This window comes from Ascidiella aspersa, chromosome 8 (genome assembly GCF_963924565.1).
Source record: "Ascidiella aspersa chromosome 8, kaAscAspe10.2, whole genome shotgun sequence".
NCBI classification, from domain to species: Eukaryota; Metazoa; Chordata; class Ascidiacea; order Phlebobranchia; family Ascidiidae; genus Ascidiella; species Ascidiella aspersa.
The window spans coordinates 16,783,807-16,834,732 of record NC_139454.1 but is presented as its reverse complement, the minus strand read 5'-3'; the positions used below and the strand labels follow the sequence as shown (position 1 = coordinate 16,834,732).

The 50,926-nt window shown below is 36.3% G+C and overlaps 2 protein-coding genes and 1 non-coding gene across 3 annotated transcripts; 2 read left to right on the top strand and 1 right to left on the bottom strand.

Annotated features, from left to right (window-relative positions):
* Nucleotides 1-3,319: 3,319 nt before the first annotated feature.
* On the bottom strand, nucleotides 3,320-28,685 carry LOC146136357 (uncharacterized). The gene is made up of 26 exons (XM_083396214.1): nucleotides 27,240-28,685; nucleotides 26,614-26,810; nucleotides 26,107-26,232; nucleotides 25,612-25,755; nucleotides 24,426-24,653; nucleotides 23,560-23,787; nucleotides 21,288-21,455; nucleotides 20,688-20,869; nucleotides 20,145-20,283; nucleotides 19,132-19,320; nucleotides 18,779-18,845; nucleotides 18,517-18,618; nucleotides 17,947-18,184; nucleotides 16,941-17,056; nucleotides 15,956-16,102; nucleotides 15,530-15,640; nucleotides 13,806-13,889; nucleotides 13,423-13,621; nucleotides 10,179-11,770; nucleotides 8,272-8,448; nucleotides 7,875-8,002; nucleotides 7,501-7,620; nucleotides 5,759-5,903; nucleotides 5,382-5,515; nucleotides 4,791-4,968; nucleotides 3,320-4,288 (listed from the first exon to the last, which is right to left on the bottom strand). Exons 1-26 carry the CDS (start codon nucleotides 27,364-27,366, stop codon nucleotides 4,257-4,259), a joined length of 5,298 nt encoding a protein of 1,765 aa, XP_083252340.1. The 5' UTR covers nucleotides 27,367-28,685; the 3' UTR covers nucleotides 3,320-4,256.
* Nucleotides 27,717-27,791, top strand: Trnar-ccg (transfer RNA arginine (anticodon CCG)). Its single transcript is given in 2 exon segments — nucleotides 27,717-27,752; nucleotides 27,757-27,791. It is a non-coding gene; the product is annotated as a tRNA-Arg (tRNA).
* Nucleotides 28,686-30,729: 2,044 nt separating the features above from the next.
* On the top strand, nucleotides 30,730-49,909 carry LOC146136356 (uncharacterized). The gene is made up of 12 exons (XM_083396213.1): nucleotides 30,730-31,012; nucleotides 32,465-32,552; nucleotides 32,684-32,815; nucleotides 33,170-33,321; nucleotides 36,395-36,527; nucleotides 38,479-38,658; nucleotides 44,294-44,577; nucleotides 45,175-45,283; nucleotides 46,142-46,264; nucleotides 48,145-48,296; nucleotides 49,187-49,316; nucleotides 49,399-49,909. The coding sequence occupies exons 1-12, from the start codon at nucleotides 30,770-30,772 to the stop codon at nucleotides 49,578-49,580; spliced, it is 1,908 nt and encodes a 635-aa protein (XP_083252339.1). The 5' UTR covers nucleotides 30,730-30,769; the 3' UTR covers nucleotides 49,581-49,909.
* The last annotated feature ends 1,017 nt before the right edge of the window (nucleotides 49,910-50,926 follow it).

Here is a 50,926-nt window from a genome sequence, read left to right as displayed (position 1 = left end):
GGGCGAGATAATGGTAAAGATTGGAGATCGCAGACCGAAAACATTTTTATTGTTTTCACCTTATTTGACTCAATTAGTATAAAACGAACGAAAGACAAATAAAAGAGGTTTCCAAAATCTGAGCTTTATGGAATTGTCGATTAGTTTAGGGGTTTATCGAAACTTATCTAAGTTTGTATCCAAGAAACATTTTAAATAATAGTGTATGGGAAGTGGGCCTATACCTGATTTGCCATTTTTTTAGAAACCTAAATCCGGGACGCATATTGAAAACTGCCAATAAACTTTATGTAGACCTAATACGAAACAATTTAATGGAACTGATTAACTTAACGGGGTTGCGGTTGTTTTATATTTTGTCAGTTGATATTTTTCAGGGCCCTATTTTTCAGGGTGGTTTATCTAAGTAAGTTAACTTGTAACCGAAAGTAATTTTCTGTATTGTGAAAAAAATGATTCGGATAAATACTTTGTATAATCAAAGTAAGAAGCGGCCCTCGTAAAAGCTACAACTATATTAGGCCGTACATGTTGGCAAAGGCGCTTATGTCCATAACAAATTCATATTCCCCGGACCAAATCATTATCAAGCATAGGTTAAACAAAAAGTAAGATTTCATCAGGCTGGCCTTCTAAAACTATTATATATTATGTTGTACTTATTTGCTTGAGCCGCGTGTTATTGCCGATGTTGAAACAAAATTGCAAATAATGTGAGCTTATTTGAAGTGAAACGACTAAATACCCATCAGCTAAGCACGTCAAACATGTTTTACGTAACCACTAACGTAAACCTTAAGTTGTATAGCAGCCACGGTTCGCATTGCGTAATATTCAGCTAACGTAAGTAAAATCTCGTTTGAAACTGAAAACTGGTTACGATTAAAACCGCCGCATGACATGCGAAATTTTGTGAACTCCACCTAAATTTTGTGCGGTAACAGACATCAAGAAGTTTTTTTAAATATATAAGTCTTAAGTTGGAAACATTAAAACGTATTTCTATTAAGGCAATCAGCATGTTATGACTTTAATTTGATTTGTAATTGCTGAAAACCCGCGACATTTAGCGATCCAGAGCTACTAACAAACGTTAAACATTTGTAACAGCAATTGTTTAGACTTGCGTAATATTTAACCAAATAATACCGGCACCAAACTGCGTCATACGTGAAAAGAATCCTTGATAATGTAAATTGCTTAACGGTGACCGGGTTGCGACGGCGCTCGCTTACCTTATTCTTCAAAAATATATTTCTCAGCACCCGGCGGATAATATCCATTTAATTTTTTTTACTCACGACACACAAAAAAGAAGCTAGCCCCAGCAACCTCACCCCCAGAAAAATATTTCTTAACACCCGCTGAAAAAATAATTAATTTATGTTCAAAAAATTTGCTTGACAGCCTTACCAAGCAAATATGAAAAGTAAAAAGTATTAGTTAGTTTTGAGAAAGAAAAATGGCCAAGTCTAGAGTTTTTACATTTTTCTTTTTTTTTGTTGTAAATCTTAAATTGAAATATCCGGGACAAATTGGTAAACCGGGCGGGACACCGGGACAAGGCCTTAAAACCGGGACTGTCCCGGCTAAACTGGGACGTATGGCAAGCCTACCCATTACTAGGCTTGCCATTTTTTAGAAGCGTAAATCCGGAACGCATATTGAAAACAGAAAATAAACTTTATGTAGACCTAATACAAAATAATTTAATGCAACTAATTAACTTAACGGGGTTGAGGTTAATTTATATTTTGTCAGGGGGTATTTTTAAGGGTCAAGTAATTTAAATTGTAACCGAAAGTAATGTTCTGTGTTGTGAATAAAAGTAAATACTTTCTACAATTAAAGTAGGATGCGGCCCTCGTAAAAGCAGCAACAATTTTAGGCCTTACATGTTAGCAAAGGCGCTGTCTCCATAACAAATTCGTATTCCCCGGATCAAATTATTCTCAAGCATAGGTTAAACAAAATGTAAGATTCCATCAAGCTGGCCTCTTAAAACTTTTACATATTATGTTCTACTCTGCGCCATTTGCTTGCCGATGATTTAAAAAGGTAATTTACCATGTTACTTAAAACTAATGTTACGGTTGCGTAATATCCTGGCTTAAGTGCTAAAAAGTGTGTAAAGTGGTAAACATTTTAATTTTTTCTAAATAAAACATTTAATTTCTCTAATCGTTAATTGTTATAGAGCATATATGTTGGTCGTCCCTTGACTATTTTTTTGCTTATTGTACCTGAAATTGGTTAACTAAATGCTTCCCCTCAAATTGAGTCACATTCTTTAGCCTGTGTGGAAGCAGCATTCAATCGGATGGCGTGTTATAAATTACCACATTTATCTGCGTGACTGTGAAACATTTAATTGTTCGTCTTCGCAAACTAAAATTTTACATTTAGTTAAAACAAAATTGCAAATAATGAGTGCTTATTTGAATAAAACGACTTCATACCCAATGGTTATAAGCACGTCAAACATCTTTTACGTAACGAAAACCAGTGACATATGTCAATAGGGAACCACTCACTAACGTAAAACCTTAAGTTATATGGCTGAAAACAGTTTTGAAACAGATGGCCCTTTCGTTATCGTTTGAGCATTTTTGCAAGGTCAGTTAGGTTTAATACTGAAAAGGTGTATTGGATGTAAAAGAGCACTTGTACCAAAGTTAAAATGAACAACGACAGATATATTTTATTGCGAATCCGTTTAAAACCAAAAACTTTTATGTTTCGCTATTTTGCTAGTTGGGCCCACAACTTAGCACTATCTGACACATTTTTAATCTCGACGAGCAACTTAACAGGACAACATTTGCATAATTCACAAGTTACACATGTTTAGCGCTCTGAGCACTGTCTATGCGCTTTTCTAATATAAAAGCTCTGGCTCCATAATGCAGAATATTATATTTAAAAATCACAAAGAAAAATAAATTAGTGATTAACACAAAACTTAAGGCAAATACAAATACCACATAATTTTGTTATGTTTATACACACCCTGTTTCTGAATTTTAAATGATAGCGGACGTGAACAGCCACAAGTAATTTTACTGCTCAAACGTCTTTTATACGACATTTTGAAAAAAAGCTACATGTTACTCCAAATCTACTTGCGAATTTGTAGTTGTTTAGAAAGGGCCATAGTTTCCAATTTTTGAAATTTTTTATTTTTTTGAAAATCCAAACTTTTTGTTTGGAAGTTGATTATGGTTTAAAATATATTTCTGACTAAACAAATTTTGCATTTCATTTTCTTTACTTTAACACAATCGGAAAAAGTACACACTACACAGTTATACGTCTTTTTAGTAAGATTTATTAAGACGATGGATAGAAGCGCGCTTTAAATCACAGTAGGCTAAAGGGCGATAACACAATTATTTCAAAATAATAAAATGCCTAGTATTAATGTCTACGAATTATTATCAGCGATTACAATGCTATATGAAAATATTTACAATGTTTTAGCAACCAACCTTCAACACACAGGTCATTATGCATACAGAATTGAATAAATTTAAAAAAATATGGACGACGATAAATAAAGTTCGTCACAGGGCCCAACACATAGGCGTAGCCAGGGGGGATGAGGGGCCATGCCCCCAAAAAAAATTTATAAAAATTTATTCTTAATAATTTTTTTTTTAGCATTTATGAGCAGTACCATAACATTCGATCACAGACATACAACACCTTTAATTGTCATGCATTGTTACGTCACAAACGATATAGTTAATATTACGTTTGCTATACATTAACGTAGTTTTACTACTTTTAGACAGTTTTTGCTCTTTTAATGGTTTTGGGTATCGCGTTTAACACTTATTCAGTTGCTGCTCGAAAAGGTTTGTTAGCATTGTTTTTGTGTTCGTTACAGGAGTTAATACAATGACGAAAGCTAGACAAAAAAGTCTAAATTTTTGGCCCCCCCAAAAAAATTTTCGGCTGGCTAAGCCACTGCGCCGACATCAGAATATTTCGCTAGGCGGGTTTAGTATATCAGGTTATTAGGTTCATTGGATGTGTTGCTAGTCAAGGTCTGAAATCAAATCTCAGTATTTTAAAATTAACATGTGATTTCGTTGAGAATCGTATTCGTTGTTAATTCGTTAGCTTTTTTATGTTGGCAAACGAGATGAATAAATCGATATCTATGTTAGCTACTTGAACTGCTTTGGGTTGGTGTGACGCCTTTCTTTCTTTGCTGATTAAACCAGTAAAGTTGTTACCGGTCTTCAGTCATGTCAGTGGTTTTCATAGTCGGACTCCTTTTGATCTAATAACGTAAACAGTTATAATGTTAATAATATATTAATATGGATTATATTATGTAATTGCACTCGACCGGTTCGAAAGTTAGGTTTTGGTTATCCATCAACTGGTAAATGATTATTATAAATATTATCTTCAGATCACACCCTGACCACCGTATTGATTACTTTTAAGTGTCTAACGAAAAGCTGAATTTTAAAACGAAAATGTGCGATAAAACACATAACCTAATATTAGACAATATAAACGCACCCATTTACAAACTAATTGGTAAAATACATTCAAATAAATCAAAACAAATATTTAACCCAGGAAGGTGACAAGAAACATTAAAAAAATGGGTATGTAAGCACTAGGCAGTGATGAAAAATTGTTTTTTCAAAATATTTCCCAACAAAAAATGTGTAACGGGCATTTAATTATTTAATTGCCTTTTTACAACACAGTCGAAACAGCTCGGTGTACTTAAGTTGGCCTGAAAACATGTTAAGTACAAGTCTTCAAACCTTCAAGTTTTATCTCCCCTAAACCAGCAACGACGGGGTTCATCCAAGTGGACTTTCGAGTGTCCCCCAACCTTGCCCCGATCGGCGTGTAAATGTTAAAGGCCACATCGATGACATCATTCAACGTCATGGCCGTCTTGGATCGTGTTTTCGTCTGTCTGCGGGCCAGCTCTCGACTCTACGACACACGAAAGTCGCTTAAGGCACAGATAGCATGTAAATAGTTTACTGTACAACATACACTGCACACTGCACAGTGCACATGCATTATTTCCCAAATGAACTTCTACGTTTGGTGAATGAATGTCGTATTATATTTTATCTATCCATGCGTGAATAGTGACAATTGACATTTTAATCACTGGAAATATCGGAAACGGCCAGCGTACCTCTTCGATACTTGCTTGTCCCACCAAAAAATAATAGTTTGTTTTGAATTAACGATTAAGTGTTGCATGTCATACATTACGTCGAGTTATCAAAGACTCCTTAAATTTAAACAAGACATTGCAGATTTGTTACCGTACCTTAAATTTTTGCATAACTTTCAAATAATTGGTGTCGACTGAAATCAACAGGAACTCATAGTACCTTACGTGCGGAATCCCAAGCTTCATCGATCTCAATTTGACTCGGGTAAAGCTCGCAGTCGGTAAAGAAGGCGCGTAGTTCGCTGGATTCCATCTCGTTCCAAAATTCGCGCTTCCTAAACATCCTTTCGAATTCTACCGACAAAAGAAAAACACAATTTTAGATACAAATTGAACTCATTCATGTAATGAGCGATAATAATTGAAATAATATTGTTTCTAGTGCGTTTTGACCTAAAGATGAAAAAGTAATTTTAACCGATGTATAAAAACATAACTATTCGCCTGATTCGGTTGACATTTTCCTATTGTGCCGAATTTAAACGTTTTAGTAAAAACCTAGATTTTAAAAGTATAAAACTTTAATTGTATGCATACTACATCTCTGATCCCAGTAACTTGAAAATTCATCAAAAGTGAAGGACAACGAGGGCTTCATCTTTCCGTGTCGTTCTTGTGTTGTCTTCAGAACATTTCTGTATTCGGCAACTGCTGTTTCAAGATCGGTCCCGTGCTTCTCAACCTAAACGCAACGGTAAACCGGTGATAAAAATAGGTAAACAATTGAACATTTAACAAAAATATAATATAAATAAAACAAGTCGGTGTTAATTTAAGATTTTTTATGGCAAAAAAAAAGTTGAATACCCGCCTTGCATAGCAAATATGGATGGTACCAGAATTTGTGTGGAAACATTTTTAAAGATATCGTCGTATGTTATACCGTGACGTCAAGGTTTAATTGACAACTTTTAATAAAAAAAAGACGTGGTGCACGTCTTGGGCACATAAAAAAGATTCGCTAGAATTATTTTGTCTTTTTGGAAAAAAAATTGCACCTTGGAGAAATTCTGGGCTGAAAAACCGCTGAAAAAAAGTAATTCAAATACACCGTTATCACCTTGTTCATGTGTTTATATTCAAAATGTAGAAATATGCCATTCATGCCAGGCGAAAGAAATTTATTATTGTAAATTAGTCATTAGAGAATGGCATGCTACGCAGTACGGGCAAAAATGACCATCCCGCCACATTCTTTAATGTATTTAAAAGTGTTCACTTACACATTTGTGCACTACATCGAATGATAACATCGGATTTCCTATGGTTACTCGTTTTGGACGTCCCGATATGACTGATGACATAACTTGTGACGTCATCTTATGGGTTCCGGTCTTTGGATAAATTCAAGCAGCACAAGTAGTGTAATTATATTGTATAGGTCTTGGTCCATATGCTACCAGCTCGTATCAATACCTTTTTTATACCGGTTACTTTACGGATTCCTTATGAGTAGGGTGATTATAGGTGGGCAAAAGTGCCCTTTTCATGAAAAATGATATATTGCTTTCAAAACGTTAAATATTACGCGACGGAAATCATAAAGCAGTGTTGTACACGTAACTTTTACCAGTCCACTGGGCCAACAGGAGTAGGGCTTGAGCTATGAAAAAATGCAAAAAAATTCGTAAAATGACATGGTTGACATTTGTTAAAACATTTTTAGTATCATTTCAAGCCAATCTAGAGGACGTGTCCGCAAAAATTTTTCGGGGGGAGTACCCCCGGACACCCCCAATATTTCGGCTCGCTACGATCGCCTGCGGTCTATGTTTCCCTTACCAAAAAAGTCGCCCCCCTGCCGTGAAATCGTTCCGGCGTCCCTGGTTATGCGCATTTCTACTAGCCAGTTTTTTTGAAGTTTAAATAAACGTTCATATTTGGGGTAAAAAAGCTTTTATGATTAAAAAGAATTGGTTCGGTTACGAAACTTTGGCACGGGAAGAAGTTATAAGATAAAAATTGGCACGCCGGTATTTTTGAGTTGGACACCCCTGATTTAAACAGATAATCACTTGATTAATCTTTCTAATAGTACGCGAAACGAGAAAAAACCTAATTGCTCCGCGGGCCACAAATTAATCAAACAACAAAGGACCTGGATTTTGACAATCCTGATTTAACGCACCTATCATCCTGCCAATGTTTTACTCACCCATTGTACCCTTTTATCCCTAAGGAGGTAATATCGCCCATTTTGAGAATCACTGTTGCAAAGCACACGGTTGAAAATGCAACTCTATGTAGGTGCCACCAACAATTTGCCCTAGTTTGCAAACCTTCGTTTTAAGGCCGGCCAGCTGTCGACGCACAAACCATCCCCTCGCGTGTCGTTGGATTTCCAAGGCGCTATCCTGAATAAGCTCTCGGTCTGGGAGATCAGGTTCCGGGTGAAAAACCTAAACGAGAATTTCCGTTCTTTTAATGAGTTTTGAGAAACTGGAACATGAATTAATAGACTGTCCCCTTAACGCGTTTGTTTCAAACTCATGCTTTGCTTATATGATTAACTGCAAAACACTTAGGTACACCATGCACGTATCTGTAATGTAGCTTAGTAATGAATGTCACAGTCATATAGAAACAAGTGCAGTTCCAAATCTCGCGAAAAATTCTTAACCATTTGTCTTTAATTTATTCACTTTTACCTCACCTCATAAACAACGCTGTGGGGCCCAACGTGATTAAGACGACGCTGATCGCGTCTTTTTGTCGCTCGCAGATGACTGTTGGATTCTCGCATTCGTTCCTTCCTTCGTTCTTTCTTTTCTTGCAACATAGCTTAGAAAAGCATAAAATTAAAAAAATATTTTATAAAGTTTGTCAAACTAATTTGGTCTGCTGCAGCAGAAAAGTGTCCTCTTGATTGTATTATATTTTTAAATTTATGATAACTTAATTAAATAAGATACAAATTTTGGAAACTATGACGCAAACTAAAAACAAATGACAAAAACACAAATATCAGAAATTAGATAGATAGACCTTTGAAAAAAAATTAACCTCAAGAAAGCAGATTCCGAATCACCTATAGTTTTCACAAAAATTACCTTTATAAGATTTTGCCCATTCCACGGACTCGCGACTTAGCCCGGGGAGTTTTCTGGCGGCCTGGGTGCGCGCCAAATGTCCCCGGTACGCCCGCTGCATTTTCACGGCGGCCTCTTTCTCATTTTCACGCGCTTCCTGCTTTATAGAGTTGCGTTCGCCAACGCTATCACCCTTTTCTATAAAACGCAATGGTTTAAATTTCGCCAAGGCAAACAGTTACCGCTACATGATTCAATAATCTTTAGTACATTTGGTTTGATTTGAACAAGTAAAAAGTAATGGTTTACACATCTTCTTGATCATTACGAAATTTGTTAACAGCGTCCGTTGCCATACAATAATAAACGAACAAACAAACAAATATGTTATACGTTATACTATTCTTTTACACTGGAGCTGAGTAAAGCGTGCTATAGGGCGAGCTGGACTTGAATCGGTTTAACCGCTGCCTTATTGTTTAAAAAAGTCGTGGTCTATCAGCTGTTTATTGTTTACTTCTAGTTGGATTGTAGGCTGGTAAAATTATTGGCATATAAACGATGAACGGTGTACTTAGATGCATTACAAAAAGGCAACAGTGGAACCATTTGGCTACATTTTTAGTGTGCAACCACATTTTATCGCTAAAAAGCGCAAATTTCAGAGAAAGATTGGGTTCATCCATTTTGCAATAAACAAAAAGAAGGTGCGCTTATTTTTCTTGTTAAAACATTTTAATAGGTTACTTAATGATTTGTATTTGTAATTGACTATTATCGCCTCGAAAAATATATGTGAGAAGAAGATTTTATAAAGCTTTTCGCATGACGAATAATGTTTCCGACGGTTGGTCGAAAAATATACAAGCTTTGCCGAAAAATATACAAACAAATCATCAAAATGCGGATACAAGAACAACGGGTGAATTGCTTGCTGTTACAAAAAGGTAGTTTTGTTTATCATTTTATACTACACAAATTGTTTTACTACCGAATATATTTGCAAACAATACGCATTTTCTCTTAAATTTTGTCAACTTCGAACGGCTGTTTTACAATCGCATCATCATTTTATAGAATGTAGCATGAGCCGATCGTGCGTATGCAGGATCACCCATAAGAGGTATAAAGGACGTTGGGAAGCACTTTGACCGCTAGTTTTGCAACTCCCGCCAAAGAGAAGTGAAACGAAATAGCGTCAGATTTAAAATATTTTTTTCAGCGTTGTTAGGCAGGGCCTTAAATATTGATCAGAAGCACGTGGTTATCCAAGCGAATAGTAATCCTGGATTGTTTTTTTTTTTATTTTAAACTATAATTGGTCTGTATAAATTTTAAATTATTAAATGGAAAGTATTATTGGCATTGATTATGCCCGGTATAATTCTACTGTGGTAGACATAGGGAAGTGTGGATACTAACCCTGTCGAACCCTCTACGTTTTTGCAAGCTTTCACTGAACCGCTGATATTCAAGTCTCGCTTTCTTCCTCTATTTTGTAACCTATTAACTTAACATTCAGTAACTGCTATTAGGCCGTTACAGCTATACCGCAACTTACCCTGGTGGGAAACCGATATAAAGCGCAACTTAATCTTATTTAGTTTTGCTCTCGTTGCCTTTAAAACCAGTCATGTTTGGACAACTTGCCTATTGTAACGACAATAAGAAGAATGTTCCCAGTAAACGATAATAAGCTTTATCCGGCTGCATATGAACGGATTATGTGTGCATTTTAGAGGTATCCCACTATTTATTTGTTGTTTTTTGTAGTCACTAATGATTTTTTTAGTAAGTACATTAGTTTTAGCTTTACACTTACACGGCCTATGGGCAATTAAATGCAAATTATACTCAACTCAACTCCAGTAAAATTACGCTTGTTTCTACAGTAGCCAAACCTACAGATTAACACGTGGGCATCAAACCTTGGGAATTAAAAATCGCCTGGACGTCGACGCTTCTTTGGATCTGCTTATGTCTAGTGCTGGCAACCATTTCAACGAACGGATCGCGGACCTCTCCTTCTACGGGAATAGGACGACCCGAAGCAGGCCGAGAGAGCGAGTTGACTGCCGCTATTTCTTCGAAAGTAATGATGCGGGAACTTTCTTTGAGTTCAGTTGCGGCGGATTGTGTTTCCACCGTTGTTTCCTGGTCATCATGAACGATTTGTTTATCGGCAGGAACATCGGCAGATAAATGGCTTGTCGTTTCTTCTATATAACTATTTTCGCGTTTGTGATTTTCTTTCCCTTCACTTTTCCCACTAACAGATCCCTCGTCGAAATCGTGACCTTGTTGATCTGTTAGATTGTCGTCCTGGATTATTTCGTGCCTTTTCTCGGGGGTGGTTTGCTGAAGCTCAAAAGCACTTTCGTTTGACAGTAATTTCGCTTCGCCCAACTTTCCATCATTTTGCGTTTTCACCACTTTCTCCATTGGCTGCACTGACACTTCACTTTCATCTTCCTCTTCCACGATTGCATCTTCTTTCATCGACTCCTTACCCTCCGCCAGCTGCCTTTCGACCCTCCTCGCTGAAGTGATGACGATTTTTAAGCCGCACTTGTCGATCGAGTATTCCCGCTCGCTTTCCGACTGAGAAACGTATGACGACCTCTCGGAGAAACTCCCCTCCTCATCCTTCTCCTCCTCATTTGGTGCCAACTCGCTGCTCGTGTCGTCTTCATCTTCTGTTTCATTTCGAGAAAAGTCGTCTGTTGGAGTTCCTTCTTGGTCGGCGAGGTTTTGTGATTGCAGGTTAAGTTTGAAGTTCTCATTTGACATTTCTTTCTCGGAATCGTCCGAATTTATTTCGTGTTGATGTTCATCTACACTTTGAACGGGTTCACCTGGATCTATAACTTCGTCTTCAGTATCAAGCTGTTCAACTTTTGTTGACATGAACTTGTTCGTGGTTGAGTTATGTTTGATTTCTGAGACTTTGGCAAAATGTTGTTGAGTCTCGATAAGGCCGTCTTCTTCGTTGCCTTCAAATTTTCCTGATTCTTGACCGTCCTGTGCAGAGGAGTTAACCTCTTTATTCAATTTTTCAACAAAATCACTTTTCTCTGAATGATTTTCCTCGTAAACGATAGTTTCATCAGTAGACTCATTTTCTTGAGTATCTTTCACTTCTTTTTCAGTTGATATATCTGTTCGCTCTAATACTTTGTCACTTTCCTTTTGTATTTCGGCACCAACAATTACATCATGTTTCGTTTTAAAATTTACACGATGCTCAGTTTCATCTTCGAGACAATGCTCCTGTAAATTGTGAGCTTCGATCTGCTGCTTGGGTTTGTCGTTTTTTAGGTCTTCGTTGACATTTTCCTCAGTTAATCCCATGTCATCCTCGGATGACAAATCCCGTGTAGAGATTGGCGACATCGTAGACCTCAAGCTGGTGCTCTCCGGCGAAACGGGATCTTTCGTTAAATCGTCGCTGACGTCAGCTGGAACCTCACCAATTATTTCTTCGGTTTCTTCTTGTCGATGACTCAACAGTGGATCGGACCTAACAAAAAATTGTTTCATTTAATCATTTAAAATAGCAACATTTTTTAAGAGTTCTCAATTGTTTTTATGAGAGGTAGACAGAGAGTTTTTCTCGTAAGCTTTTTGAAGAAAAATCACTTTAAAAATGTTAAAAAAGATTTATTTTATTTTAATACTATTACGGGGTTTGCCGGTGATATTATACAAAATACTTTTCTACCTAGATTTTAAATATGTCTGGTGGTCATGATCTCTGACCAAGTTTAATGTAAATAATCATGTAAGAATAAAAGCTTAGTTTGTTCATTCAATATCCTCACAGGAGCTTTAACACAATGCCATGTGGTGAAAATATGCGGTCAAATTGTGCAAGTAAATTAATTTTCGAAATTTTAGATTTTCAAAATAGATTTTGAATCGTCTTTATTTTAAGTTTGATTACTAGCTGTTGCACTGAACATGTGATAATAGAAATCTCCTTGACCCTTGCAAGCTGATAAATGTCGACCTTAATTCGCGATCAGTAATCGGTAGAATAATCGAGCAAAGCTAGCAATTCAGGTCAGACCCTATTAAAAGATCTTATAATTAGGGCCATTTTTATTTTAACCTAAAAAAAAAAATTTTAACTTTATTTTTATCAAATTTTAACTTTATTTTAACCTAACGAAATTGCTTATTTGTAGAGGCCACAGTTCCTCTTTAAATTGATGCCAGTTGCCCAAACATAATATTTTGTCGATTTCAGACCCAAACGTGATATTTTGTCGCAAAGTCAAGTTCTTTTATGAATTTTAAAAGTGCATCGTTTTTATGGCGATAGATTAAGCTTGCTTAGGCATTTTTGTATTACAGCATGTCAGCAGGCTGTTCCTAAAATTCAAACTGTTGATCTTCGAAAAGACCACGTTTATGAAGAGGAGGTACTGCTGATCCAAGTGGGCATTTTGACATATTTCCTGCCTTTATGTGTTAATATGGTTTAATTGTGTCACACTTCCTGATTTACAATGCTTCCACGACGATATTTACATAAACTACTCTCCAGAAACACAAAAACTTTGTCAAAAGCCATAATTTGACAAATTTTGACTTTATTAATAAATTTTAACTTTATTGTAAATTTTAACTTTATTTTAACCTATAAACTTTTTAGTAACAGTCCCCTAGGTGCTGAAAACAACTTTATTCTTTGATTCGTGGACAGACATGGGCCTTAAAAAAATTTAACTTTATTGACTTTTGCGGGCCCTACTTATAATACATACATATCTATATATATAAGGTGGGCAAAAAGTAGGCTTAGAGTTATTAAACTTGCATTGAATGGCCACCACGCTCACCTGGCCTGACACCAATGGATTTCTTTCTTTTTTTGGATGTTGTAAAGAACAAGGTGTATAAAAAGAACCCCAAAATATTAAATTTACTTTTAGACCCAAATACTAATTTTTAGACCTAAATACTAAAAACTTAACTGTAAGTCTATTTTTGGCCAACTCTGTTATATATATTATATATATACGTCAGCAAGGGCATCGTCAGTATATCTTATTCAAATAGAATGGATAACTTTGCCAGATTATTCTGCTGTCATTGCTAGCTGGTAAGAATAATTAAACCGATTCGCGAGTTTGTTGCGCCCACGTGGCCGAAGGAGAGCAATGCTACCTCGCCGAAATGGAAAACTCGATATCGTCTCTCGGCGATCTTTCTGCAAAAGCATTAGCGTTGGTCGAGGAAAGGCGCTCATCCGAATAAGACCGTTCGTCGGAGGAGTCCAAGTTGGCGGCACGACTAACCAGGTCTGCGTAAGTGGTTGCGCCGCCATTGTAGTGATTTTGACCTTCCAGCCCTTCGAGTGGTCCTCCTGAAAAGAACAGCAAACGTGTTGAGAAATGAAGTCAACCTAATTGGCAGCGTTAAACGTAAATATAGGTAAAGTTTTCAACACGTTAAAATATTAGTAAACAACCAATCTCGTGATACAAAACATTGACAAAAACGCATTGCTGGTAAATCCCTGGCGTGTCTCGAAATTAAATTATGCACACCTGAAAGCCAGTGTGAGAGCCAGTTATCTTCACCCGTAGCACTTGCTGCCGCTGAGTCCTTCTCTTTGGCAAGGCTGTGATAATCTGCACAGAATAAATTTAAAATGCTTTTAAAGCCAGTTTTTTTTACATACGTCTATGTATGATCAATTGATCAAGTAATATTACTTAAATTTTGCAAAATACCCTATAATACGTATATTGCTAATAGGCAGGCAACCGTGCTGCGAGACAAGACGCAGAATATAGTTAAATGACATAACTTTATACTATTTACATTTCCCTTACCTTTTAGTAGGGGTGATTGCCAAGTTTTAATGTTATTGTTTTGTAGAATCGTGCCGCAAGCCAAAAGAGTTTGAGAACCACTGTTCTACCGACTGAGTTACTCTATACGGCGTATAATTCATCTACGCAGGATCAGTATCTCAGACATACTAATACTAGTAAAAAACCTTCGGTCTACAGAAAAATTAGATAGCAGAATATGCACAATGTGTAACGCGTATTTATATGATGAATAACGGACTAACGGTACAAGAATGACAAAAAATATTTGTTTAGGGTCGTTACCAAGTGTGCGAAATATATTCCGACTGTTCAAATATCACAAGTTCACCACTCTGATGGTAACAAGTAAAAACGTTTGATAACATTAATGTAATGATTTGAGGTATTTTCTTGCTGCTTTACAGTAGAGAAACTTGTCCAGCTTTAATAGGCTAAAAAATGTTGTTATAATTTAAACCAAACTAATAATTGTAGTACAAATGATTTAATTTGATACATTTAGAATTTTCAAAAAAATTCTATTTGATAAAACCATGAACTAGCGTGATGGACCGGTTTCTGCACAGTTAAAACTTAATAACGCCAATTTTACGAGCCTCTACTTATGTATTTCGATAATGGTTAAAATTTGTTTACCATATTTCAACTACATGCGTTTTTGACCTAAAAATATTTGCTGTAGAGAATTTAGGAGAGCCAATCTATAATAAAGTAACAAACGATTAACTGTCAATAACGTTATGAAAAGAGGCTTCCTGTGTTGCGAAACCGTACTAAAAAGTAGCTCACGATCCTAAACAGAACCTATATTAGTAACTAATTTTATGTTTTAAAAATAGTAAAAATGTTTTAATTTGCTTTGCGGTGATATTTTTATCGCCGAATAAAGTATTCGATGCTATAGCTTGGACTGTTAAAACAGAATACAGTAGGGAGCAAAATAAAAAAAAGTAATTTAGACAAGTATCGCCATTCTGGCCTTATGTATCCTGATAATAACCTAAAATATCTGTGTATTGCAAAGATAAAAATAACTGTATTTCAATGAAGCTTGACTGGCTTGAGGTTTGCCTAAATGTGTTGTAACGTTTGATTTGGGAATCCGGCATTGAACTAAAATTGAACAACTAAACAAGTGTGCAACGAAACAGGCAAAAAAGTCAAATAGACAGAGCTTTTGCGAAAGCAATGCGAACCCAATTTTTTGGGATTTCTAAGCAACCAAAGCAAATAAGATTAAATTTGAAAGATTGAAACACACAACATCGGCCAAACCTCGACTGCAATCTCAGTCTTAGAATGTTTATTGTTTATATAAAAAATACATAATATCTGTCTAATTTTCATTCGTTAGACGGCTTCCTGTTAGCTTTATGTAGCGGATCGTACTCAGGAAATGGCCACAAAGGCAAATAATAAGGGCTAACTTTTACCTATACCTTCTAAGCTAAGCGCGTCTTCGATGTCATATTCCAAGGAGTTAGGGTCGTATCGCTTGTCCGCTGCCAACGCCACAGCAGCTGTTGTTCCACAGTACACTCCACCTGGAAGTATGGAAGCTTGATTAAGCTCAAGGTATGTTGTGGTAGAGGGAATTATTTCATACAGCGGTTATGCGCACAGCAAAAGTTAAGAGGTTGTGAAGTTAGGTCCGACATTTTAAAAAGGTTTGTTTTACAGTCAAGGTTTACTTCAGCTTGGCACGTTTTTAGTTAACGTTGGCAAAAGCTTTATTTCCCAAAAACATCTAAATTTTTGAATGGCTGCATTTATGAGATCATCAAAAATTGATGACTCATGATAGATGGCGCAAAAACACACACTTTTCCGTTTAATACTAGCCAAACTTCTGCACTTACCAGGTGGCGCGTAGGCTGTGGTTTCCAGGTCGCTTGGTACGTGCATTGGCGCCACAATGTTCATAAACGAAATCTGTGGAAGGGGAACAGCGACCTCAGGCGGCGGAGGGGGAGGTTGAGGAACGTGTCGAGTTCTTTTCTTACCGCCTGAAGAAAAAAGGGAAATATCGAATGAAATTCACATTAATTAATTTTTCAATGCTTTTTGGTAACGTTTGCTGAGACAGTATAGCTTGAACCCTTTAAAATTTTATATTGCGTAATCCATTGTTCAGACATTCCTCAGTCTCCCATTCTAAAAAACAGTGGGTCTCTGCTTGTGAGTAAAATACCGGGCTTGTTTTTAAAATTAGTTATGTATGTTCTTCAGTTGACACGATGGATGGCAAAAAAGCGAGAGAAACGAAATGAAATGATTTTTAACATTACACATTAATTGTGAAATGCTTGTCCAAGGATAGAAAATAGTTAAAGCCTTTGGGTCGTTACCCCTGTGGAAACGCAGCTGGGACATGATTCAGAAACTATATCGTGGTTCATTAGCTATTCAACGTTATTACTGGAGTTAACAACAAAACTGTTATTGTGCACTAACTTTTTTGTCCAAAAATAACGAAAAATATTCAAACATTTCAGCGATAAATAGTTTAACTAACTATGGGACACTTTTCCAGCCTAAAACATAAAACACGGCTGTATAATCCTTACCAAGTGAGGATTCTAGTCAATTATATTCAGTTTTGTAAACTTGTGTGATTCTTGTTACATGCGAATCGTATTTCCGAGCATAAATATTCTACAACCATTCACACACAATGGCCTTAATAACTATGGGTGCATCCGAACCACGAATAGAAAGACGTAAGAAGATGAAGTTTCTTGTTATTATTAGCAAGCAATTGAATGAGTGGTTGGTGCAGTGCAAAATTGTTTCTGGAACTTGTACTTCAATTAGAAAAGGCGCAGCTTAAATTAGCTCGATTACCTGGTGGCCTCACAGGCAAGCTGCCACCGGCTCTCTGCTTTGCGCGAAGCTGGGCCACGTACGAGCTAGCCGAGGAACGACCGGAATTTAATCGATCTTTTTTCCTTGCAACAGATCTGAAAGAAAACGCCAGAATTAGACTTGTTAGCATTTCAATGGTTTGAGACGAGAAGAAAAAAAAAGAAAAAATCGGTTAATTACAATGGTCAACAATTTTACTATATTTTTAGAGATACAAAGTTTTACTTTTGATATTTTAAACATTTAAGATGTATCCGACTCCTAAACTGCATTTATTTTGCTCAGCAAATCACATTTTCATTGTTTAATGTCAGTTTTGTTTTAAATGAAAAACAAATTGAAAAAAATACACATCTATGAAGCATCACGCTTGAATGTCTATAGCTCCAGCATTTAGCTTTCTCTTTTTACACCGTACTTCACATTACGACTTAACCCGATTGCGTTCCGGTAATAGCATTTTTTAACTATTTGGAGTAACACAAAGGCCGCTCACTTTCGTTTGTTTGGCGCCTTTTTCCTGCTTCTTTAAAGTTTCTTGTAACGCAAACATTCCGACTAACGGATAAATCTCGAAACATATACAGATATACTGTATCAAAACCTAATTTAAAATGTTAATGTTATAAAAACTAGATGTGCTAGAAAATGCATAAGGACAGTTTCAGAAACAGAGCCAAAAATATTTTACTATTACTTAATCCTGTTAAAAATTATTGCTGTTGACCACTGAAATTAAAGTGGTTATTTAATCTAGTCGACATAACCTTACAAATCTATCAAACACTTTAAAACACAAAAAAATACAGTTGCTTACCAAGTCATTAAAAACAGGCAAAACATAAAATGTTTACATGGAAAAAATTTGTTGAAAAATCACTAACCCAGTATAAAGTAATCTATTTTAAATAAAAGGGAATCGCTTTGACGCCAAGTAGCTATTGGCTTTTCAAACTTTTTTTCAAAGCGAGTGTGTTTGTGTTACCTGACTCTCATGGACTCTGCCACGCTACGGTGAAGCAACGTTCCGGTCGAGTGGTGACTGGCTGCACCCATCGACTTGGCCACCTCCGATTGGGCGGGGTAAGAGCCCCAGGAAGCGGCGGTTCGGGGTCTGCTGGGTCCACGGGAAGTCCCCATGCTGCGTTGGTGCTGGACATACTCTACGTAGGGCTCGCGGTCTGCGTTGTTAGGATAGGCGGATTGCCGGTATACCGCTGTGACTGTTGGCGTGAAAAAAATATTTTTTTATCGTTAAGCAAGTTCGGCATTGTTCCTATAATAGTTTTGGGGTTATTACAGTTTAAAAGTTGTATGTTAAAAACATATCATACTATTTGCTCTTAATTTCTAAAACGGTGATTCACATAAAACACTTCTAGAACAATTAGAATCAAAATACCTAAATTAAGCATCGAGTTTCTTAGCTTAAGCTATAAGGTTATACTTATTTGTTTTAAGTAAATAATGTACTATCTGCGTATGAAAGACGGAATATATAGTTTTAACAGTAAATATAGGTTTTTACATTTTTGTATAACAGATGTCGGTTTACCTCCTGTGATGAAGCGTGGATCAGACTGAGGTCTCGTCGAGGGCCTGGGGCTTACCACGCTGGAAAATATACTTTTAGCGGAGACGGGGCGAACGGGCGACGCTAAAAAAAAAATAGATTAAAAACCAACAAACATTTTAAGGACAAAATCGGCACACAAGCCTTACAAAATATAAACGCCATAAACTAAATTTAACAATAATTTATGTGATGATAAATAAGAGGCCAAAGCACACAATTGCCTAAGTTAATGCAAATTTACCTCGAGCCGACTCGGCATTGGGAGTTTTACTAAGCACAGGTCGCATCAATTCCTCGTAATTTGTTTCCTGAATGGAGTACAAAAAACAAGAGTTATTTCACGGTTAGGAAATTTTCGAACTAAGACCAAAACGCAAAACCGTTCACGTTTTTATAATTTGCCGGCGAACTATTAAATACAGTTGTGTGCTGGGCAGAATTATTTTTTACGTAAAAAACGTGGGAATAAAACCTATAACGTTGGGTAAATAAACGGAAAAGCAAAATCTTATCTAACAAACTTGGTGTTTATTATATACCTTTACCGAAATCGCAAACTACTTTTAATTTCAATAACCGTAAGCAAATACCAACCTCGACATGCGAGTTTTCCGTCTGTGGTCTCGATGCTTGGTTCAATGGAATGAGAACCTTGTGTTGCAGGGTGTCGCCATCGTGAAGGGCCAGCACCATGCCTGAAGCGCACTTTGGCAGCGCTTCGTGCATCGGTGATGTTATGGGTATCATGGGGTAGCGCCAGCCGTGCTGCGGGGCCGAAAGGACCTTGCAACAATTTTAATATATATATAGCGCAGTGCTCCACAACCGTTTTTGGCGATACACTAACAAGGTTCAAATATTTTCGCAGCACATCCATGTAAATATGTGTACATGGATAAACATCCGAAGGGGCGATTTGTACTCACACTTTAAAAAGGTGGGAATTCTGCCTGAAAACGTTAAAGGCCAGAGACTTAAAACGTAGATTTCATTCCTATAAAATGCATTATATCAGTTCTTCTTGGTGTCTTATTACTTTAGTCGAGAGGAATTTAAAATTGTTAAATTTAATATGGTAGATAGATATTGTTGCTTTAGGAGGGGTTATTCGTTTTTGCGTTGTAAGTTTTGTCAATACAACGGAGATAAAAGCCTTTTAAGGTGCTTGAGAAACGTTTTTGTATGAACAATGTTTCACAAAAAATAAAATTATTAAAGGCAAATTTTCTCGCGCAAACTATATTTTCACTTCTTAATTCGTCGTAAACAATCGGAAGACACTTAGTTTTGTCCTATTTTACTTTCACATTCACATGACATTTTGACTTGCAACAACATGCCTCCTAAAGTCACAAGTTTTTGACGTCACGCTATGACGCATTTAGTGACGTCATACACTTGAACAACCACAAAGAAACTTCTGGATCTGGTGATGGATTAAAAGCGCCTCGATTTTAAGCTTTAAAAGTACAACGAAGTAAATTACCGAATCAATCTTTATGCGGTTTAAACTATACGAACTTTGCTCAAAAAGCCGAGTGAATATTTTAAAACGATTCTTCTTAGCAGAAATACTGGTCGTCTGTTGCCTTACTTTTCCCGCTTACCTGATCTTTTATGTTGTTCATTTGCTTTCCTGCAGATTCGACCACGCCGAACATAGATGCCACATTTACGTCTACATTGGCGGGCTGGACGATGGTCATTTTGTCCGATGGTGGATGCGGAAAAACTGTGCTCGGATTCCTGTTGCATTGTAAACAATAAAACTCGAAGTTTGAAAACACAAACAATTAAAATTTGATTATATATTATTATACACCATGTACAATTACATGTATTTTACTTTACTTATAGGAACTAACGATGCCAATATTGGCAAAATATATATTCCTTTAAAAAATGTCTGATATTGCTTTCACTCGGTTTAAAATTTGAGTTTTAATTGAGTCTTGTTTATATACGCGCCAGCATAACAGCGATCGACAAGCAGAAACCTGCTTCAAATGGTTTTGGATTCCATAAAGATACGCCCTTATATTGCATTGTATTGTTGAAAAAAATCGCCTTGTATAAAATTGTTAAGTTTGAATTTAAAAGATTAAATTTGGTCATTTTTTACAGTTCAGGCAGTTTGCCCAACGACTAACCTTTTCGCATTTGAGTTTCTGTGATCAAGCGATTTAACAGAACCAGCCAATCGGGCCGGGGCAGACGACGATCTTGCCGAATCACCCCCGGTTGAGGGGGATTCGTTGTCGATCATGGTGGCCTGGACATCCCTGTCTAGAAATTCCTCCAATGACATCTCGTTAAAGGCGGCCATTTCGTTCTTAAAAATAGTTAACAAGCTGTTAAAGTCCGGCAAATTGTTGCCACAACCTATTTTTTTACTTTTTTTCACGTGACACACAAGGTGGATGTCATTGAGACATTAAAATTGCAATCGTAAGGAAATTTGATTTGGGGGAGAATAAAACAGATCACAGATGAACATTTAAAATGCAACAGTTTAAGCGCAGTGCTCATTGAGTAACGCAAACGTATCTTATATACATAGGATATGTAAATATTTATATAAAAAGCAAATGTGTTGAAATATAGCAATCGAATTGAATTTCAATATATTTATCGAAATTAAAAACCGTTTTTTATCGTATTTAAAACGTTTTTATTTTACAGTTTAGTTAAATTTCCAAACAAGTACAGTTTGCTAATAGTTTTCCAAGTTTACGCGACAAAGGACTCACATGGTCGGCATTTTCGTGGCAACGCGCTGGCTCTTGTTGATGAAGGTCGGAGGCGGTCCGACGCACCACGCTCTCGGTCGCGTTTTCGGGAAACTCCAGAAAGTGCTGGCGCGTGGCGTGTTTGTGACGTACGTACTGACGCATGAACGCCTCCTGTTGGGTGGCGTGCTGTGACCAAAATTTTGCGACATTATTGTAACTATTGTCTCTTATCACTCACTCAGTCTTGCAAGAAAACAAGAGAAACGAAGTTTAAAAAGTGCATTTGTCGAACGACATATTCAGTGAAAAACAACGGTTGAAAAATCAGCCAACTGCATGAAACCCAAAAAGCCGAGATCTTATCGCTTCTGTCGACCAACCCCGAGAGTATCACCGACCTGATGTCCGTACACGTGCGCCCAGCTATTCTGTCAAACGCATTGACGCAATATATCAAACCATAGTTGACTGTAGTGGTGTAAAAATTTAGGCCAAGTGTATACAAAGAGCAACAGGGATAGGGTTTGTAATGTATTTAAATTACAATCCAACGAGTGCAACCAAAATAAAAAATAATTTTTAAAGTGTATGTGGTGTATAATTTTGTATTGTATAGTCTTAAAAAGTCGCAGTCATATAGCTTACGAAATCATAAAACATGACTGGATGTAGCAACGATCAAAAAAATAATATTTCACTAGGTTAACCGTTCCTAGTGATAATTATACCAGAAGTTTGACCAGTGCTGTTGTGAAGCAGTGCCAATGCTGTTGGGTGTAGCAAAAGGCCTTGTAAGATTATTTACCCGGTATTTTTTTTAGTTGTTTTCAACTAATTGAGGCGCAATTTGACGCGACATTAGAAGACATTGCGTCAAAGTTTTAAACTGCAAGTGTTCTCCTGTACCATTTGGTACCACAATCAAAATAACTCTATATCCGATTATCGGAAAAGACCAATTGGCTTACAAAAGGTCAGAAACGTGATTTTCAGAACGAACGTGATGTCAGAAAGCTATGTGCAGTACTTGTCTCGCGAGTGTAGTTGAAATGACAGGGATTTGTAAAATAAAATGCGTTTTTAGTAACGTTTAGTTTGCTAGCTTAAATTTAGAAAGAAAGTTTTGTTACTTCGGTATTTTTAGAGCACATGTTCAAATCTACGAAACGCATTCTGTAAGAAAAAGTTTCACAGACATGTGTGACTCAGTTTCGCCCCTCGATAGCAAAGACAGTTAAATATGATGACAAGAAAACTATTCATTTTAAAAAGTTTAAATGTCAATGACTTTAGGGACTTCTGGTCAAGCTATGTTAAAAAATATTTAAACCCGTCAGAACCTTCTGGTTTGCTTATGTTTATGAGGCTTCATAACGAATACCAAGTTGATAAGGGGAAGAAAGAACGTAAATGCAAACAATCTCAACTACAATTCTATAGTTTAAACTTTTAAAAATACCAATTTAAGGTTTTGCAGAGTTATTATTGTTCAACGCAGATTAAGTATTTCCATAAGAAGCCTAAAATTATTAAAACAATTATTTCACTAGATCTGATTGGGCTTAAAATTGTTTTTCCGGTGTAAAACAATTGCTTAAATTACGTAAGTACTTTATAGATTTAATCACGGTGAGGGTGTTGCAAGTAATTATATATTAACCAAGAATGCCAAAAAAGTACTAAAAACTAATTACCAAAGCACCATTATAAAGGTTTGCCCGGCTCTACAAGAGAATTCAATGGAGAAACATTAGCGAAAACCTCTTAGGACAATTGCCAATACACAATTGAGCGCGGTACTTAAATAACTCGTTGAAAGCGAACGGGTAAAGGCCAATTGTAATCCTTTCCATTTGATATGCGTAGGCACGCCGAAGCAATTATTGTTCAAAGGGCTTTCCACAACAAAAGCTAGCAACGATAACAGTATAGCTTTGTGTTGGTTTGGCTTTCTCATTATTCTGATTTCGCCATTTCACTGTTGGATACCACAATTCAAAAAATCAGTTACCGGAAAAGAACAAAATGTATTTGTAAGACAAATTAAGCAATATTATTAAACGGCAAATGTGAAAAGCCATGTTTATATTATTGGATTTTGTGGGTATTTAATTCGACAATAGGCGGATTTATCCATACTTACATTTATGAAACGGAATAGGAAAAAAATATTAATTGTTTTTATTCAATCAAGTTTGTGTGTGCGCGCGTGCGGTGTGTGTGTGCGTTTGTGTATCTCTGTTTGGGGCATTTCATGATAAACATGAAGGTTTCCGGAGACGCGTTTTACCTGTAAGCAATATTCCTTAAACATGACGAGATTAGCGATTCTTTGCGGATCTGTTATCATTTCTGTCCTCTTGGATGTGGAAGGGTCAGATGTGGACTCTGACGGTAGAACGATGTTGATCTTTTTTACTTTCGAGTCGCTTCTATCGTCTGGTGCTTCCTTCTGTTTGTGTATGAGCTGTGTGAGCGGGATCGGTGACAGCTTGGCCCAGGAAAGCTCGTGTTTCACCTAAAGACAAATCGTTTTTTAAATGTTTTTATGACCTTTGGCCAATCAGCATGATACACATGCCGTAACGGAAAACTGGATGCTGCCTCACAAAGTTACTTTTTTACGTTGCGTTACAAAACTCGTCTTTTTAACAATGGAACACAGTCACACACCGCTGTAAAACAGAAACGTTTAACATGTTCAATATAATAATATACACCATATTTTAGTACACATAGTTTACCATTTGAATCTTCAACTAACAGACATGTTCGTTTATTTTATGACATTTTTAGCCTTCGATGTATGCGCTTATTGATGACAGAATCCAGTATACGTAATTAACCGAATATTTGACAAATTTACCCGTCCAAGCAATGTCGGTTCCCTATTTGAGTGACACTTTAACATCGCAGCATATAGGCAAAAGCATGATGACCATTTTTTAAATGTGTTTGACGATCGCGAACAGGTGCTAAACTACCTTAGACCAGGTGGTCAAAAGTAAAGTCGAATCATACTAACATCTGCATTCAAAATGGCGAATTAACTGACCATCGAAACTGACACGTACCATAAAACATAGTTGGTGTTCAGTTGCCAGTGAGCCTACCATTCTTAGGTACACAATAAACAAGTCAAATAAGTCAACTTACGTCTTGGATGGCACTCTGTGGCCTTGCTTTAGTTTCAGGTTTCAGGCCCAACTGCAAGGTCATGTCCCTTTCTCCGCTGGCTCCGTTTTGTTCCGTCGACGATTTCGCGTAAGGTTTAAGTCGAGGTGGAGCGGTCATTGGCCGATTAAGCCGCTCTATTCGGTTGCCGCCAAAGTGCTCGTTGTCGATCATTTCGCGAGCAAAGTCCATGTCCTCCTGGTAGTTACCCTAGACAAAAACGTTTACTGTCCAAACCTTTTAAAATTTTAACCGGGCTTGTAAGATTTTTCATGCCTAAAAAAATTACAAAAAAATAATTAATGAAATTACACTGAAATCAAAACATCCCAATTTCCTTTCTTCCATACCAATTTAGCTACGGTTAAAATTGTTCAATGGGTGATTCATATCGTATGGGAAAGAAAGTCTTTTCTAGATACAACAACAAAAAAACTTAGGAAGGTAGCTAAAATCTTTTAGCGCAGCGTTGGGATAGTTTGACCAACCTAAATAGATAATTCCAAAATTTTAAATTTACAGCCCGGTTAAACTAGTATTGTAAAATGCCTTGTAACTTTAGAAAATCAATAAAAGTTTGTAAATACAAAATTTGTCTTAAGTCATATTATGGGTAAATGCCAAAAATCATTAAATTATAATTGCCTATATTTACTTTGAGTCTATGCCCCCCTTTCTTGCCTAGTTAAATGCAAAAAAACATTCGCGCTTCGTCCAATTGTTTGGGAGCGCTATGGTATGTTTTGCTTATCTTGGACTAAACATTTTAGCACAAATGAATATTTTGTTCACCAGAATGTTTAATGTGTCACATTTCTTCTAAGAAAAACGTTGTTTCAATAAAAGCCAAATGCACGGAATTTTCTCTTGAGCTTGGTGCAAATGCTTTGCTGCAATCTTCTTGAAATGGGGGTAAGTCGAACTTCAGTTGTAAATTAAAGCAAGAGTTGGATAGAAAACAGGAAGTTTTTGAAAATAATTGTATCTTGGCTCCAATTCATGACACAACTTTGTGACGTCATTTATGATAAGTGTTTATGACACCCCATCCCCATGGAAAACCCTAGATCCATCACTGTCTTTAAGATGTTCCTTAGGACCAGATTTTTAATTTTTTTAAACAAATATGCACAGTTAATGCTAGTTGAGTAAATGGGGAGGTAAATACCTTATCATACAAGGTTGCAGAGTCAATGCTGGTAAGATCCTGTGTTGGACTTGGTGCAAACATGGAAGATCCGCTGCCAAAATGTTTACTTGATGCCGCTTCCTTTTGCAACTCTTGCAACTGCTTTAGATGGCCAGCAATTGTCTAAATAAATTCAACTCCATAAAATATTTTACAACAAGAAGGAAACCATCTTGAAAGTAAGGAGTCAAGTAGCAAAAAGCACAGAACTGATTTTCAACAGAACATTTTATTTATTTTACACAATATTTATCATAGAGCCAATATTTTTAAAAAATTGCTGGTTTTTGTACTACAATTGCTCTTTCGCAAATGGTATTTCAAAATTTTGGCTTTATTGTGGAAAATAAATAAAAAGAAACATAAACAACAAATGCTTTGTATATTTGCTACTTTATTTAATTTGTACAAAACTTGATATACATAAAAATGATTTAATTTGGCATAATATATTTATTTTATCATGCATTTTACTTTTATTATTGCATTAGGTTGTTGCATATTTGATCTAGCAGCTTTCAACTTTGTTTTGTTTTTATTCGCCATCTTAATCTTCTTTTTATGAATCTCTTCGGATATTTTTCGAGCTGATTGGAAGTACTAAAAAAATAGTAAAAATTAACATTGAATTGGAATAAGAGTAACGTTCTTCCTAATTGGCAAACACTAACACGCTTAAACCAAGGGTGTAGGGTGGACTCAGGACTCCAGTAAGTCTGTACATAAAACAAGACAAATTTTAAATTTAAGTTCTTTTTTCAATTAGCTTCTTTTTTTTTATCCAGAGCATTTTTAAACAGATCTGCAGCCCTGATTTAAAAGATATGCATTAAACTATATTCCAACTTCAATGATATTTATCAACAGAACATGATTGAAAAACACTTTTTACAATATCTGTGGGATGACTGTAAAGTATTTTTCATATGGAAGAACATACACTTCTTTTCTTATTGTATTATAAACTTATTAACCACATACACCATCTGACTTAAGCAGCACATGCTTGTTAGATTGAAACCAAAGGTAGACTTTTTGTAAAGCAAAGAGCTGCTGTTGAGCAGCAGATATTGACTCTGCACTTGAAGATGAGTTAATGGAAACCTCCAAAAGCATTTTTTCCAACACAGAGAAAAAAACTTGGTCTTGGGTCTTCTGGTTTCTTATGTTTTTTCTACCTGTAAAACGAAGTCTTTTCAGTTGGAAATTAAAAAATTAAAAACGACTAAGGTCATATCAACAGATAAAATGTCTGCATTTCAATTATTTTTTTAGCCTAATTGTTGTTGGGCATTTTATTTTAACAAGAACCAAACTGTTATTAGGATTTTTCAACTTGTTTCTACAGAATTCTTTTTTACATATATTAATTATTTAATATTACTGTCTTTAATTTTATAATTAAACTGACTATTATTTTATATACTCTAATACTATGAAGTAAAAATTATCTTACAGCAGTAACTGTAACAAGTTTTTTATGACCACATCAGATTTGGCATAAATTAATTGTTTTTTTACCCTAATGATGTAATTTGAATAAATTAAAATACCCAAAACTATGAAGGCAATAAAATAAAAACATTTTCCTCTTAAAACATGTTTACCTGTTAAAGCTTTAACAGCCAATTCCTCCTTAAACCGCTGCAAATTGTTGACCATGACTTGGAACTCAGTAACTTGCATTAGGCGGCTTTTTTTAAGTATTTTTAACTCTTTATCAGGCCCCAACATTTTAGATATGTTGTATCCAAATCACATTGGTCGAACAATACACATTGCACTAAACAGGATGATGAATACCACATTAAAAGGATAATGAATATCAGTTTTATTTTTTTGCTCAAAATTTTTTAAAGCAATTTAATTTAGTGTTTTCCCAACTCTATAGTAATTTTACCATTTGAAAGATTTTATTGCTAAAATTTCAATAATAGCATAAAGTGCGTTATTAACACACATATGTGTGAATTTTTCATTAAATACATGATATGGTACTGTGGATCCCCTTCTATGAGGTTGCTTGTACTAACAGATTGAGCAAGCATTGGCGCATGGTTGTTTTTCGACTCGTTCCCTTCTGAGCCTGCATAGCTCAGTTGGTAGAGCGACGGTCCCGGCTTGACCGAAAGTCGTGAGTTCGAACCTCACTGCAGGCTAGTTGTTTTTCTAGTCTGCTCTGCTTGCATCATAGATCAACAGATTCGGTGAGTCTGCGATGGCTTTCGGTGTACTAATTATATGTAAGCCGTAGTCGTTGGTCAAAAAGCAGCTTCGTAGGGCTAGATCTAGTGTTCTGCAATCACAATAAAAAATCGGTAACATTTTGGCAGGTTTAGGTACCAAAGGTCAACCCAGCACTGCACACAAAAAACCTAAATAAATGGTTTAGTTGTTAAACATATGTATAAGAAGAGCTTTGAAAAGAACTTCTAAACTGATCTAAAAAGTGCAAAATAATAAGAGACAAGCATGGCAATGTTTTCATAATTCAACCAACAGTTTTTTGCGAAGCAGGGTTGCCAGCAGAAATTCATAAACCTTGATTGCCATTGTAAAATCCTATATTTTGCAGGGAAAAACCTAGAATGCATATTAATTTTAGTTTGAAGTATTTCTCGCTTGTAACCTTTCTAATGTGAACTCTAAAGCTCAGAAATATAACAAATAAACTCATGAAAACATCTCTAAATACTGCTAGTTTAAAAGAAGTAACGCTAAACAAAATACAAGTCGTTGAGAAAAAATCTTTATACCCTGCTACCTTCAAAATATGATTTAACCTTCAAAAAATGTTTGCGGGGCTATATTGATGTCTAGTATGAGCTTTTTACGATCGTGGAGCACATTTTTAATTTAAAACAATATTTAGCATGTCATATTTATTTTTTAACATGTCCTTTGATATCTATTCTAATTATTCCAGATACAATGCTATTCTAGTAATTTATTAAATAGTCAAAAATCATAGATTTTCTTATTTTAAAGAAAACAGCCTAGAAATATAGATGAACTCTAAATCCTAGAAGTAGGTGGAAAAACCTAGCGCGCTGGCAAGTGTAAGCACCGGACTGGCAGAATGAAAGTAATAGCGTTGGGTGCCTAACAACTTTATAAGTTTCTGGTATTTTCGGTGTTTTGCACCACCTCGCGGAAAAAAGTTGTCATACTTCAAACCACCACGACATGGCAAAAGTAGCCTAAAAAGTTTGACGGACAAACACTATCTACCACTAAAAACCGCCATAAAATAGAACTAATTGTGTTGACTCCATTTATCTCAACGCGTATATTCTAGTCCAGTAGTTCTAAAACAGTGATTCTCAACCGCGGCTCTCAGAGCCGCATGCGGCTCTCACTAACGGAGTGAAAAATTAGTTAGCAGTAGCAGAATTGCAACAAAGGAAGTAAAAGAAAAGAAAAGTGAATGAATTTGATCAGCAAGGATCCCGAGTACGAAGTACTAATGTTACCGGGTTACTTCCGTCCGGCTCTATAAAATAATTTTGTGGTTTGTTACGTCACAATATATTTAGACCTGATCGACAAGCTATGGAAATAGGTAAAGCTAAGGCAAACACTGTTAATTAGTTAGCCTAGGCTAGCGTAATGTATATTTTTTGTTTTCTTTTTGCTTTCTTAATGTTTTTTAATTATATGCCTACTGTTGTTTTTTATACGGCTCCTCGCGAACTTAAGGTTTAAAATGCGGCTCTTGCTCTAAAAGAGGTTGAGAATCACTGTTCTAAAACCTTTTTCTTGCCACTCCCGAAAAAAACTTGCACGCACCCAGCTAAATAAATTTAGAAAACTTTTGTTTAGTCTATCTGATCGTATCCAACTCAGAGGTGTATTAAAACGAACAAGATGAAACAAAGCAAAACAGCACAAACATTACAGACAAAAAACAAATAAAATATTTTATATGGCGTTGAGCGTGATGAAAATTATGCTAATGATAATACGAAATTGTGTGATGTGTGGTTACACAGGCCCGTTTAATGTAGGGCGGTGCTCCAACTTTTTTACTTGTGGCTCACTAAACTAGATAATGTATTGCAAAGCCTAAAAGTTCTAGTAGATCGACATCATCTTGATTAGGACTATTTCAATTCCTCTGTACCTGGTGCTAATTAATGCCCCGACTATGGAAACTCAGAATGATAACAATTGCGTCCAATACTTTATAAGGGATGCTTTGATTTACTTCTTAGTCACATTAACCGAAAAAGATTCAATTTTGTTAGAAAACGTCTTAATCAAGATAATGTCAGTCTACTGACTAGACCTTTTTGGCTTTACAATTGATTACCATGAAATATAGCCTAATTGTATATATTTCAATTTTTCTAATTATTGCATCGGTTCCTGGGATGCTGTTCGGAAATCTCTTATTTTTCAAAAGCCATTTGAAAGCCCCTGATTAGGGCTACCTATAGTACCTACTCTGAATATCCATCTGAAGGAAGCACAGGACCATAAAACCGCAAACTTAAGAACATTAAAGAATGTACGGTAGCAGCCTTTAATTAGCCTACGGCCTTTAAGGCCTATTGGTGAATTTAAGCGTAAGCCGGTTCTTTTGCCATATGGACTGTCTTGTAAGTTTCCTCATGTGTCTAGGGTTGATTAAAATACTTTTTAATTGTGCTAAAGAAATATTTTTAAAGCTCTGTTATAAAGTACCACAAGTAAAAAAATGTTGCAGAGCACTGGCTTGAGTCCCAGTCCAGTCATTTGTGAAATAACTTACTGTAAGTCTAATTGATTTTTTTGTAAAAAGAAATAGTCAAGTCCATGTCAAAGTCATCAGAAGTCATTTTGCTTAATGACTGAATTCCAAGTCAAGTCGTTGGTCCGAAAGTGATAGGCCTAAGTCAAGTCGTTTGTCCAAAGGGCTCAGGTCATAGTTGAAACTTGAAAATCTATTGGTTTAACATGTAGCGTAAAACTTTAACGTGATACAATTTATAAAAATGTGTAGGTCTACATAAGATACCTACTTTAATAGCGGGATAGTATAATTTAACAACTTTAAAGTTGGTCCAGCGAAGGCTAAGACGATTTGCAATGTAGACATAATAATAAATTCTGGTGTCTATAGCGTCAATTTTTGGTTATCAAAGTACAGCGAAGAATGCTAATGAATAAGTTAATTTACAAAAACATCGTGAAAGTAAGCGTTTCGCTTGTTATCTTATTTGTATGCCAATCATATGGCCAAAATCTCGGCAACCGGAACTGCAAAGGAAGTACGACAATCAATCAGTATTTTGGAAATGACAATAAACCTTTAACTCCTGGTTCTAATTCCGGTCGTGCCGGTGGACCACCTGGGAAAATGGGAGCAATGGGCCCTATTGGACATAAAGGAAACAAGGTACAGAGTACTGTACTTTAGCGTAGTCCAACAAAAGACCCGCGGCCAGACGTGGCTCTTTTATTGGCCCGCAATCTTATTTTTATCGGTCTGTGATAAAACAAAATTGTTGGCCCGCGTTTAAATCTCTTGGCAACACATTGCGGCAATTTCTCCCTTTTCATTTCGCTCCTGTGTGTGCTCTTTAAACCGCGTGAACGTTTTGTTAACTGAAAACAAATTGACGCAATTTTTTGCGCTTTGGACTGTTAATTTGGCTTCAGTTATAACACCAGTTCTTTCGAGGTCAGCACGTTTCGTAAGTTCATTTGCACTTACCCTCCCCCCTGGAATTTATAAGTGTAATATGTATTACTTATGAAGGTTAAAAATATTATACATTATCCATTGCCCCAATGGCGTATCCAGGGGCGGGAGTTCTTACCCCCTCTTTTGTAAGTGATATTGTCGTTTTTTTGTTAGTTTTTGTCATGGTTTAACAAACTGTTCGAAGCGGCGTGCTTTTTAAGTAATTGGGTCAAGCGTCTTAATCTAATGCGAAACCAAAATCGAGTGCAAAACGCCGTTTTTCGTCTTTTCTTTGGTCGACCGTAAACGCTGGAAGTTTTTCTCTTTAGTTATTTGTTTAGGTTAACTGATTAGCAAGTGGGTATTCGACAATTGACAACGCTAAGTCACGTCGAGTTATACGCAGTATGTTCCTCGCTGTTAGGTCTCAGCGCTAATATTCGATGTTGGTGTAACATCGACATTTATTTAACTGAAGCAGATTTTTAAAAGGAGGTAATAATGGTGACTGTCGTGCGCGTTTCAAAGTCTTCATTTTTACGTAATGATGGTTTACGCAAAATTATGCTCTTTAAACATACTCTAAGACCACGTGCTAAGTGTGCAATAGACACAAATTATTTCCCCTCAACCGCAGCTTGTAATTTAACTGACTTGGCACACAGCTCGATGATGCGCTAAATCGTGGCATAATAACTCCCGGAAAAAAACGATCTTCGTTTAGTATTGCAGGTGGTGAAACACGTGCTTGTAATTTAGCGCGCGTTCCGTTCATGGAACTTGAAAAATGCGCTGCTGATAGTCGAATTATGTGCGATTCTACCACAATTAATCACACATATTTCACAGTCGTAGTTTGTTTTTTTGCCTGAAGTTAACGATTGCACACCGTGATTTTTTTTTTAGGGAAATTCCCTAAGTTGAAAATTCAGGACCCCCTTTTTGATTTTCTGGTTACGCCCCTGGTTGCCCCCCATGGAAAATTTTCTGCGGGCTCCCCTGGTCATGGCCGGTCACATGAAACAAATTGCTTTTGATGGCCGGTGTCAAAATATAGTTAGACCACGCTACGTTATACTACTAATGTCGATTTAAATGTAGCGTAGAAAACTAATACTATTGATCAATTCTTGTATACATTTTCATTTTATTCAACACCGTTAGGGGGATGCTGGGCCACAAGGAGAGCCTGCCAACGCCACTGAGATACTAGAGTTGAAAGAGGAACTGGCAAATCTTCAACTGTTAGTTGGTAAATGCGGTAATCTAAAAAAATCAAAATAAATTTTACATTCAGTGGTCATTAGTATTGCCTACAGATTTGTTTTTGAATAACCTAAAATAGTGTTCATCGCCCACTGTACATATCATATTTTTTTTTAGAAAGAAATACTCCTACGCCTATTCCCCCATCGTGTTCCTATGTATCTGGACGTTCCGGGTATTACATGATACAACCAAATCCAGTGCTGAAGCCATTTAGCGTATTTTGCAATATTTCGTCCACCAGTCGCAGTAAGTAAAATGATAGACATATATAAAAAATTATTGTGGTTAGTCTAGCCATACTCTGCTACAATAAAATCATATAAAGATGTCATTTTAAAGTACATTTGCCGATATTAAATACTAGGCCTATACCTTTAAAAGTATGTGTATTATGACATATTTAAATAACTAATATGTATTGTTCAAAATACATGGAAAGTTGTGTTTTAGATACTGACGATGCTCATAAAAGTGATATATAATGTTAATCGTAGCCTATGCAACAAACTGATCTTTAATGTTTTGCACTTAGTTTAATCTATGTGGTATTTATTTTTTTGTATTGTTAATTGCAAATGTTTAATGGTGAAAATGTTGCAGCGACGGTGATAAGCCACGACAGTGTGTCAGAAACTCAAATGGATAAATGTGAGGCAAATTATTGCTACAATAAAAAAGTGACTTACGACGCCAGTCTTGCGCAAATTGAAAGTTTGATAACTATATCAAGGTACTGCAGACAATTCGTGAAGGTATGTTGGCTTGAACCAAAGGCCCTATAACGCAATGTGGTTATTAACCTTTTAATCATTAGTATCTCTATACTTAAGCAAAAAAAGCCAAACTAAAAAAATTAGAAACATGTAAAAGTTTAAAAAATAGGCGTCAGGTTACATGCCATGTCAATTCACCAAGCTATGTAACAAATTGTTTGTTAAATTGTTATTCAAAGTCTCTTTAAAAAAGTCTATTTGAGAAACATGATGCGTTTATTTTATTCAAAAACTCCATTCGGAGATGGCTCTTTTCGTAAGGTCGCTTTTGTGCTCAAGTTGTATGTCATGTCAGTTTTGCATTTTCTCTGTGATATGACTAAAACACAGAGGCTCCGCGTTTTGACGTCACCATGGAATTGGTTGTTTATTTGTTTTCAGCACAATTCACGAAACCGTTAAAGCGGAACAATAATTTAATAAAATTCTAAAGCAGGGCTACGAAAATTTGTTCAAGGACTCACGAGTAACAATCGACCAGTTCGGTAATAAAGTCACAGGAACGAACGTCAAAATACAATGCACCCTTTTCTGTGACTCTTGTACTGTAAATACATATATATTTCTACTTGAAAAAAGCGTGAGCAGTAATTTCTAGTAGAGTTTATTTTGCACTTTGAAAACCAAAAACAAAAAAATGTTCCAGCATTTACTTATTATTTCGTGAGTGGTATGTTTCAATCAACAAATTGTTCACCAGCTTTTCATAATCAGGCGTGTATCCCGTCAAATACAGCCTTAAGCAATCTTCTAAGTGGCAGTCGATTAGCATAGTCCGTATTGTTTTGATTACGTTCGTAAAATAAAACGCAGATTCACACAAATAAGTTGAATCAAAACAGGAGTGCATGTATTACGCACATTTTTTGATATTGCAACATTTTTTACCAACAACCTTCCTGAAATTATCTTCAGATGCATGAGCCTTGAGGAACACGTCAGCTTTCAATGCCAACATTTCCATTTTCATTGCACCACTATCCAATGAAAATACTTCACTTATTTGTTGGGAAATAGTAGACACGTTTAATCAGACTTGAACGGGTATGATACGTATTCAAATATTTTTTCGATCTTTTGAAAAACACTAAACCGAGCGTCAAAATCATCAGCAACCTAGTTTATTTCAACGTATTTCTCAGGGTTCCAAACACTATTCGGATGATTTTGCAAATGGTCTTTGCAGTTTGAAGAAAAATTGAATCGTTTTTTTTTAGATCGGAGATCAACGCGGGTATTTTGCAAGCACCAATAGCACTGATCAGTTCACTGATTGTTTTTCTCTTTCCTTGTAACTACAAATTTAAGACACTTAATCTACCAGTAAAATCGGCGAGAAAAGATAAATCGCTCATACAAACTAAATCATCTAACTTTGCATAGTCGTCACAACTATTTTGAACAAAAAAATTGATTTTTGGCAAAAAATTACACAACCTTTGAAAAAATTTGCTGCTACTGAGCCCTCCTATGTTAAAGTGTAACAGAAGATCTTTTCCCTCAAATTCCTGTTTGAAAAGACGTCGTTGAAGGGCTTTCGCTTTAATTGAATTTGCGATTGGGAAAGTTATGTTTATTACCTTTTCTGTATTTAACCGTTTGCTACACAAAACTTGTTGATGAATTATGCAGTGGTAGTGCAAGAAATCTGGAAAATCATTATCTTTTCGACACAAGGCAACGAATCCATTTGTATTTTCTATCATTAGTTTTGCTCCATCTGTTGTAATTGACACCAATTTCCACAGAGGCAACTTTATATTAAAACAGTAGCTTTTAAATGCATTGTAAAAATCGATACCTATGGTCCTTTCTTTTGAAGTTATTATGCCAAGCAGTTCCTCTTTAATGCTCCAATTATGAAAAACCATTCGAATAAAGACAATAACTTGTTCTCTGATGTCAGTTAAATCCTCATCAAGTTGCAATGAAAAACACACACAGTTAGTAAAATCATTGTAAACTTGGTATATTTTTTTTCACTCATATTCTTCTGATTACAGTGTTCGTGGGTTATTGTAGGTCTTCAATAGCACTTTTAATTTTGCTTTTATTACAAAATCTGGAAAACAGATGTCTGAAATTTCTAAAAAGCCTGCTTTTAGCATTTTCCCTTCTGAAAATGGTTTTCCTTGTTTTGCTAAGAAATAACTTGCTTTAAATGAAGCTACAGTAGCTTTTCTTGACGAAGTACAAAACCTTTGTAGGCTATGTTGTCCACACAAACTGGATTTGAGGTCGTTTACCTTCATCTTTCTAGCTTCACTTCGAAGAGGATAATTGTCGTTATATATGGGATGGAGTGTCATAAAGTGTCTTATAGGATTTCCTTTTTTAGGCAAAGCAAGGAAGCTTTGCAGATCAGACAGGTACAGTTCTCGTTTACCATAACACAGAAGTAATCATGCTCCTATTCTTTTTTGAAAATACGTTTTTTTCCTCTTTAAATCACTCAGTACATAAACTAGGTTATGGTTAGGCTGTGATAAATGTAAAAGTAAACTGTAGGCTATTAAAACTATCCAAGCCTAAAACACCTGAAAAATACAGCAATCATACTAGAAAAGCACGACAACTGCTGTTGCCTATTCTAAGCCAGTGACGAAGTTTTACTGACCAACACCTCGTATAACTACATACTTGTGCTGCTTTAGTTTATGCATGTTTTTTCTTTATATATTTAAATATTGCTTGAAGAACGCTCTTTTTAGAAATTCAACACATAATCGATGCGATCGATCAGCTGAGATTTGGCGATCGACCGGTCGATTGCGATCGATGTGTTGCCTACCCCTGTCAGCCAATTAAAAAAAAAAAAAAAATCTTCAAACATAACGGTATCGTTTTGGCAGCAATAAGCAAAAGAATAGGCCTACTAATGTCGCCAGTTATAATTGTAAGTACGGTTATGGCGAAAGATTGATAGACTCAACAAAAATCATTTCCACAAACGGGTAAAATACAACCTGTGGGAAATATTCATTCCACTCCTTTGGTGCTTACACGTTATTTTGATATTGAATGCAACATCGTTCCTATTCTTGTCCTTTAGTTTAGGTGCAAGGGAGTTGTTTTGCACCTCACAACAGGAGACCTTTCTCCCGCGGCCTGGTTGTCGCGTAATGGTAACAAAAAGACCAACTGGGGAACTGAAACAATCCGTTCTTGCCCCTGCGGAGATGCCGGTAATTATTATTCAGTGTCATATAAACAAAAATGTAAATAGTTTTCTAACCAGGTTAAACAGTTAGTTTTAAACATGATAACGAATGTAACGTTGTTGTTTTGTAACGGCCTTTTTTTTCTATGTAAAAGTGAAAAAATTGCATTTTATTTGGATGTAATAGTTTGTGACATATGTATTTAACCGGATATTCAGCATTTTCTGAAGAACATGAGTCAGGAGCTTCACATGCTTTTCGACTTGAATATATTTAATTATAAAATTGTTCTTCCGGCAATACTCGATTAAAGGAATGCCAGAAGAAAATGATACAATGCCTGGCAGCAACAGTATATTCAATGAATACACCCGTCCTAAAGTAGTTCATATACAACTGTTATATCTCATGTTGTTGATTGGAATGGAAGCACTGGTATTTTTGACTTTGCATTACGTCGGTGGTCGGAAAACTGTGCGCCGCGACCCAAATGTGCGCCGTCGTGCTATTTTCTAGTGGGCCGCGAGCTGTTCTATAATAGTTTAGTTTGTGGGCCACGTGACTGTTTTATTGTACCCAATTTTAAATATTAATATGTGTGGCGTAACGTTGTGGCGTCATTCTAAAAAAATTCCATGCCCCAACCCTATACACATGTGCACCAAAAATAATTACCTTTAAGAAGTTTTAGTTAACGTATAAACTTCAATTCAACAAACGATCACAAAAAATATAATTTGTTTCAACAGTAAATTGCACTCAGTGCGATGATTGCGCCTGTAGAGTATCAAATGGTTTTTACAAACGCGGATCCACTTTGTATAAGCATAACCGCATGTCATGCTTTACTTCCAAGCGATTACGATGTTTCGTTTAAATATTATGCCCATTGCGTTGAATCCAGCCTCTCAAAGCCATGTAGTTGAAAAAGGAATGAGTATTTCATAAAATAATTAGAATTAGATAGAGTGGGGTACGTTGATCGCCTCACATTGACTTAGCAGCGAGCTAAAAACCATTGATTTTATGTAGAAGAAACGAAAGCTGGTCTCACCTACGCATTCACTCACGTTTATTAGTGTGACGTCATCCAACGGAAACGAAATACATTAATCGTAATAAAAGAGTAGGAATATGATGAGTTATGGCGACCCCACAAAAATTTTAGACGACCCCATTCGGGGTCGCGACCCACAGGCTGGAGACCACTGATTCAGACTATTGCAGGTCGCAATAGAGCAGGGGATCTCATGAGCATTTTTCACAAGGGTCATGAAAAGAATTGAAAAATAATAAATTTTACGCCTAATGAAATTGTCATGCCATTGCTGTTGCCTTTCCTATCAACATATCGATGTGGACGTGGCTTTTCAACAATGTTACTTACTCCAAAAGACAAAGCAGCGCAGTGTCTTATATTCAATATGACATGTGGCCAATCAGCAATTAAGACATTTTCAGAGCAAAAAACAAGCTCAGTCACCACATTAACTGAATATGTAATAGCTAATAATGTACTATCATGTTATGGATTGTTGTATTTTTTGTCATTTTATCCTCCTAACTATACAAATTACTGTATAAACCATTTTTTAAATTAAAATCACGTTTCTTAATTTTTTTAAAAGGTTGAATAAATTAGGGGGCCATTGATTTCCTAACATGTTCAAAGGTGCCACGGTGTAAAAGAGGTTGGGAACCCCTTTAATAGAATATAGATATAAGCCAACAGAAGCGGAAATGGAATGCGGTAAACCCAGTTGCAATTATTGTTGCAATAAATATGAGATTTATTTACCGTAACTCATGACCATTTATAGATCTATTTTATAAAACTCCCTTGGACAGTAAACAGAAATTTGTTTTGGACACAGTAGTTCGTGTTATTCCGTGGCTCCAAAATGTGTTTTTGTTTAGTGAATAAGAGCTTTTACAAAGGTGCTGTTCAAAACATCAATAGCAAAGTGTTTTTCAGGCAACTGTGTTGACACCAATTACAAGTGCAATTGCGACCAAAACTCTGGTAACATCCTAACCACGGACGAAGGATATATTACCAACCAGAACGATCTTCCTGTAACAGGTTTACAGTTCGGCGATTCTGGCGACGCGTCTGAAATGGCCTGGCACACTTTGGGAAAGCTGGAGTGCTGGGGTAAAACGGGCTAATAAAGCACGAACGCCCGAAACATATAAATGGATAGTCTGCGTGTTAAAAACATTACAACATTATCGCATTGAAATTGTAATTATAAGCCTTGCTCTGTATAACTGTTTGTGTTGTTTCGCTATGTATGACCAACTGCTGCTAAACAATAAACCTTTCAAAGACATTAGGTCCAATAAAATAATGTACTTGTGTGTTGATAAATAGCACACGTTGTAGGTCATTTTAATGACAACACTCACAGGTCATGCTTTACCATTTATCTAAAGTGGGTCAGATATGTAAAATTGAACGATATTAGTTGAAAAATCTTACAAGGAATCAATAAGTTCGCGCACTAAACTCGTCTCGAAGTGGTATTTTTGTCGAATACTTTTAGGGTAATAGTTCAAAATAACAGTTGTTGGATAAAGCTTCAAATCACTCAAAATATAGAAATATATTATTCTATTAGGGTTTTAGGGAAATGAGGAAATAACACTCTAAACGACAAAACGTTGCCAAACAAAACGTCTTAGTGCGAAACAGTAATTCTGCTAAATTATAGGGCTAAGTTTAGTCAGAGTTTTTTGCTGGCGAGTTTCTTGCTTTTGGGCAGAAACGCTAAAATTGACCAAAACTATACTGACTTGTCAGATAGGATATTATCAATAGAATATTTACCTTTTTTCTTTTTGTTTATCACAATTTAAGGTCCATTGTTTACAGCGAAAACCCTACAACAGATGAAATTCCAAGGCAATATACAACATAAAATCTAATAGTCCTCTGTTAGAGGCTGTTTACTTTAAGTCTCTACATCGAATTGACACTTTTTTACATATGTCCCCGGGCGCCAAGGTAGAGGGGCGCCAAAATGAGGCTTACAAATTTTTCACAACATGGGTAAAAAAACGACCACAAGCAAGATACCACCAGCGGCTGTGGCAAACGTCATCTGGATCTGATACGCAACCCACACCCAGACTGATGCTGTTACCAGCCATCACAGCAGCCAAGATACTGATTCTGTGTGCAGCTGGTTTCGTCTAGCTTAGTGCTTCTTAACCTTTATTAAACCGCGCCCCCTTTGGTAATTGTCCTGCGCTTTGCGCCCCCTATGAAAAGCCATTCGGTATTTTGGAATTACATATTATTTGGACAACATAAAGCTAAAAACAGAAAGAAAATAAACGAGAACTTTTTTGAAGTTTCAAACGTTAAGTTGGGCAAAAAAACAGAGTTTGTACAGGCGTAATAGTGGTGCCCAACCCAATTGAACAACTATATACCGTATAATTGTTCCGACTAAACATAGCCCTAATCGGTCGTAAAAGTAGAAATTATAGTCCAGCAACTGAAAAACTATTAAAAACTAGTAGCAAAGCTCGCAAATCCATGAGCGATGTCTTCAGCCACCTACACGTGTAATTTTAATGTAAAGTATAGGACATCATAAAAAATAGAATGAAGACAAAACTAAACCATTAAAATCATTGTAAAAGCCAAGACTCATTTCGTGATGGTTTGAGCCAAGCTGCTGTAAAACAGGCTAAAACAAAACACTCGATCTAGGGATTGAGGTGGACAAAAGAATCAGGCGACGTAAGAAAATGCCTGGAGAACTGGCAAGAGATGCAGGACTTTCATCAGAAGAAGAAATTGTGCGCGTTATGAAGAATGTATTTGATAGGCTCCAATATGAGATGTCAACACGTTTTTTCACGACTAAAACAACTGAACAATAAATTTGGATATTTGCTGGACGTTAAAGACTTTTCTATCTGCCACAGATGAGGATGCAATGCGTCGAAATTTTGCAGATTTGGAAATTTCTACGACACGGACATCAATGGCAACGATCTTTTCATTGGAATTGGTGATTGCCGAATGCTGCTCAGTAACTGAACTGAAGCGCTACTAGGAGTTTATTGGTTTTATTGTGTTTTATGGAGATGACGTATTTCCGAATCTGCGAATTCCGCTACAAATTCTGTTAACAATAGCAGTTTTAATTGCAAGCTGTGAGCGGTCGTTCAGCAAATTGAAACTTATTTCGTCTTATCTGCGTGCATCAATGGGACAGGATCGTCTCAGTAATCTTGCTATTCTTAGCGTTGAACGAGAAACATTGAAAAACAACAGATTTCAATGACGTTATTAACCAGTTTGCGACAGTGAAATAAAAAAAAACAATCTATAGTTGTAAATCATTCATGTTTGACAGTGACTAAGTGAGTCATACGTGTAGTTTGTGTAACCAAAACGCTTCTTCTTTAAATACATTGTTCTACTAAAATTTGAACTGTTTTCCGTATAAAGTACGGTATATTATGTTAATTCAATCATGGATGAGGGGGCGCCAAATTTATAGTTTGCCCCCGGGCGCAAAATACCCTCGCTACGCCTCTGCCCTTGCAAGATAAATGTCGACCTTAATTCCTTATCACGTTATCAGTAACAACAGACTATACTTATTGCAAAGCTAGCAATTCAGGCGAAAATAAAATGTTTTTTGAGTGCGACCCAAATTTAAGTTTAATGAACATCTCGCAACCCTAGTCATAGACAACTAGTATGTATAATGTGTTAAATTTTAGTGAATTTAACTAATTCTTAGAAAACAGTTTAAAATGTTTATTCGCGGTTAACTCCATCAACCAATTACTCAACCAGGGAAACCTTTTTTTTTCAGCAACCTTTTCGTTGGCGCGGGCCAAACGTAAACTTTGCAATATTTTTCCACTAACAACGTTCTTGTTACAGCGTTTTGGAAGCATTTTATATAATAACTGTTAGTTAAGATTTTATTGAAATATAAAATGGGTCCTATTATATTCAAGGAAAATTAGGCAATTAGTCGCGTGAAACGCTAAAAATTGTGTTGTTCCGAATAAAATATGTACAACTTTTAAAAAGTAAACATGACGCGTTGGGTACACAAAAATATTCGCACATTGCTAAAAAAACGATTTTAGCTAAGCAACAATTTGTGGAAGCTTTGAACACACATCGGCAATTCGGCACTGCTGTACAGAAAACACAAAAATTAGCGCTAAGCGCAAAAACCATGCGTTTTTTTGTAGAAGTTTTAGTTAAAGTAATGTTACTATTATACGGCATTATTATTAAAGACATTAAAATTGCATTAACTATTATTTAAACAAAAAATGTCCTCGCGGCGTAAACCATGATCACAGAGAAACCGCGTAACTAATGTACTTTTAGTAAAGCATAGATTTAATCGTTCATCACAGTGTTTCCCAACGTGGTCGGCACCATCACCACCCCATTAAAGGTGTTAAAGAGTTTAGGGGCGTTGTGAAGCTTTTCTCGATTTGGAAGGCGCTAAACCCACATTTGGGGGCGTTCGTTTAATTTTGTCGTAACACAAATTTTGCTTTGTAAAACACGCTACACCTACAGCTTTTTTGTTTACAAAACTTCATGTTATAGCTGCATGTGGCTCGCGACCCACAGTTGTCTTAGCCTGTTGCCCTGTACAACACCGCTTTATATACGCGTAAACGTGCATCCCATTTATATCCAATAGTTGTTTTTTGCGAGGTAATGTGAGACTTTGTTTTATTAACTTGCCAAAATAACGCGAGCAACTTAAAAAGGAAATAGTGTTTAGGAAAATTGTTTGCGTGATCTCACAGGTCTGTTTCTACACGATAGAGTGGGTGTCAATGCTGTTACAGCTATAGTTTTTCGTTGAAATTTGTTTAATAATTAATTGCTTTTAGGGAATTGATTGAAAAAACTATTAAGTCATATAACTAATAAAAAAACAACTAAACCAAGGCGGGTAAAGATATCTAAATAAACCGTTTAGTATTATTTCTTTTCTATTTCAAATAACCAAAAAAACATAAATGTTTAGTTACGATTAAACGACATAGGTATGTAGGCCTATACTAAAATTGCTGGCAACACACAATAAGACCTAAAAAGCAACAATACCTAAAGCAGAAGAATCTATAAAACGATATAGTATTAAGACCAACGACATAATACAGCCAAATACGCAGTCATATCCAGTGCAGCATAAGATCAAAATCGTCTGAATAAGACCTAAATCTGTCGGAATAAGGCCTTAATCGGCCTGGCATCGGCCGTTTTGGTGAATACGTTTGGACGCCCTAGTCTGACCGGCGCCTTCAGGGCGCCGCTGTTTTAGCTCCGGATTTTTAGTCCTGTTTGGGGTTATTGGTGGGTAATGGGTGGGGTTTGGGATTAGGCAAAGTATTGTTTAGGCCTGAAAAATTCTGACCTTTTAGGTCCTAATTATTCCGGCGGATTTAAAACTTATTCCGATTTAGATGGTACTAATACCATTAGGTATTAGTCCTATTTTGACCTTATTCGGAATTGTGTTTTATTCTGACGTTGGTGTTGTTCTTATCTCGGTCTTATGGCTGGCATCCAAATTGCTATGGTAGCAAATCGACTCGTAAACTCATGCGTGATTTATTAAAGGAAGACTTTAATATCCCGAAAACCGCTTGTGATGCAATAATTAAGTTCAGATACTTAGCTAAATAAATGTGTATGACGCAATAGTCTGTTGGAATTGAACGAAACTAAATAAAAGTAAAACATAGATATATTTCAACCACAACAATTTGTGGAAGACATCATTCGTTCTTAAACAAACCATTTTTTTAACCTTCGTTACTAGCAGGTTTGTTAAGGTGACTTGGTATTGGTAGTTAACATTTGACACTACTTTGTGACGTCATATCTCCTGCCAAGTGCTACGCAACCTTTTTTTCACTTGCGGCAAACAAGAGCAAAACAACTCGGCGCCACACCTGCAAAATTTACGTTATTTGACCATGGGGCAAGAAAAAATATTCGAAGCAGTCCACAGCAAAAGAAGCGTTTCGTGCAGGGGAGTCAATTCAAACCGGAACCGAAACTTTATAAACCGGTTACCTGCTAATTTTACCCGAGCCTTAACCGTTTCAAACGGCGTCACAATATATAATTTGATGGGTTAAACAAGTTTAAATATGGCACAGTTCACAAACTAGTTAAGACAAATTTTCTTTTCATTTTCAATGTTTTTTCAAAATTTTCTTTCGCCACCATTCCATCATGAAAAAAACGTGTTTTTTGACATACTTGCGATTACTATAGTTCACCAGCACCTAGAATTTTCGACAAAGTTACAGGAAGTCATTACTTTGCTGTATAGGGCATAATAGCCCTACTGTTGCTTTGCTTTTGAAGAGCCGCAATCAGGTCACTTGGTTTGAGAAACCTCAATAAATGTTGTATTGTCTTGCCGTACCATAAACATGCGTTGGCTGTTGCTTTGTCGCAACCATCATATGTCTTTGTTTAGTGGTAAAATATTCAAACAGCAATGTAGGACGTATTGCAAATTACCTCGCTTGTCTTGGTGAAACAGCTAGTCAGTGGCCTAGTCAAGTATAATAGTGTCTACATTAGACTTGAACGAATTATTTGTAGCATATTCCATAGATCCTAAATGTGTTTGAGCTATTAAAAAGTTATTTTTTTTTCTATGCACTTAATCATGGACATAGAACAGGACAGTGTAGTAAACTGTTATGTACAGTATTGTTCGGGGGACTTTTAAGCACATTAATATACATGTCCTTCGTATTGGCAGTGAGTAGAACTGGTGCTAAATTGATTGATAATTGTTGGCATTTAAAAAAAATGAAAACGTCTACAGTGATTTTTGCGTTCTTGTTTTCTTTATTAATTGGCTGTCAGTCGCATTCAGAAAAAGGTGCAAACTGCAAAGGAAACACGATCATTCAATATTTTGGAAGTGATATCATACCAACCCAACACTTTACTCAGGGGCCAAGGCCGGAAAACAGACGCTCAACGCTCACAAGGCCCGGGAAAATGGGCCCTATGGGTCCAGTTGGGCCGAAGGGTGATAAGGTAAGGAATTATCTCAAGATTTGCACGAATTCGTCTTTTGAATTTAAGTTTGCCAACTTAACAAACGTTACTGTAATTATTTTTCATTGGGTCGTTTACGTATTTTTAGGGTGTAAGATTTAAGCAAAATATGAGTGCAACAATAGCGTTTTATGACCCTGTATTCCTTATAAATAAATTTGTGACAACCTGAACATCATCGTTGTAACATAAATGGTTTTGCGAATTTATGTTTTGTGTTTAAACGATGTTTCTGCCTTACCTGAATCCCTGTGAAGCCAGGAATCATTATGACCGACAAAGCCAAATGATTTTAATTTTAACACGACTACAAAAAACGCATTGCTCTTAATTAAAAAAAAAAAACAGCAGTGCTCACTTCAAACATATTATTGCAAGACTGAACTTATTAGAACTTTTTCTAACTGGGAAAATAATTTTCTGTTTCCAGCGTATACGCCATACCGTTATGGGAAAGATTTGCCTACTCAATTTGTGCCTATATAGTGAAGGCAAATCAAGTTTAATGAGTCACTTACAAAAGTAGTCTTGTGTGACTTTATAGGCCAGTGCGTGAATTAATCATAAACTTTTCAGGGTGCGATTGGAATGAGAGGTCCAAAGGGTGATGATTGTAACGTTACGGAGCTGCAGGTTTTAAAAGAAGAACTAAAGGAATTGCGTCTGCTGTGCGGCAAGCATCAGGGTGGGGAAAGTTTAAAATAATTTAAAAAATGTAATATATTTTACGACATTTGTTTGTTATGCAAAAAATGCGGGCGATGCAGTTGAAGTTAATGTTTCCGAAATTTTATTAAATGAATCGACAGCAACTTTTTATCACCAAATTGGAAGGTCAAGGGGTTAAACATTTAATTATTTTTTTTTATTTTTTTAGAAAACCTTTATTTAGAACATTATATAAATAAACATTTTAATCAGGGAGTCGAACTGGAACCGAACCGAAACTTTATGAACCGGTTTTGAGTCCATTTTTTCCGAACCGTAACCGAACCTGAACCGGTTTTTATAAGATTTTAAGTAGCCGAACCGGAACTGAACCGAATAATTTGAAAGTACCTGAACCTTAACCGAACCCGAACCTGTAAACAAAAGCGGTTCGCTCCAGCATTACGTCACAACTTCTATTTTACAGAGTCAAGTTACGCCATGTTCGAAATTTTATGAAAAAATATGAATATTGAATAAAAAAATCGGTCATTTTTTATTTTTTAGGTATTTCAATATTGAGTTGCTGTTTTTTTTAATAAGTCACGGATCTTAGATTAAATGACCTACAATTCAAAGATTATTCTCTACATTTATCGACCCACATTTTGAGATTTAACGCAAATTATATTGTATCTGAACTGGAACTTTATGAACCGGTTTTGAAATAACGATGTTCGAACCGGAGCTGAACCGGAACTTTTAAATTACTCCGAACCGAAACCGGAACTGAATCGGATTCCGAAAAAATCCTTGAACCCGAACCGAACCTGAACCGGAAAAGTCAAACGGTTCGACTCCCTGATTTGAATACTCTAAACACTTTATTTTGCAGTTAAAACTCGGAATCATTCATGTGACACAATAAAAGGTCCGTCGGGGATGTATACAATCCAACCTGATTTGCGATTTTTACCTTTTTCGGTGTATTGCAATTTTTCGGATCCGAGTCAACCAAGTAAGTTTAAGGAAAACAATAAGCATCCTATACGCGATATTATTACCACACAAAAAACATTTATTTGGCACTACAAACTGCGACTGTTTTGTTAAATAAATAAAATAAGCCGGGTAAATAAAGTTAAATTCGTTCATTAAATAAAAATAACTAGAAAAGAAAAGAAAAAAAGAAAGATCAACAAATATTTAAACTATAAAGAATAATATTGCTAAAACGTTAATGTAATACTGAAGAAATCAACATACCAATGGATATGGATCCATATGTTATGGCTTAAAATATTTATATGTTACCAAAACTAACTACAGACCTGGCCGTTAAGCATATCGAGACTTGCAAGGAGGGTCTTATGGCGAAATAACAGCGCCAAGTTTGGCCAGGCATAAAACGATACTATAGTTTAGGGCAGTATACTAAAACTGTGTCGTAAATATGACATTTAAAGTGACTAAAGGTATTTCAGAAGACTGACATGAGTCCAATTTGAATTTAATGAGATTAATGTCATTACCACATTGGTCTGGAAGTATTTGAGGGACCACCTATAATTTATTACGGAAGTATAGTATACCCACTGAGCTGTTTTTACGGTAAATATAGAGTAATTATATAAGGGAATGTTAAACAACCATAAAAAAATCCGCAAACGTTAATTGATAGTTTGGAACACAATACACGGGTTTCTTTAGTAATTTCAATAAAAATATAAAAACCATAATATTTGATAAAAACGACATATCGAAATTTACAGACGTTTCAGCAATAACTCATGCCATCATCAGTGTTAAAATGAAGTGAAGATCAAAGCGATAAAACGTAAAAATAAAGAAAAAAAGGACAAAAATAGCAGCGAAAAAAGGCGATGTATGGGTCAGTGCGTACAGCTAGGTATTAAAAAGATATAAAGGTGCCGAGGTATTAAGTTTTGGTTTGTGATGTTGGATCATCAGCGACTCCAGCAAAAAAAGACGATATTTGTCATGCCGCGAACCCAATATTTCCGGTTTGTTAAAATTAACCTTATGTGTAGGATTCGCGAGCAAATGGGCACAAACTTCCGACTTAGGTGACGACTGGTGTTCTTTCATACGCGTCTTTAGGTTGCGTTGCGTTTGGCCGATGTATGTCTGGTTGCAGCTGCATCGCAGTCGCTACACCACGTTGGTTTTGTGGAGTAGCGATGGTGGATCTTTTAGAGCAAACAGCTTTGACGTTTCGTGAACAAACCTTAGCTTAGCCTTGTCGTTTGTGCTTCGTTGAATAAAACGTTGGAGTTCTCGCCTTATGTGCTGTGAAACAGGTCCGACAAATGGAAGTTTCATTACGCTAAAGCGCGATCTGCAACCGGCGTAATTTCCAAATCCTTTTTATGGTGGCGATTATTAAGGAATTGCGAAATAGCACGGTCTACAAATGTACTGGGATATCCACTGCCCAATAACATGTTCTTTATTGTGGTAAACTCAGCGTGCATGATTTTATATGAACTGTCGATGTTATACGCCCTGGTTAAAAGAGCGTTAGCTAAATTCCGTTTGTAGGTATGAGGAATAAAACTGGACCAGTTGGAATAAGTACCCAAGTCAGTTTCCGGAAAACTTTGGTAAGTAAACTGTACCGCGCTTGACTACCGCGTTTTAAAATTCATCTAAATAGGTTTGTCCGTTGATTATTTCCAAATCCTTGGTGAACGCAATGTTAGGATGGATTATGGTGGTGTAAAACCGTTCTAAAGAACTTGAATTTGAAAACACAAGAAAAACACTGATGATGGCATGAGTTATTGCTGAAACGTCTGTAAATTCCGATATGTCGTTTTTATCGAATATTATGGCTTTTATATTTTTTTTTGAAATTAATTGATAGTATTTTTAAAGAAACACTCGTCGGTCATAACGTGGAAACGGAAAGAGCAGTCGAAGATTGCGAACCCAACTTGTGTTTCAAAGTCAACGTGAACTACACAGCGTCTTTGCAGCAGATAGCTGGCTTAATATCCATATCTTCTCGATGTCAACAATACATTAAAGTATAGTAACACTCGTTTTACAATAAAAACCGGAAATCTTTATGATTTCATTATTAGCAACGTTAATCAGGATATTCAGAACTGATTTTTAAACCTAATTAGAACTTTGACTAGGCCCACTATGATAAAGTTTTGTTTGCGGGTTTTTATAGCATTCATGTTAAAAAAAACAGTAACTAACAACTCTATGTATTTTAAATACCGTTTGTGGTATATATATATTTAATATGGATATGGAAATCGGGATTTGTCGGTCAGTCGGTATGTCGGGATGTTCGTGCGTCGCAAGAAACCAATAGAAGGGAAAAATAACTTCTTTAGGGAGTTGTTGACTTTTACCTATGCGTAAGTTTGTAAGCTTTGTCCCACATTTAACCCAAATTAGTGGCCTATACCATTGGCGTAGCCAGGGGGGGGGCTGAGGGGCCATGCCCCCCAAAAATTTATAAATATTTTACTCTTAATAATTTGTTTTGTAGCAGTTGTGAGCAGTACCACAACATTTGATCACAGGCATGCCGCACTGTAGTTGTCATGCATTGTTACGTCACAAACGATGTAGTTAATATAACATTTACTATACATTAATGTACTTTTACTACTTTTAGACAGTTTTTCCTCTTTGACTGTTTTTTGAGTATTGCGTTAACATTAAGTCAGTTGCTGCTCGAAACGGTTTGCTAGCATTCTTATTTGTGTTCGTTACGGCAGTTAATACATTGACAAAAGCTAAACAAAAAATTCCAACTTTTTGCCCCCCCCCCATTTTCGGCTGGCTACGCCACTGGCCTATACCGAAACTGAGACAGCATGGGACGCTTTTTGTTTGGATTCGCTGTTAAAATTACGCATCGGTCATCGTTCTCTAATTACTATTACAAATGTCGCAGATTAGATGTCAAGGGGCGTGGCTCCATTATCCACAAAACACCGTAACTGCTTGGATTTCGAGGACGGGTGAAACAAAACTGAACTGGGGAGGAAGTGAAAGGGATGGTTATTGCGCATGCGGAGAAACAAGTAAGGCTTTTTAGGACGTATATGTATGCACAAAAAAGCATGTAATATAAAAAGTATTCCTAAAACGATAAATGCATTTAAGATACTTGCATTGACAATGAATACAAATGCAATTGCGACCAAAATTCCAACGACGTGATGACAGCCGACGAAGGATACTTGACTGCAAAAGATGACCTTCCTGTGACTGCTTTGCACATCGGTGACACTGGCGCTGACAGCGAACACGCCTGGTATACACTTGGAAAACTGGAATGCTGGTGAACAAACAGAACTGTACATGCTTGATACGCATACGCTCCGATCTCAACAATTTTACACTTAACTAAAAAATTAGATAATTTCACCGTACGTAAAAATGTCATGTTTAATTGGAGTTTCATGGGCATAAAACAAAAGAGAATGCGCAATCTTTTGCTGCGATCGTTCGAACTTTTGTAGTTCCTTTTATCACGTTTTTTCGTCAGTTACCGACTGTATTGCTGGATTAATTGAGTTTGTACATCGCATACAGTAAGTTTATCTTTCAAAGACATCTTTATCGCCACCTATATATCACTTCACATAAAAAGCATGATAAAAATAAGTAAATTATTGAACGTTATCTAGTGTGCTTCGTTATCAGTGACGTGCGAACGTGAGGTTCTTAGATGGTGAGCAGATGACGTAGCCAGGGTATTTTGTGCCCGGGGGCAAACTATAAAATGGGCGGGCCCCCTTTGCGCCTGGGCCATTTTTTAAGTCTCATTTACAATATTTTTTCTTTAACAACCACAAAACGGCATCGTACTCTTAAAAAAATAGCAGCATGCTTTCACATATATTAAAAAATTTAAAACCAGAGACGGGAAAGCAAAAAGTAGGCTTGACTGTATAAAAAAGGTTGACAAAGATACAGCGCCCGGCGTACATGTTTTTCTTCATCGGCTTCAGTGAAGCCTGTAGCCGAAGAAAATCTTCCTCGTCAGTCTCAGGCAGCTCAGCAAATACTTGGACGGGAATACCATCGCTATTACGAACCGGTCGGTTAGCCAAATATATGCTCAGTTATTTTAAGGAATGTTTGTTCGTTTTGTTAAACTCTTTGACATTAACAAGGCAAAGTAGCAGTCATCTAACTGATTTCTAGGTTCTCTCCGAACCGTTAGGACACCAAATTTAGCATAAGCTTGACACTTTTTGCCTTTTGAGTGCAAACGGAGGGTTTCAATCAGGTTGTGAAAACCTTTTGAGGCGCCCAGTTTTCGTCCTGGTCGCCAAGCGAATCTTTGAAGTACAACAGATGAAGAGGTATGAAGGTGGTAATGTTGCGTATTTGAGGTGCTAGACAGTTGGAGTGACGATTCCTCCACCGATCAGTTTATAACGTCCTGCCAGAGTAAAGGCTTGTATTCTAGTGAAAATATAGTTTATTGGCCGTTGCATTCCCACTTAAATTGCCATACTGGAAGTCTAGGAAGGTTTAGGACAAGTACCATTTAGCAAATAAGGCACATAGGGATAGCACCAAAACTTGTTGTGATAGAGAAAGTCTGACAACCGATTTGCAATCTTCTCAACCTATTCTTTAAATCAGTTCTCAAAGTTTAGTAAGGAAAAAAAACAATTTG

Coding starts and splice junctions, on each gene's coding strand:
- LOC146136357 (XM_083396214.1), bottom strand. CDS start 27,366: ATGTTGGGGCCTGATAAAGAGTTAAAAATACTTAAAAAAAGCCGCCTA. Junction 24,654..25,611: donor CTGCAACCTTGTATGATAAG/GTATTTACCTCC, acceptor GTTTTTGTCTAG/GGTAACTACCAGGAGGACAT. Junction 7,621..7,874: donor CCCACAGCGTTGTTTATGAG/GTGAGGTAAAAG, acceptor ATTCTCGTTTAG/GTTTTTCACCCGGAACCTGA.
- LOC146136356 (XM_083396213.1), top strand. CDS start 30,770: ATGCTAATGAATAAGTTAATTTACAAAAACATCGTGAAAGTAAGCGTT. Junction 36,528..38,478: donor TTGCCCCTGCGGAGATGCCG/GTAATTATTATT, acceptor AGTGTTTTTCAG/GCAACTGTGTTGACACCAAT. Junction 44,578..45,174: donor TTGGGCCGAAGGGTGATAAG/GTAAGGAATTAT, acceptor TAAACTTTTCAG/GGTGCGATTGGAATGAGAGG.